Source organism: Triticum urartu, chromosome 3A (genome assembly GCF_056163025.1).
Source record: "Triticum urartu cultivar PI428250 chromosome 3A, HENAU_Tu73, whole genome shotgun sequence".
In the NCBI taxonomy this organism is placed as follows: domain Eukaryota; kingdom Viridiplantae; phylum Streptophyta; class Magnoliopsida; order Poales; family Poaceae; genus Triticum; species Triticum urartu.
This window is the reverse complement of record NC_141875.1, coordinates 666,878,139-666,950,227: the sequence shown is the minus strand read 5'-3', so window position 1 is coordinate 666,950,227 and position 72,089 is coordinate 666,878,139. Positions and strand designations below refer to the sequence as shown.

Genomic DNA, 72,089 nt, shown 5'->3' with positions numbered 1-72,089 from the left:
ACAGGTGAAGAATGACGAACCCTAGCTACAGTGCACTGGAGACACGACGGAATACCTTTTTTCTTACTTCTCAGTGATGAAGCAACACACGGCTTATATGCCCGACAAGCGAGGTAGACGATAAACAGTAAAGGCGAATTTTCTTCTTCTTGCAAACAGCATCAGCTGAACTAAACGTAAACCCAAGTTCACTGCATTGATCCGGGTCGTCTGTCTTCACTCATCATGATTCATCCTGGACGTCTGTTATCTGATGAAGTGTTCATTTCATCTTGACAGTGTTAGGTTCAGTTAGGATCCTGGCATAACCATGCTGCAGGAATCGGGAACTATATGCTGCAGGAATCAGGGCCAGCCACACCATTGAGGCATTGAAGACTGGTAGCTGTTGCTAGCACGGACTCCTTTTAGGTGCCAGTTATCGTCGTGTTTGTTATAAAGGGAAATTAAAACCGAATAGATAGATAGGAACAAAATACAGAAATTGAATATCATGACCTACATGGAAACAAAATGTTGCAATTTGTACAGAGCAGCGGTGTTTCGCCGGTGAAAAAAAACATTTAGGGTGACATTTGGTGTGTTTTTTTTGCATGGCTAAAATGTTTAACCTTTTTGCCTACAAACTTGTATGTAGCATTTGGATGTGATGAAGAACACATGGAATTTTTTTTGGCATTTCAAAAAATATTTTCGCACCAACGGGTTTCCGGTTTTCAAAGTAATTTGGATGTGATGAAATTTGAAGGGCAAGTTAAGTCTCTCCCTTCTAAAGAGCTGCCCTTCCACTTGTGCTGCTGTGCTGTCCCCAATATACCACAAGATTGCATGGACAGGAAAATATACCAGAACATTACAGAAGAAAGCCCTCCATTCCCACAAGATTCAACTTATTCCACATGCTTTTATAAGGATTCAAAATGTGCCGACCGCAAGCATATTACTTGAAAGAGCCCTCTATGTCGATTACAAACCGGTACCTCACGTCCCGGTTGACGAGCCTCTCAAGGGCCTCGTTGATGTAGTCTATCTTTATAACCTCAATCTCTGGGTAGATTTTGTTTGCCACGCAGAAGTTTATCATCTCCTGGGTGTCCTTCGTGCCTCCAGTCACACTACCAGACAAAGTCCGTGCACCTGCAGGAAGTTCTGATTAGTTATCTTTCGATAAAAGGCCGAAACCCAGTTTCACTACACCAAAACACCAGCAACAACGTTCGAATGCTTATATATCCACATTCCGTCGGCAAGTTTTGAGCCATGAAACCAACAGCTAGTGGCCTGTTTTAAGGCATACAGTCTCATACAACCATAAAAGGTAAAAATAAATATACTTTTCACTCAACAGCTGGTGTTTACCCAGATTAAGTGTTGCAGGATGCACTCTGATTTCTCCAGGAAAGCCAACTAGCGCCATTACGCCACCAACTTTCAGAAGTGCGAGATAAGGGTCAAATGGGTGGTCACCAGAGGCAGTATCGACAATGAAGTCCAAAGAATTTTTCAGGGACTGCAGAAATGAATCATTTCGTTATTCTCACTTACTATAAGCAGAGTGAGAAGAATAACAAGCAGAATTCAGCTATATTACTTCATCTTGTGAAAGAGACATTCTGCAATCAAATAATTTTAGAACAACGTCGCAAATAACTTAAGAGTCACTCTGCATATGCTATAAGTTACCCATTGTACATGTAATAAATCAAAAAACCAAAATTAATAGTATCTTGTGTTGGTGAAAATATTCTCCAGTAAACACGAAAAGATGAGATCTTTCAGAAGAAAAAACAAGAGAAGAGCAGAATTGTGTTACGAAGTGTGGCGTCAATCCTAGTCGCGGAATATGTTGGACCATTTCATATGTCACAAGTGTCTCCTGAATGAGCATTCCACTTTTTCTGGGAACAGCAGCAGGGAGAAATAGTGGAGTAGGTTGATAAGAAACTGTTTGATACTGGAAGCATTTAAACAATTATTTAAGCACACTAACTGAGGACATGCCTGTTTCAGTTTAACTGTACTCCTTTGAAATATGAAGTAGGTTACTAGGTTCTAGACTGTAGGGTTTACCGAGCTCCGTTCCTTTGTGCATTTAATGGCTTAATGCTAGTTCAACTGGAATCTAACATAAGGTAAGGAGATATGTGCTTGTTGTGGTCTGTTATTTCTTGTTCCATACTCAGCTTTATAAAAGAGGCTTAAAGAGTTCGGTACCTCCATCTGTTTTTTATCTGATGACACCACAAAATTATCTGCACCAAGAACGCTGATTGCTTCATCTCTTTTCGATTCACTTGTACTAAGAACAGTCACCTTCAGTCCAAATGCTTTCCCAAATTTCACTGCCATGTGACCCAACCCACCAAGACCAATGACACCCAGTGACTTTCCTGGCTGGTTCATGTTATGTCGCGTCATCGGAGTGTACACAGTGATCCCAGCACAAACCAAAGGTGCTGCCTTTTCCAGTGGATAGCCATCAGGTATTTTATAGCAGTACCTGACATGAATTAACAGTAAATGCAATATTGTTATACGAGAAACTTGGGTTTTTACTTGGAGGCAAAAAAGAATTGCCACGACCATTGTCCAAAGACAATCTACACCAAATTCAGAACTTTCAGTAGAGAATGCATCCATACCGTTCATGAACTACAATGTGAGTGGAATATCCTCCCTTTGTGACAGTACCATCCGTATCAACACCGTTGAAAGTGAAAACAAAATTTGAGCAGTGGTTCTCGAGGAGGCTATTGCAGTTGTCACAGTCACGGCATGAGTTGATGTATGTCCCAACAGCCACATGGTCGCCCAGTTTGAAGCCCTTGACGTCTGAACCAACCTCAGTTACAACTCCAGCAATTTCATGCCTGTAACATATTGAATCGTGGGCACCCAACTTAGCACATAAACCATTATTTGTTGGTACAAAATGCTAGCAACTAGATGGGGTCAATGAACGGATTGATACAAAAACAATTCAAGTAAATAAATACGATGATCTGAAAAGCTTACCCAGGGACTAAAGGGTACACCGAGTCATTGTGCCTATTTTTTGTCCAGATAACATCGGCGTAACAGACACCACAATGCGTGATCCTCAAAGAAACATCGTCATGTCGTACAGTCCTGGTAATCAATCAGGGTAGCAAGCATGCATAAGAACTAGTTATAAGAAGCAATAAACAAGCTAACAAAGCAGCTAGCTATTCACTCGGCAGCATCAAGGTTTCTATTCATAATTTACAGCGATGAATAACTGGGCTAGCGCGTACTAGAAGTCTACATTTATTCAGAGAACAGAAACAACCTGTTCAAAGCACACAGAAAACAGAATTGCATAACACACAGCACCAATAACTGCATTATTAAAGCTTTCTTCTACGGGAGCTTGTGTGAACTGCATACTCTTATTTACCACTTCCAGAAGGATCACTCGTTTGCTAAAGCAAAGAGAGTGTTAGCACGTGGTTTGCTTATTACCTGCGGTTGAAACTGTGTGGGGAGAGTACTCCCGAAGGATCTTTTGCCGCCCAGGCACTGCAGTTGCCACTCTCGGTCTCGGATTCAGCAGCCATGCCAGGCAGCTACAACTAAACTGCAAAAAACAACATATGGTCAACCAAAAGGGGTCAGGTTGTATAAACTGTAGAATCCACTTATTCCCTTTTTATATGCTAAATACTCCAGTTAACAAGGATGCAAATAAACAAGTAGTGTGAGTGATCTATTAGATTCAGAAGGCAGGACAGGTTTGATTGAGCCATTGAGGCTTGGTCGTGTGAACAAGATCTGAAGGTAGCATGCTCGCCTACGAGGCTAGGATCACGAACCGAACGGAAGAAACAGGAAGCTCCGATCCCAAGTGATGGAGCAGTGAATGGGCGTGGGCATGAAATGAAAGGCTGTGTCGATCCGATCGATCCCCGGCGGCCCCGTCCGGAGGTGGTAGCGGGCAGTAGTGAGCAACCAAACCAAGAGGTTAGTCAGAGGTCGTTACCTACTCCACCTCGGAAGGGGATCGGGAGAAGCGGGACGGCGGAACCAGGAGCCAGCCGACGCGCGCGTCTCTGTCTTTTCCGGTGCCGGTCGGTAGAGCGGAGAGCGGCGGGGGAAGAGGTGTGAATGAATAGATAGATAGATCTCCTGTGCTGTGCAGAACGGAGGGTAGGGGAGATGTGCGGCGGTGGGGAGCGGAGACGTGGCCGCTTTGACTTGCAGCGCCACCGCGCTCGCATCGCACCTGTAGCAGTAGCTTGCTGCATCTCCAGCAGTTGGCCCTCAGGGGGTGTCTAAAAGCGCCGTCTGGAGGTGAGCCGGCGAAAAAATGATCCTGGGGCGAGTCGGTCTCCAGCCGTCGGCCCCCAGGGCCGCCCCCAGTCGCATATCTTAAAAAAAAGACAGAACCGTTTGACGAAGTTATGATAAAAACTAGTTAAATTTCGGTCAAACATGGCAAATTTCGCCGAAATTCGGCCAAACATTACATTAACCTAATCTAAAAAAAAGAAAGGGGCTGAAGTCATCGCCGCCGTCGCCGCCATCGTCGTCGTCGGCCTTCTCCTCCTTGACGCGGGTGCCCCTGCTGGACCCCTACCCGGCGTCGCCATGGCGAACAGGCGGCGGCGCGTCATCATCGCCGTCGCTGTCGCACAAGACGACGACCCCGCCTTCCTCGCGGCCGCGTCGGCGCTCCTCGAAGCGGCGTAGGGCGGCGCACTGGCGCTCCTTCTTCTTCTCGCGGCGCGCCTTCTCCATCGCAATGGAGTCCTGGCGCGCCCATTCGAGGGCCGCGTCGTCGTCGTCGAACTCCGCCTTCACCGGCGCCAGCCCCGGCTCCGTCTTCACCGGCGCCAGCCCCGGCTCCGTCTTTGACTTGACGAAGCGCGGAGGAGCCGACGAGGAGGCGCGCCGGCCGCCCTCGTTAATGACGATGCCGGCGCTGCGAGTGCGCCGGCCGAGCGGCGTCTCCGCCGCGGGCTCGGCCTTGACGCCGAGCAGCGCCGGAGAGCCGGAGGAGTGTGAAGAAGAGCGTGACGAGGAGGAAGAAGAGGAGGCGCCGAACCTCCTTGGCGCCCATGGCCCGGCGCGTCGGTGCTGCGCCGGGGCGGCCACCCTCGCCGGGGGGTACGCCAACGGCGGGTCGTTGCCGCCCTCGAGGTACGTGAGCACGCCCTCGAGTGTGCGGCCGGGGACGCCCCACCAGAGGTGGCGCCCCTCGCTGTTCTGCCGGCCGCCGACCACCGGCGCGCCGTTGGTGGACGCCAAGCGCTGCTGTTGGCAGCGCTCGAAATACGCCGCCCAGGCCGCGTGGTTGTCGGCGGCGTACTGGGGGAGGGAGAGTTCGGCGTCGGTGAGGGACGCGCGCACGATCTCGACCTCCTTGGCGAAGTACTTCGGCTTCGCAACGGCGTCGGGCAATGGGGGAATGGGCACTCCCCCGGCGCTGAGTCTCCACCCCGTCGGCCCGGCGCGCATGTCCGGCGGCGCCGGGATGTTCGCCTGGAACAAGAGCCAGGACTCCTGTTCGCGGAGCGAACGGCGGCCGAAGCCGTTGGCCGCCGCCTCATCTCCGGGGAAGCGTTCTGCCATGGCGAAGGCGGGGCTTGAAGGAAATATGCCCTAGAGGCAATAATAAAGTTATTATTTATTTCCTTATATCATGATAAATGTTTATTATTCATGCTAGAATTGTATTAACCGGAAACATAATACATGTGTGAATACATAGACAAACAGAGTGTCACTAGTATGCCTCTACTTGACTAGCTCGTTAATCAAAGATGGTTATGTTTCCTAACCATGGACAAAAGAGTTGTTATTTGATTAACAGGATCACATCATTAGTTGAATGATCTGATTGACATGACCCATTCCATTAGCTTAGCACCTGATCGTTTAGTATGTTGCTATTGCTTTCTTCATGATTTATACATGTTCCTATGACTATGAGATTATGCAACTCCCGTTTGCCGGAGGAACACTTTGGGTGCTACCAAACGTCACAACGTAACTGGGTGATTATAAAGGAGCATTACAGGTGTCTCCAAAGGTAGATGTTGGGTTGGCGTATTTCGAGATTAGGATTTGTCACTCCGATTGTCGGAGAGGTATCTCTGGGCCCTCTCGGTAATGCACATCACATAAGCCTTGCAAGCATTACAACTAATATGTTAGTTGTGAGATGATGTATTACGGAACGAGTAAAGAGATTTGCCGGTAACGAGATTGAACTAGGTATTCGATACCGACGATCGAATCTCGGGCAAGTAACATACCGATGACAAAGGGAACAACGTATGTTGTTATGCGGTCTGACCGATAAAGATCTTCGTAGAATATGTAGGAGCCAATATGGGCATCCAGGTCCCGCTATTGGTTATTGATCGGAGACGTGTCTCGGCCATGTCTACATTGTTCTCGAACCGTAGGGTCCGCACGCTTAAGGTTTCGATGACAGTTATATTGTGAGTTTATGAGTTTTTGATGTACCGAAGGAGTTCGGAGTCCCGGATGAGATCAGGGACATGACGAGGAGTCTCGAAATGGTCGAGACGTAAAAATCGATATATTGGACGACTATATTCGGACATCGGAAAGGTTCTGAGTGATTCGGGTATTTTTCGGAGTACCGGGTAGTTACGGGAGAAGCAATGGGCCTTGATGGGCTTTAGTGGGAAGAGGAGAAAGGGCCAAGGGGCTGCTGCGCCCCCCCTCCCCTTTGGTCCGAATTGGACTAGGGAAAAGGGGGCCGGCCACCTCTCCTTCTCCTCCACTTCCTTCTCCCTTCCTCCCCTCTTGATGGACTCCTACTAGGACTTGGAATCCTAGTAGGACTCCCATCCTGGCCGCACCAATAGCCTTGGCCGGCCTCCTCCTCCTCCATCCTTTATATACTGAGGCAGGGGGCACCCCATAGACACACAAGTTGATCTTCGTGATCGTTCCTTAGCCGTGTGCGGTGCCCCCCTCCACCATATTCCACCTCGGTCATATCATAGCGGTGCTTAGGCGAAGCCCTGCGACGGTAGAACATCAAGATCGTCACCACGCCGTCGTGCTGACGGAACTCCTCCCCGAAGCTTTGCTGGATCGGAGCCCGGGGATCGTCATCGAGCTGTACGTGTGCTAAGAACTCGGAGGTGCCGGAGTAACGGTGCTTGGATCGGTCGGATCGGGAAGAAGACGTACGACTACTTCCTCTACGTTGTGTCAACGCTTCCGTTGCGATCTACAAGGGTACGTAGATAACACTCTCCCCTCTCGTTGCTATGCATCACCATGATCTTGCGTGTGCGTAGGAAAATTTTGAAATTACTACGTTCCCCAATAGTGGCATCCGAGCCTAGGTTTTATGGTTTGATGTTATTTGCACGAGTAGAACACAAGTGAGTTGTGGGCGATATAAGTCATACTGCCTACCAGCATGTCATACTTTGGTTCAGCGGCATTGTTGGACGAGACGACCCGGACCGACATTACGCGTACGCTTACGCGAGACCGGTTCTCCCGACGTGCTTTGCACATAGGTGGCTTGCGGGCGACAGTCTCTCCAACTTTAGTTGAACCGAGTGTGGCTACGCCCGGTCCTTGCGAAGGTTAAAACGGAGTCAAATTGACAAACTATCATTGTGGTTTTGATGCGTAAGTGAGATTGGTTCTTGCTTAAGCCCGTAGCAGCCACGTAAAACTTGCAACAACAAAGTAGAGGACGTCTAACTTGTTTTTGCAGGGCATGTTGTGATGTGATATGGTCAAGACATGATGTTGAATTTTATTGTATGATATGATCATGTTTTGTAACCGAGTTATCGGCAACTGGCAGGAGCCATATGGTTGTCGCTTTATTGTATGCAATGCAATCGCGATGTAATGCTTTACTTTATCACTAAGCGGCAGCGATAGTCGTGGAAGCATAAGATTGGCGAGACGACAATGATGCTACGATGGAGATCAAGGTGTCGCGCCGGTGACGATGGTGATCATGACGGTGCTTCGGAGATGGAGATCACAGGCACAAGATGATGATGGCCATATCATATCACTTATATTGATTGCATGTGATGTTTATCTTTTATGCATCTTATCTTGCTTTGATTGACGATAGCATTATAAGATGATCTCTCACGAAATTATCAAGAAGTGTTCTCCCTGAGTATGCACCGTTGCGAAAGTTCTTCGTGCTGAGACACCACATGATGATCGGGTGTGATAGGCTCTACGTTCAAATACAACGGGTGCAAAAAAGTTGCACACGCGAAATACTCAGGTTATTCTTGACGAGCCAAGCATATACAGATATGGCCTCGGAACACGGAGACCGAAAGGTCGAGCGTGAATCATATAGTAGATATGATCAACATAGTGATGTTCACCAATGAAACTACTCCATCTCACGTGATGATCGGACATGGTTTAGTTGATTTGGATCACGTGATCACTTAGAGGATTAGAGGGATGTCTATCTAAGTGGGAGTTCTTAAGTAATATGATTAATTGAACTTAAATTTATCATGAACTTAGTCCTGGTAGTATTTTGCAAATTATGTTGTAGATCAATAGCTCGCATTGTTGCTTCCCTGTGTTTATTTTGATATGTTCCTAGAGAAAATTGTGTTGAAAGATGTTAGTAGCAATGATGCGGATTGGATCCGTGATCTGAGGTTTATCCTCATTGCTGCACAGAAAAATTATGTCCTTGATGCACCGCTAGGTGACAGACCTATTGCAGGAGCAGATGCAGACATTATGAACGTTTGGCTAGCTCAATATGATGACTACTTGATAGTTTAGTGCACCATGCTTAATGGTTTAGAATCGGGACTTCAAAGACGTTTTGAACGTCATGGACCATATGAGATGTTCCAGGAATTGAAGTTAATATTTCAAGCAAATACCCGAGTTGAGAGATATGAAGTCTCCAACAAGTTCTATAGCTAAAAGATGGAGGAGAATCGCTCAACTAGTGAGCATGTGCTCAGATTGTCTGGGTACTACAATCGCTTGAATCAAGTGGGAGTTAATCTTTCAGATAAGATAGTGATTGACAGAATTCTCTAGTCACCATCACCAAGTTAGTAGAACTTCGTGATGAACTATAATATGCAAGGGATAACGGAAACAACTCCCAAGCTCTTCGTGATGCTGAAATCAACGAAGGTAGTAATCAAGAAAAACATCAAGTGTTGATGGTTGACAAGACCACTAGTTTCAAGAAAAGGGCAAAGGGAAGAAGGGGAACTTCAAGAAGAACGGCAAGCAAGTTGCTGCTCAAGTGAAGAAGCCTAAGTCTGATCCTAAGCCTGAGACTAAGTGCTTCTACTGCAAAGGGACTGGTCACTAGAAGCGGAACTACCCCAAGTGATTGGCGGATAAGAAGGATGGCAAAGTGAACATAAGTATATTTGATATACATCTTATTGATGTGTACTTTACTAGTGTTTATAGCAACCCCTCAGTATTTGATACTAGTTCAGTTGCTAAGATTAGTAACTCGAAACGGGAGTTGCAGAATAAATAGAGACTAGTTAAGGGTGAAGTGACGATGTGTGTTGGAAGTGGTTCCAAGATTGATATGATCATCATCGCACACTCCCTATTATTTCGAGATTAGTGTTGAACCTAAATAAGTGTTATTTGGTGTTTGCGTTAAGCATGAATATGATTTGATCATGTTTATTGTAATACGGTTATTCATTTAAGTAAGAGAATAAATTGTTATTCTGTTTATATGAATAAAACCTTATATGGTTACACACCCAATGAAAATAATTCGTTGGATCTCGATCATAGTGATACACATAATCATAATATTGAAACCAAAAGATGCAAAGTTAATAATGATAGTGCAACTTATTTGTAGCACTGCCGTTTAGGTCATATTGGTATAAAGCGCCTGAAGAAACTCCATGCTGATGGGCTTTTTGAATCACTTGATTATGAATCAGTTGATGCTTGCGAACCATGCCTCATGGGCAAGATGACTAAGACTCTGTTCTTCGGAACAATGGAGCGAGCAACAAATTTGTTGGAAATCATACATACTGATGTATGTGGTCCGATGAATATTGAGGCTCGCGACAGGTATCATTATTTTTTGATCTTCACAGATGATTTGAGCAGATATGAGTATGTCTACTTGATGAAACATAAGTCTGAAACATTTGAAAAGTTCAAAAAAAATTCAGAGTGAAGTGAAATATCATCGTAACAAGAAAATAAAGTTTCTACGATCTGATCGTAGAGAAGAGTATTTGAGTTACGAGTTTGGCCTTCAGTTAAAAACAATGTGAAATAGTTTCACTACTCATGCCACCTGGAACACCACAATGTAATGGTGTGTCCGAACGTCATAACCGTACTTTATTAGATATGGTGCGATCTATGATGTCTCTTACCGATCTACCACTATCGTTTTGGGGTTATGCATTAGAGACAGCTGCATTCACGTTAAATAGGGCACCATCTAAATCCGTTGAGACGACACCGTATGAACTATGGTTTGGCAAGAAACCTAAGCTGTCGTTTCTTAAAGTTTGAGGTTGCAATGCTTATGTGAAAAAGTTTCAACCTGATAAGCTCAAACCCAAATCAGAGAAATGTGTCTTCATAGGATATCCAAAGGAAACTATTGGATACACCTTCTATCACAGATCCGAAGGCAAGATTTTTGTTGCTAAATTCGGAAACTTTCTAGAGAAGGAGTTTCTCTCGAAAGAAGTGAGTGGGAGGAAAGTAGAAAACTTGATAAGGTAATTGTACCTTCTCCCTTATTGGAAAGTAGTTCATCACAGAAATCTGTTCTTGTGACTACTACACCAATTAGTGAGGAAGCTAATGATGATGATCATGTAACTTCAGATCAAGTTACTACTGAATCTTGTAGGTAAACCAGAGTGAGATCCGCACCAGAGTGGTACGATAATCCTATTCTAGAAGTCATGTTACTAGACCATGACGAACTTGCGAACTATGAGGAAGCGATGATGAGCCCAGATTCCGCGAAATGGTTTGAGGCCATGAAATCTGAGATATGATCCATGTATGAGAACAAAGTATGGACTTTGATGGATTTGCCCGATGATCGGCAAGCCATAGAAAATAAATGGATCTTCAAGAGGAAGACGGACGCTGATAGTAGTGTTACTATCTACAAAGCTAGAATTGTCGCAAAAGGTTTTCGACAAGTTCAAGGTGTTGACTACGATGAGAGTTTCACACTCGTATCTATGCTTGAGTCTGTCCGAATCATGTTAGTAATTGCCGCATTTTATGAAATCTGGCAAATGGATAAACAAAACTGCATTCCTTAATGGATTTATTAAAGAAGAGTTGTATATGATGCAACCAGAAGGTTTTGTCAATCCGAAAGGTGCTAACAAAATGTGCAAACTCCAGCGATCCATCTGTGGACTGGTGCAAGCATCTCAGAGTTGGAATATACACTTTGATGAGTTGATCAAAGCATATAGTTTTATACAGACTTGCGGTGAAGCATGTATTTACGAGAAAGTGAGTGGGAGCACTACAGCATTTCTGATAAGTATATGTGAATGACATATTGTTGATCGGAAATAATGTAGAATTATTCTGTAAAGCATAAAGGAGTGTTTGAAAGGAGTTTTTCAAAGAAAGACTTCGGTGAAGCTGCTTACATATTGAGCTTCAAGATCTATAGAGATAGATCAAGACGCTTGATAAGTTTTTTCAATAAGTACATACCTTGACAAAATTTTGAAATAGTTCAAAATGGAGCAGTCAAAGAAAGAGTTCTTGCCTGTATTACAAGGTGTGAAGTTGAGTAAGACTCAAAGCCCGACCACGGCAGAAGATAGAAAGAGAATGAATGTCATTCCCTATGCCTTGGCCATAGGTTCTATAAAGTATGTCATGCTGTATACCAGATCTATTGTATACCCTGCACTGATTTGGCAAGGGAGTACAATAGTGATCTAGGAGTAGATCACTAGACAACAGTCAGAATTATCCTTAGTGAAATAAGGATATGTTTCTCGATTATGGACGTGACAAAAAGGTTCGTCGTAAAAAGTTACATCGATGCAAGTTTTGACACGGATCTGGATGACTCTAAGTCTCGATCTAAATACATATTGAAAGTGGGAGCAATTAGCTAAAGTAGCTCCGTGCAGACCATTGTAGACATAGAAAATTGCAAAATACATAACGGATCTGAATGTGAAAGACCGTTGACTAAGATTCTCTCACAAGCAAAACATGATCACACCTTAGTACTCTTCGGGTGTTAATCACATAGCGATGTGAACTAGATTACCGAATCTAGTAAACCCTTTGGGTGTTGGTCACATGGCGGTGTGAACTATGGGTGTTAATCACATGATGATGTGAACTATCGATGTTAATCACATGATGATGTGATCTAGATTATTGACTCTAGTGCAAGTGGGAGACTGAAGGAAATATGCCCTAGAGGCAATAATAAAGTTATTATTTATTTCCTTATATCATGATAAATGTTTATTATTCATGCTAGAATTGTATTAACCGGAAACATAATACATGTGTGAATACATAGACAAACAGAGTGTCACTAGTATGCCTCTACTTGACTAGCTCGTTAATCAAAGATGGTTATGTTTCCTAACCATGGACAAAAGAGTTGTTATTTGATTAACAGGATCACATCATTAGTTGAATGATCTGATTGACATGACCCATTCCATTAGCTTAGCACCTGATCGTTTAGTATGTTGCTATTGCTTTCTTCATGACTTATACATGTTCCTATGACTATGAGATTATGCAACTCCCGTTTGCCGGAGGAACACTTTGGGTGCTACCAAATGTCACAACGTAACTGGGTGATTATAAAGGAGCATTACAGGTGTCTACAAAGGTAGATGTTGGGTTGGCGTATTTCGAGATTAGGATTTGTCACTCCGATTGTCGGAGAGGTATCTCTGGGCCCTCTCGGTAATGCACATCACATAAGCCTTGCAAGCATTACAACTAATATGTTAGTTGTGAGATGATGTATTACGGAACGAGTAAAGAGACTTGCCGGTAACGAGATTGAACTAGGTATTGGATACCGACGATCGAATCTCGGGCAAGTAACATACCGATGACAAAGGGAACAACGTATGTTGTTATGCGGTCTGACCGATAAAGATCTTCGTAGAATATGTAGGAGCCAATATGGGCATCCAGGTCCCGCTATTGGTTATTGACCGGAGACGTGTCTCGGCCATGTCTACATTGTTCTCGAACCGTAGGGTCCGCACGCTTAAGGTTTCGATGACAGTTATATTATGAGTTTATGAGTTTTTGATGTACCGAAGGAGTTCGGAGTCCCGGATGAGATCAGGGACATGACGAGGAGTCTCGAAATGGTCGAGACGTAAAAATCGATATATTGGACGACTATATTCGGACATCGGAAAGGTTCCGAGTGATTCGGGTATTTTTCGGAGTACCGGGTAGTTACAGGAGAAGCAATGGGCCTTGATGGGCTTTAGTGGGAAGAGGAGAAAGGGCCAAGGGGCTGCTGCGCCCCCCCTCCCCTTTGGTCCGAATTGGACTAGGGAAAAGGGGGCCGGCCACCTCTCCTTCTCCTCCACTTCCTTCTCCCTTCCTCCCCTCTTGATGGACTCCTACTAGGACTTGGAATCCTAGTAGGACTCCCATCCTGGCCGCACCAATAGCCTTGGCCGGCCTCCTCCTCCTCCATCCTTTATATACTGAGGCAGGGGGCACCCCATAGACACACAAGTTGATCTTCGTGATCGTTCCTTAGCCGTGTGCGGTGCCCCCCTCCACCATATTCCACCTCGGTCATATCATAGCGGTGCTTAGGCGAAGCCCTACGACGGTAGAACATCAAGATCGTCACCACGCCGTCGTGCTGACGGAACTCCTCCCCGAAGCTTTGCTGGATCGGAGCCCGGGGATCGTCATCGAGCTGTACGTGTGCTAAGAACTCGGAGGTGCCGGAGTAACGGTGCTTGGATCGGTCGGATCGGGAAGAAGACGTACGACTACTTCCTCTACGTTGTGTCAACGCTTCCGTTGCGATCTATAAGGGTACGTAGATAATGAAGGAAATTTGCCCTAGAGGCAATAATAAAGTTATTATTTATTTCCTTATAATCATGATAAATGTTTATTATTCATGCTAGAATTGTATTAACCGGAAACATAATACATGTGTGAATACATAGACAAACAAAGTGTCACTAGTATGCCTCTACTAGACTAGCTCGCTAATCAAAGATGGTTATGTTTCCTGACCATGAACAATAAGTTGTTATTTGATTAACGAGGTCACATCATTAGTTGAATGATCTGATTGACATGACCCATTCCATTAGCTTAGCACCCGATCGTTTAGTATGTTGCTATTGCTTTCTTCATGACTTATACATGTTCCTATGACTATGAGATTATGCAACTCCCGTTTGCCGGAGGAACACTTTGGGTGCTACCAAACGTCACAACGTAACTGGGTGATTATAAAGGAGCATTACAGGTGTCTCCAAAGGTAGATGTTGGGTTGGCGTATTTCGAGATTAGGATTTGTCACTCCGATTGTCGGAGAGGTATCTCTGGGCCCTCTCGGTAATACACATCACATAAGCCTTGCAAGCATTACAACTAATATGTTAGTTGTGAGATGATGTATTACGGAACGAGTAAAGAGACTTGCCGGTAACGAGATTGAACTAGGTATTGGATACCGACGATCGAATCTCGGGCAAGTAACATACCGATGACAAAGGGAACAACGTATGTTGTTATGCGGTCTGACCGATAAAGATCTTCGTAGAATATGTAGGAGCCAATATGGGCATCCAGGTCCCGCTATTGGTTATTGACCGGAGACATGTCTCGGTCATGTCTACATTGTTCTCGAACCCGTAGGGTCCGCACGCTTAAGGTTACGATGACAGTTATATTATGAGTTTATGCATTTTGATGAACCGAAGGTTGTTCGGAGTCCCGGATGTGATCACGGACATGACGAGGAGTCTCGAAATGGTCGAGACGTAAAGATTGATATATTGGAAGCCTATGTTTGGACATCGGAAGTGTTCCGGGTGAAATCGGGATTTTACCGGAGTACCGAGAGGGTTACCGGAACCCCCCGGGAGCCATATGGGCCTTCATGGGCCTTAGTGGAAAAGGAGAAAGGGGCAGCCCAAGGTGGCTGCGCCACTTCCCCCTCTCCTAGTCCTATTAGGACTAGGAGGAGGTGGCCGGCCCCCCTCTCCCTCTTTCCCCCTCGGGGAATCCTAGTTGGAATAGGATTGGAGGGGAGTCCTACTCCCGGAAGGAGTAGGACTCCTCCTGCGCCTCTCTCCCTGGCCGGCGCCCCTCTCCCCCCTTGGCTCCTTTATATACTGAGGTAGAGGCACCCTAGAACACACAAGTTGATCCACGTGATCTATTCCTTAGCCGTGTGCGGTGCCCCCTGCCACCATATACCTCGATAATACTGTAGCGGAGTTTAGGCGAAGCCCTGCTGCTGTAGTTCATCAAGATCGTCACCACGCCGTCGTGCTGACGAAACTCTGCCCCGACACTTTGCTGGATCGGAGTCCGGGGATCGTCATCGAGCTGAACGTGTGCTCGAACTCGGAGGTGCCGTAGTTTCGGTGCTTGATCGGTTGGATCGTGAAGACGTACGACTACCTCCTCTACGTCGTGTCATCGCTTCCGCAGTCGGTCTGCGTTGGGTACGTAGACAACACTCTCCCCCTCGTTGCTATGCATCACATGATCTTGCGTGAGCGTAGGAAATTTTTTGAAATTACTACGAAACCCAACAGTGGTATCCGAGCCTAGGTTATTTATGTTGATGTTATATGCACGAGTAGAACACAAGTGAGTTGTGGACGATACAAGTCATACTGCCTACCAGCATGTCATACTTTGGTTCGGCGGTATTGTTGGACGAGACGACTCGGACCAACCTTACGCGTACGCTTACGCGAGACCGGTTCCCTCGACGTGCTTTGCACATAGATGGCTTGCGGGCGACTGTCTCTCCAACTTTAGTTGAACCAAGTATGGCTATGCCCGGTCCTTGCGAAGGTTAAAACGGAGTCTATTTGACAAACTATCGTTGTGGTTTTGATGCGTAGGTGAGATTGGTTCTTACTTAAGCCTGTAGCAGCCACGTAAAACATGCAACAACAAAGTAGAGGACGTCCAACTTGTTCTTGCAGGGCATGTTGTGATGTGATATGGTCAAGGCATGATGCTGAATTTTATTGTATGAGATGATCATGTTTTGTAACCGAGTTATCGGCAACCGGCAGGAGCCATATGGTTGTCGCTTTATTGTATGCAATGCAATCGCGATGTAATGCTTTACTTTATTACTAAACGGTAGTGATAGTCGTGGAAGCATAAGATCGGCGAGACGACAACGATGCTACGATGGAGATCAAGGTGTCGCGCCGGTGACGATGGTGATCATGACGGTGCTTCGGAGATGGAGATCACAAGCACAAGATGATGATGGCCATATCATATCACTTATATTGATTGCATGTGATGTTTATCTTTTTATGCATCTTATCTTGCTTTGATTGATGGTAGCATTATAAGATGATCTCTCACTAAAATTATCAAGAAGTGTTCTCCCTGAGTATGCACCGTTGCCAAAGTTCGTCGTGCCCAGACACCACGTGATGATCGGGTGTGATAAGCTCTACGTCCATCTACAACGGGTGCAAGCCAGTTTTGCACACGCAGAATACTCAGGTTAAACTTGACGAGCCTAGCATATGCAGATATGGCCTCGGAACACGGAGACCGAAAGGTCGAGCGTGAATCATATAGTAGATATGATAAACATAATGATGTTCACCATTGAAAACTACTCCATCTCACGTGATGATCGGTTATGGTTTAGTTGATTTGGATCACGTAATCACTTAGAGGATTAGAGGGATGTCTATCTAAGTGGGAGTTCTTAAGTAATATGATTAATTGAACTTAAATTTATCATGAACTTAGTCCTGGTAGTATTTTGCAAATTATGTTGTAGACCAATAGCTCGCGTTGTTGTTTCCCTGTGTTTATTTTGATATGTTCCTAGAGAAAATTGTGTTGAAAGATGTTAGTAGCAATGATGCGGATTGGATCCATGATCTGAGGTTTATCCTCATTGCTGCACAAAAGAATTATGTCCTTGATGTACCACTAGGTGACAGACCTATTGCAGGAGCAGATGCAGACGTTATGAACGTTTGGCTAGCTCAATATGATGACTACTTGATAGTTTAGTGCACCATGCTTAAACGGCTTAGAATCGGGACTTCAAAGACGTTTTGAACGTCATGGACCATATGAGATGTTCCAGGAATTGAAGTTAATATTTCAAGCAAATACCCGAGTTGAGAGATATGAAGTCTCCAACAAGTTCTATAGCTAAAAGATGGAGGAGAATCGCTCAACTAGTGAGCATGTGCCCAGATTGTCTGAGTACTACAATCGCTTGAGTCAAGTGGGAGTTAATCTTTCAGATAAGATAGTGATTGACAGAATTCTCTAGTCACCATCACCAAGTTAGTAAAACTTCGTGATGAACTATGATATGCAAGGGATAACGAAAACGAATCCCGAGTTTTTCATGATGATGAAATTGATGAAGGTAGAAATCAAGAAAGAACATCAAGTGTTGATGGTTGACAAGATCACTAGTTTCAAGAAAAAGGGCAAAGGGAAGAAGGGGAACTTCAAGAAGAACGGCAAGCAAGTTGCTGCTCAAGTGAAGAAGCCCAAGTCTGGTCCTAAGCCTGAGACTAAGTGTTTCTACTGCAAAGGGACTGGTCACTGGAAGCGGAACTACCCCAAGTGATTGGCAGATAAGAAGGATGGCAAAGTGAACATAAGTATATTTGATATACATGTTATTGATGTGTGCTTTACTAGTGTTTATAGCAACCCCTCAGTATTTGATACTAGTTCAGTTGCTAAGATTAGTAACTCGAAACGGGAGTTGCAGAATAAACAGAGACTAGTTAAGGGTGAAGTGACGATGTGTGTTGGAAGTGGTTCCAAGATTGATATGATCATCATCGCACACTCCCCTATACTTTCGGGATTAGTGTTGAACCTAAATAAGTGTTATTTGGTTTTTGCGTTGAGCATGAATATGATTTGATCATGTTTATTGTTACGGTTATTCATTAAAATCAGAGAATAATTGTTGTTCTGTTTACATGAATAAAACCTTCGATGGTCATACACCCAATGAAACAAGTTCATTGGATCTCGATCGTAGTGATACACATATTCATAATATTGAAACCAAAAGATGCGAAGTTAATAATGATAGTGCAACTTATTTGTAGCACTGCCGTTTAGGTCATATTGGTATAAAGCGCATGAAGAAACTCCATGCTGATGGGATTTTGGAAACACTTGATTATGAATCACTTGATGCTTGCGAACCATGCCTTTTGGGCAAGATGACTAAAACGCCGTTCTCCGGAACAATGAAGCAAGCAACAGATTTGTTGGAGATCATACATACTGATGTATGTGGTCCGATGAATATTAAGGCTTACAGCAGGTATCATTATTTTCTGACCTTCACAAGATGATTTGAGCAGATATGGGGATATCTACTTGATGAAACATAAGTCTGAAACATTTGAACAGTTCAAAGAATTTCAGAGTGAAGTGGAAAATCATCGTGACAAGAAAATAAAAGTTTCTACGATATGATCGCAGAGGTAAAATATTTGAGTTACGAGTTTGGTCTTCAGTTAAAACAATGTGAAATAGTTTCACTACTCACGCCACCTGGAACACCACAGCATAATGGTGTGTCCGAACGTCATAACCGTACTTTATTAGATATGGTGCGATCTATGATGTCTCTTACCGATCTACCACTATCGTTTTGGGTTTAAGCATTAGAGACAGCTGCATTCACGTTAAATAGGGCACCATCTAAATCCGTTGAGGCGACACCGTATGAACTATGGTTTGGCAAGAAACCTAAGCTGTCGTTTCTTAAAGTTTGGGGTTGCGATGCTTATATGAAAAAGTTTCATCCTGATAAGCTCAAACTCAAATCGGAGAAGTGCGTCTTCATAGGATATCCAAAGGAAACTATTGGATACACCTTCTATCACAGATCCGAAGGCAAGACTTTTGTTGCTAAATTCGGAAACTTTCTGGAGAAGGAGTTTCTCTCGAAAGAAGTGAGTGGGAGGAAAGTAGAACTTGATGAGGTAACTATACCTGCTCCCTTATTGGAAAGTAGTTCATCACAGAAATCTGTTCCTGTGACTACTACACCAATTAGTGAGGAAGCTAATGATGATGATCATGTAACTTCAGATGAAGTTACTACCAAATCTCGTAGGTAAACCAGAGTGAGATCCGCACCAGAGTGGTACGGTAATCCTGTTCTGGAAGTCATGTTACTAGACCATGATGAACTTGCGAACTATGAAGAAGCGATGGTGAGCCCAGATTCCGCAAAATGGCTTGAGGCCATGAAATCTGAGATGGGATCCATGTATGAGAACAAAGTATGGACTTTGGTTGACTTGCCCGATGATCGGCAAGCCATAGAAAATAAATGGATCTTCAAGAGGAAGACGGATGCTGATAGTAGTGTTACTATCTACAAAGCTAGAATTGTCGCAAAAGGTTTTCGACAAGTTCAAGGTGTTGAATACGATGAGAGTTTCTCACTCGTATCTATGCTTAAGTCTGTCCGAATCATGTTAGCAATTGCCGCATTTTATGAAATCTGGCAAATGGATAAACAAAACTGCATTCCTTAATAGATTTATTAAAGAAGAGTTGTATATGATACAACCAGAAGGTTTTGTCAATCCTAAAGGTGCTAACAAAATATGCAAGCTCCAGCGATCCATCTATGGACTGGTGCAAGCATCTCGGAGTTGGAATATACGCTTTGATAAGTTGATCAAAGCATATAGTTTTATACAGACTTGCGATGAAGTCTGTATTTACAAGAAAGTGAGTGGGAGCACTACAACATTTCTGATAAGTATATGTCAATGACATATTGTTGATCGGAAATAATGTAGAATTATTCTGTAAAGCATAAAGGAGTGTTTGAAAGGAGTTTTTCAAAGAAAGACTTCGGTAAAGCTGCTTACATATTGAGTATCAAGATCTATAGAGATAGATCAAGACACTTGATAAGTTTTTTCAATGAGTGCATACCTTGACAAGATTTTGAAGTAGTTCAAAATGGAACAGTCAAAGAAAAAGTTTCTTGCCTGTGTTACAAGGTGTGAAGTTGAGTAAGACTCAAAGCCCGACCACGGCAGAAAATAGAAAAAGAATGAAAGTCATTCCCTATGCCTTGGCCATAGGTTCTATAAAGTATGTCATGCTGTGTACCAGATCTATTGTATACCCTGCACTGATTTGGCAAGGGAGTACAATAGTGATCTAGGAGTAGATCACTGGACAGCGGTCAAAATTATCCTTAGTGGAATAAGGATATGTTTCTCGATTATGGAGGTGACAAAAAGGTTCGCCGTAAAGGGTTACGTCGATGCAAGTTTTGACACTGATCTGGATGACTCTAAGTCTCGATCTAGATACATATTGAAAGTGGGAGCAATTAGCTAGAGTAGCTCCGTGCAGAGCATTGTAGACATAGAAAATTGCAAAATACATAACGGATCCGAATGTGAAAGACCGTTGACTAAGATTCTCTCACAAGAAAAACATGATCACACCTTAGTACTCTTTGGGTGTTAATCACATAGCGATGTGAACTAGGTTACCGAATCTAGTACACCCTTTGGGTGTTGGTCACATGACGATGTGAACTATGGGTGTTAATCACATGATGATGTGAACTATCGATGTTAATCACATGGTGATGTAATCTAGATTATTGACTCTAGTGCAAGTGGGAGACTGAAGGAAATATGCCCTAGAGGCAATAATAAAGTTATTATTTATTTCCTTATAATCATGATAAATGTTTATTATTCATGCTAGAATTGTATTAACCGGAAACATAATACATGTGTGAATACATAGACAAACAAAGTGTCACTAGTATGCCTCTACTAGACTAGCTCGCTAATCAAAGATGGTTATGTTTCCTGACCATGAACAATAAGTTGTTATTTGATTAACAAGGTCACATCATTAGTTCAATGATCTGATTGACATGACCCATTCCATTAGCTTAGCACCCGATCGTTTAGTATGTTGCTATTGCTTTCTTCATGACTTATACATGTTCCTATGACTACGAGATTATGCAACTCCCGTTTGCCGGAGGAACACTTTGGGTGCTACCAAACGTCACAACGTAACTGGGTGATTATAAAGGAGCATTACAGGTGTCTCCAAAGGTAGATGTTGGGTTGGCGTATTTCGAGATTAGGATTTGTCACTCCGATTGTCGGAGAGGTATCTCTGGGCCCTCTCGGTAATACACATCACATAAGCCTTGCAAGCATTACAACTAATATTTTAGTTGTGAGATGATGTATTACGGAACGAGTAAAGAGACTTGCCGGTAACGAGATTGAACTAGGTATTGGATACCGACGATCGAATCTCGGGCAAGTAACATACCGATGACAAAGGGAACAACGTATGTTGTTATGCGGTCTGACCGATAAAGATCTTCGTAGAATATGTAGGAGCCAATATGGGCATCCAGGTCCCGCTATTGGTTATTGACCGGAGACATGTCTCGGTCATGTCTACATTGTTCTCGAACCCGTAGGGTCCGCACGCTTAAGGTTACGATGACAGTTATATTATGAGTTTATGCATTTTGATGAACCGAAGGTTGTTCGGAGTCCCGGATGTGATCACGGACATGACGAGGAGTCTCGAAATGGTCGAGACGTAAAGATTGATATATTGGAAGCCTATGTTTGGACATCAGAAGTGTTCCGGGTGAAATCGGGATTTTACCGGAGTACCGGGAGGGTTACCGGAACCCCCCGGGAGCCATATGGGCCTTCATGGGCCTTAGTGGAAAAGGAGAAAGGGGCAGCCCAAGGTGGCTGCGCCACTTCCCCCTCTCCTAGTCCTATTAGGACTAGGAGGAGGTGGCCGGCCCCCCTCTCCCTCTTTCCCCCTCAGGGAATCCTAGTTGGAATAGGATTGGAGGGGAGTCCTACTCCCGGAAGGAGTAGGACTCCTCCTGCGCCTCTCTCCCTGGTCGGCGCCCCTCTCCCCCCTTGGCTCCTTTATATACTGAGGTAGAGGCACCCTAGAACACACAAGTTGATCCACGTGATCTATTCCTTAGCCGTGTGCGGTGCCCCCTGCCACCATATACCTCGATAATACTGTAGCGGAGTTTAGGCGAAGCCCTGCTGCTGTAGTTCATCAAGATCGTCACCATGCCGTCGTGCTGACAAAACTCTGCCCCGACACTTTGCTGGATCGGAGTCCGGGGATCGTCATCGAGCTGAACGCGTGCTCGAACTCGGAGGTGCCGTAGTTTCGGTGCTTGATCGGTTGGATCGTGAAGACGTACGACTACCTCCTCTACGTCGTGTCATCGCTTCCGCAGTCGGTCTGTGTTGGGTACGTAGACAACACTCTCCCCCTCGTTGCTATGCATCACATGATCTTGCGTGAGCGTAGGAAATTTTTTGAAATTACTACGAAACCCAACAGATAACACTCTCCCCTCTCGTTGCTATGCATCACCATGATCTTGCGTGTGCATAGGAAAATTTTGAAATTACTACGTTCCCCAATAGGGCTGGGCGGGCTCGGGAGAGGTAGAGGGAGGGGCTGGGCGGCGGCGCTCGGGAGAGGTAGGAAGAGGAAGGGCTGGACGGCGGCGAGAGGCGGGGCTGGTGTGGGCACAGGCGAGTGGAGGCCGCCGGCTTTTATAGCCGGGCCGCGCCCGTGTGTACGCGTGCGAGGGAGGGGAGGCGTCGGCGCGCCGTCCCGTGACGCGCCGCCCGTGAGGAATCAATGGCAAGGCTGACCGGCGGCAGCCTTGCCATTGATTCCCCGCGGGAACCGAGGCCGTTGGGGGAAGACGAGGCGCCGAGTCGCTGACGCGGCTGGCCCGCGTCTTTTTCGCGCCAAAACAGCTCGCCCCGGCGCCCCCGGGCGCCCCCCAGTGCGCCGGGTTCGGCCTGGGTCCGCCGGCGCTGTTTTCGGCCCAAGCCGGCGAAAATCGGGCTCCTGTGGGCGCGACTGGGCCGTTTTTTCGGCGCCGACGCGAAAAAATCGCCTGGGGAGGCCTTCCTGGGTGCGCGGCTGGAGATGCCCTTAGCTTTTTCTTCAAAAACACTAAAAAGAATCTGATGACAGGTTTTTTTAGGACGCCGATAACTGCCATACGTGTGGGCGTTAAGAAATCTGCCCACACGTTCTGTGTGGTGCCTAAGAGGACCAGCCCACACGTCTGTGTGCGAGCAAAACAACTAGCGCCCACACGCCTTTTTTTCCTCCCGGTCCCTCTTACATGCGTGCGTGTGGGCGAAATAGATAACGCCCATACGTCCGGTACGTCAGGCCTTGTACCTCATGGTCCCGCACGCCCCACGCGACACTTTACTGCGCGCCCCGCAGTTGCTATGGGCCGGACCCTCGTCCATGTTCGTTTAAGTGCAGTTGCCATGTCGCTGAACTACAGTTGCCATGTCGGACAACTACAGTTGCCATGTTTGCTCAACTGCAGTTGCCATCTCAGGTCAAAGTTCCAGATTGCCATTTTTTGGACAACTACAATTGTTGCCATGTGTGGTCTAGTCTACTGCAGTTGTCATGATTTTAAAACTTTAGGAGTTGCCACCTACTAACACTAGGCAGTTGCCATGTAGCGCTACAAGAAAAGGCATGGCAAAAAACATGTTCGGGTAAAAGAGAGAGTTGCCATGTGTTCACAAGCACGCTAGGGCAGTTGCCATTTAAAAAGAAAGAGTTGCCATCTACTTACGTACACGCTAGGGCAGTTTGCCATGTATCATGCAAAACATATGGCAACTGACATGTTCGGGTAAAAAAAAGAGAGAGTTGCCATCTGCTTGCAATCACACTAGGGCAGTTTTCATGTACACTGCAAAACGCATGGCAACTGGCAGCTTGGGAGTGGGAGAGGAGGCGAGCGTGTGGGCGAGATGGCAAACGCCCACACACCAGCCCTTGTGCGTGACTGAAAACTGGTGTGTGGGCGAACTGCTAAACGCCCACACACCGGCCCCTCCGTGTGGTAAAACGGATGTGTGGGTGACCTCTCTTACACACCACACACGCGAGTTGTCCTACGTGGCATACAAAATCAGCTAATTCGTGTCAAGATTCGTGCAGAAGTTACTGGACGGTGATGGAGGCGTGTGGGTGAGTTGGCTAACGCCCACACGTGTGGGCGTTAACATTTCCGTTTTTTAAACATGGTACTGACTCAGCACTCATGTAGACGCACATACAGTCAGTCACCCCTATAAACACACGTACACATCTCCTACCTCTATGAACACCTGCGAGAGATCGAGCTGGCACATCATTTTAAGATTGACGAAGTCGTCACAGACGTTTTCAATCGACGGGAACGTCTCCTTCCACTGAACGCACGTTGCTGGAGTCCTGAAATAAATCTAAAAATAATGCGAGCACCAGAACTTGAATCCTGATAGACTGGGAATACCACCGTCCTCCTAACTATCGAATCACATATTGCTTGGCAATGAGAGGTGCTTAGGCATGGCAAATCTAACTTTTCTTATGACAATTTATATTGGCGCAATGGTGATAAATTTAGTTCGCAATCACGACAACCTTTTTTAGGTGATCTAGTACTTTCTCTGTTCATTTTTATAAGACGTTTTAAATAGTTTAGACAACTTTCAAAACAGTTTAAAATTAGTCGTCTAAAATATCTTATAAAAAGGAAAGGTGGGAGTAGTTTTTGTAGTAGTAGATAGCATGAACCAAACCTGGCCAAGTGGGCCGTGGGCTGGCCCGTGAGCACACATGGTCGGCCCAACACGGGCATGGACCGACACGCGGCACACGTGGGGTGCTGACATGGCCGCGAGGCCAGGTCCGCCACGGCACTGTCCATTTTCTTTAGAAGTATATAAGCCCAAAAAACCGTGGCGACTCTATCTCCAGTGGCGAGCCAGGAAACTTGGATTAGGAGGGCCAAGTGCTTTGAAAATAGCTTGGAGAGGACCAGACCATAGGGAAATGGGTTCTAAGCAGCAAAAAATCACTGATTCTACACTATTAATCAGCAATTTAGCAGTAAATCTCAGATGTTGGGGGGGGGGGGGGGCTGCTAGTCCCCTGTCTCCGCCACTGTCTATCTCGCTTATAGCAAGACAGAAAGAGTTGTCACCTTAAGGGTCTACAGTAATGGGTCGGCCCATTAGTGCACGTTTTAAAAGAATAGAGAAGAAAAAGGGGAGATCCCATTATTCGATCCTCGGCCTCCTCGATGACGGGCAGTGCCGCTAGCCATTGAGTAAGTGTCGAGTTCATGGTGAATACTAGGGCGTGAGCTACTTGAAGGGAAAATAGCCGGTTTTCCATTGGATTTTTCGGGTTCTCTTGCTTTTAGCTTTTCTTCGTCTTTTCATCAGTTTTCTTTTGTTTCTTTGTTTCTTTTACTGGATCTTTTTTCTTTGGTTTTCTTTATTTCTTTTCCTGCTTCTAGTTTTTTTCTTCTTTTCTTTCCTTTTTATTCGTTTTACTTTGGTTTCGTTTGTCTGCTTCTCTTTTATCATTATTTTTTCTTTTTTTCTCTCTAGTTCCATTGGTTTTCTATACACATTTTTTTGTATATATCTAATACATTTTTAATACATGTTTAATAATTTTCAAATTCTTAATTAAAATTTGTCAAATACCATATTAACATTTCCTGAACGCATGGTCAATGTTTTTATACACGTTAAAAAAATCAACTGCTTGATTAATATTTTTCAAATACAAGTTTAACATTTGTTGAATGCATGGTTAGCATTTTATACACATTTAACATTTTTCAAATAAAATTTTAAGGTTTCTGAATACATGGTCAACATTTTTTTCTTTGCACCTGTAAAATTTTACAAATACAAGGTTAATTTTTTTAATACATGGTCAACATTTTTTCTATACACATTTAACATTTTTCAAATTCTTGATTAACATTTTTCAAATACTTGTTTAATATGTTTTAAAATGTTTGGATTAACTGTTGTTAAATACTTGATCAACTTTTTTACACACATTGTATATATTTTTCATCTACATTAGAAACATTTTCTCTATACATAATTTAACATTTTTTAAGGGCTTGATCAATATTTTTCTCAATGTTCATGTAAATTGTTTTGTAATATATTCATTATAATATTTGGAATTATAAAAAATAAAATAATGCAAAAAAGGGCGTGAAAATACCCAAAACAATCAGTCCGTGACCTCCCGCACGCCTGGGTCGGCCCATGTCGCACTCCGCTGAAGCGAGGCTTCCCTGCGTCTCGCTATAAGCGAGACATAGGGCGCACCCAAAAAACAACCCATTAGGCCGAAGAGCATGCGTCCCATGCAGGCCAACCCGTTTACTAAAGGGTCGTGCATGGGCCTGAGGGCGCGGCAAGTGGGCCGGCATGACACGAAGGTGCCGTGATGGGTCGTGTTGTGCTAGGCATGTTTAGCCTTGGGCCGGTCATGTCAGGCCTTGTTGGCCCAGGTGGCCCTTTAGTCTTCTTTTTAATGAAGAGAAGGTATTTACATGTCTCAAAAACTTATCAAAATTTTTATGCATAGATATACGTGTCTACCCGCAAAAAACGTGTATGTACTATGTACAAATGAAGATTCATCAAAATATATGTTTATATGTGGTGTACACAAAAAAAGGAAAAATACATATATAAAACCAGCTTATGTTTTGTTGTATCTGGGCCTGGTTTTTGTCTTTTTCGTGTAGCTTGAATTACATCGTTTTCTTTAAGAAAAATTGTCATATACTTAGAGGACATCTATATGTGTTTGCAGAATTAATTTTTGATTTTGTTGGAAAATCTAAAATGGCGTTCTTGTTTTTCCCTAATGTACCGAGCTCTATGGATCCCGGGAGCCAAATCATCGCACTCGAAGTGGCTACTTATACTGTGCTTCCTCTGCGCAAGGCATATAGATATTTTATAGGTTAATTTTTGTGAAATTTAACATGGGGAAATGTATCTATATCAATATTATCAATATATACAATATGAAAATGTGTCTTGTGATGCATCTAATGAATATATTTTGTATTCTAGATGTGCATACTTTTATCTATAAACATGGTCAAAGTTTGCTAGGTTCGTTTCAAAAAAAAAGCTTCCTAGGTTCAATTTTTTGAAAAATCTATGTGCGCTACATTATAGAACGGATTATTCAGAATCTGAGACATATTCTCAAGAAGCTCCCCAGACGCATTTACTTCATGCATTTTTTTAGAGGAACAATAAATTTCCGTAGTTAGCACTATTTATCCATTTGTTTCTAATGAATGAAGTAAATTGATCGTTGTAACACCTGTAAAGGATTGAGGCAAAGTTCAATAGATGATGATATATAGATACATAAGTCAAGAATTTTACTACTTTTGAAACAATGTGATATTTTTAAAAATGCGAGCACATATAATTTCTAAAAGAAAAATAGCATTGCTCCTTGTTGAGACATCTTTCTTGCATTTCTTTTCTTTTCTCCTTGGCATCATCTTCTCATCATTTTCCCGTTTCTTTGGGAAGCAATACATTAGAATTATATTAATACATAGTGATGTAGTACTCCCGGAGGACATGTCCAACATGTGTTTTGGGACAGGTTTTGCGCCTGTCTTTTAAAAAAGAGTAAATTTCAGGCTTTGGGCCGAGTTTGGGGCTTGTCTTTTAAAGGTTTGATTTTTGCAAGTATAGCCTAAAACCCGGGGTGGGCCGGACAATTATTTTGGGAAAAATGTTTTGATCTAGACAATGGTAAAAATGAAGTTTGGAATTGGCCCTACGTAAAAGGATGGAGAGAGGGTCTTCTGCATGCCACTAAACCTTCATTATCTATATATTTTTATGTTGTTCTTCTGTTAAATATATGTTTGTATTTTCATTGTATATGGTTATTCTGTTTAGGATTACATACAAGTATCAGTGTGCACTGTTAGCGTGTAGTACTCCTTCCGTTCCAAATTACTCGTCGCAGAAATGGATATATCTAGAACTAAAATACACCTAGATACATCCATACCTGTGACAAGTAATTCGGAACGGATGAAGTATTTGATATCAAACTTTTTGTGCTTTAGAGTCTGCCCAACCCTTTTTTTTTGCATCCTTCACCACTGAGCCGAGCTGACCCCACAGGTGACACGTAGCTTCGCCACCTGTCCAGGGACCGACATTCATGCTCCACTTTGCTCCCATCCATGCTACCATGCACGCGGCATGTCATGTATCCAGCGGCTTGTTCGCTTGCAGGGGCAAAAAAGCAGCACCGTAGCCGGCTCACTCAACCATGCAAACAAAAAAGCAATCAGCAGCGGGAGAGAGCCAAGAGCCAAGAGTCAAGAGAAGTAACCCTAAGGTGGGAGAGATCCCTACTTTCCAAGTGATATTTCCTCACCGATGGATTGCAAAATGCAGGAAGGATTTCACGGCTTTTGCATATGTGTGCTTTAGAGAGTTTTGAGACATGGTTTTCTACTGGACTACGATGATGGAACCCATTGTCGTCCCTATAGGATCCTATAATAGTAGGGCATGTACAATGGTTGATAAGACAGTCTTATCTTAAGTCTTACATGTATTTTAAAGATGACAAAAAAAAAGTCTACAATAGGTCATCTCTTAGCCTTATCTTTTGTTTCTTAGCCTTATCTTCAATAACTAGCCAACCCTAAAAATGTGGTGAGACATAGGAGTATCATGCTAAGAGATCATCTTTTGTCTTCTCTTAAATAATAAAAAACAAGTTTTTTCTTATGAGTTCTCTCTCCTTCACCTCATCATTTTTTTTGCGAGGGTAAAAGAGATTTTATTCCAATATCACAGGGTTACAATCAAGAGGCAATAGTTCCTCCACACAAGGTGGACCTCTACCTAGCCATACAGCAGTAGTACTCTCCGTACGACTATACGAAGCCAATCGATCTGCTACCCTGTTTTGTTCACGCTTAATTTTCAACGGAATAAACTCTCTTACACCCATATGACGCTGAATCTCAGCCACCAAATGTCCATATGCAGAATACCGAAGACTGTCCCCTCTCAATGCCATGAGTGCTTCCGAAGAGTCGGTCTGAACAATAACAGGCCCCTCACCGTGCTCAATAGCAAGTGCCATACCTTGCATTAGAGCGTGTAGTTCAGCTTCTAGGGCGTCATTGCAATTGAAAATACACCAATACGCCGCAAAGATGATGCTGCCGTCACTTCTTCTCAGCACCATCCCCGCTGCTGCAGATCCATCCGCCCCCGAGAAAGCCCCGTCGACCGACAGGGCCGTCTGTCCAGGCGACGGTCTTGGCCATGGTAACACCGGTGCAGGTGTTCGTGCAATAGCTCGGTTTGCAACGAAAGATGACATTTTACCTTTGATTATTTCTTCTGTTGTATACCTTCTGGCAAGTTGTATCGAGGACATGTAGCCCTGAAGGTAATCTGCCGTCGCTGCTGTCGTTGGAATCGCCTTAGCGTGTGTGAGATCATTGCGAAGCGACCAGATCCTCCACAAGAGCATGATTGTGCAGTCCCTCATTGCATCATCACAGTTCGTCAAGATATTGAGGAGCCAATCCTTCATGGTATCCTTCAGCACCTGATTGTCTGGCAAAGGCCAAACCTGGCGCATTTGAGTCCACAACGATTGCGCATGACCGCATGTGATGAGAGCATGGAAGCTTGACTCCTTCTCTGAGCCACACAACGGGCAAGGGTCCCGAGTAGCATTGTGCCTGTACTTCTTGCATGCATTGGTGGCTAAAGCCCCGGACACCACTTTCCATGCTAGTATTCGCATCTTCAGGGGCAAGTTAGTGTTCCAAATACGCCTCCAGATCGCTCGGTGCCCGTCAGGAGCTGCACTAGAGGACCCCAATCCTGCTTGCCCATCTGAAGAAGCGAGACGGTAAGCACTTCTAACCGTAAAGCATCCACTCTTTTCCGGGAACCAAGCCAAAAATCTTGCTCTCCTCTAGGCGAAGTCCAAATCTTCAAAATTTCACCGACGTCCATTTCCCAAAAGTACTGCCGTACCTGTTGATATTCCATGCACATGAATCTTCCAAAAAATCAGCCACCCAGTTGTATCTGCAGTTTCTTTTTGGAGTTATTGGTTTGAAATCGTGCCTCCTGGGTATCCACGGATCCCTTCATGTTCTGATCATTGTGCCATTACCAACTCTCCATATCAAGCCTTTTTTCAACAGATCTAGGCCATGAGTGATTCCTTTCCAGACTGCAGAAGAGCTGGACGGGAATACCGTATCCAGAAGATTACTGTTTGGGTAGTACTTTGCCCGTAGCAGGCGAGCACATAGACTGTCCGGAGTGTGTAGTAATTCCCAAGCTTGTTTCGCGAGTAACGCCTGGTTGAAAGCACGCATATCTCTAAACCCCCCATATCCTTGGGTAGGATCATCTTCTCCCAACTGAGCCAGGCCATCTTCCTCTTGCCATTCTCCACTCCCCACCAATACTGTCTCATCAACCTTGTTAAATCATCACACACAGACGCCGGTAGGCGGAAAACACTCATATAGGTTGGTATTGCTTGTGCCACCGCCTTAATCAAGATTTCCTTATTCTCCGATGACACGTACTGTTCGCTCCAATCAACTAGTCTTTTCCTAAGCCTGTCCTGCACGGTCTCAAATTGCCCTTTATGTACTCTTCCTTCCGGTACAGGCAATCCCAGGTACTTAGGCTCAAAAACTTGTTGTGTCACCTCCAAAATACCCTTCATCTCCTCTGCCACCGCCTCAGCACAGTTGTCTGAAAAAAGGATGGAACACTTTTCGGGGTTGATAAGTTGACCCGTCGCTCTGGCATAAGTGTTCAAAAAACCTTTTACAATGGTTGCTTGGTGACTCGTCGCTTCAAATAATAACATAGTATCATATGCGAACAATAGATGAGATATGACTGGTGCTCCACGGTAGATTGAAACCCCCTTCAACTCTCCCTCATTCACTGACTTGGATAACAAGGAGGACAAGGCGTCAGCAATAAACAAGAAGAGGAAGGGAGACAGGGGGTCACCTTGCCTTAGTCCCCTAGATGGTGAAAACGACTCCAGTAACTTTCCATTGAACTTGACCGAGTATTTGACAGACTTCACGCAGGCCATGATCCATGTAATCCACTCCATCAAGAACCCCCACTTAATTAGGGCTTGCTCCAAAAACTCCCAATCTACACGATCATATGCTTTCGAGAGATCCAACTTGTAAGCACAAGCAGCAGGTGTCGGTGTCAAAACCGGCGGATCTCGGGTAGGGGGTCCCAAACTGTGCGTCTTGGCCAGATGGTAACAGGAGGCAAGGAACACGATGTTTTACCCAGGTTCGGGCCCTCTTGATGGAGGTAAAACCCTACGTCCTGCTTGATTAATATTGATGATATGGGTAGTACAAGAGTAGATCTACCACGAGATCAAGGAGGCTAAACCCAAGAAGCCAGCCTATGGTATGATTGTTGTATGATGAAGTTGTCCTACGGACTAAAACCCTCCGATTTATGTAGACACCGGAGAGGGTTAGGGTTACACAAAGTCGGTTACAATGGTAGGAGATCTTGAATATCCGCATCGCCAAGCTTGCCTTCCACGCCAAGGAAAGTCCCATCCGGACACGGGACGAAGTCTTCAATCTTGTATCTTCATAGTCCTGGAGTCCGGCTGAAGGTATAGTCCGGCTACCCAAACACCCCCTAATCCAGGACTCCCTCAGTAGCCCCTGAACCAGGCTTCAATGACGACGAGTCCGGCGCGTAGATTGTCTTCGGCATTGCAAGGCGGATTCCTCCTCCAAATTCTTCATAAAAGTTTGTAAACACCAAGAGTAGTGTCCGGCTCTGCAAAATAAGTTTCCACGTATTGCCACAGAGAGAATAATATCAACACAAATCTAATCTGCTGACGTATTCCGCAGCGTGACATCACACTACGGCCAAGCCTTTATTCGAATCGTTTTCACTTTTCCACCTCAGCGTGTTTTGCGAGGCGGTTTCCTTGGCACGTCTTGTCAAAGCAGAGATCGTGCCCCCTTTATTTACGGGATTCTCATCAATACGGACGTGGGTAACCCAATCATGCTCATTAGCATGTCTTCTCGATTAAAGGCGAGTCCCAAACGGTTACGGGGAGGGCTCCTGGTATTCAACCTCTTATAAAGAGACCAGGGCCTTAATCCTTTTCTCCAATCTTAAAACAAGTTCGCCCGTCGCCTCGAGTTCCAACACCCTAGGCTCCAGATTCCAGGCGCCTCGGACCTTCGACAATGTCCGGTTCCGACCTTCAAGGCGGATGGATGCCCTCCTCCGTCACGGAGGAGGACGTGCTAAAGTTGAGAGAGGCTAAGTTCTTGACCGCCGAAATTTAAATTTCGCATAGGTTGCCTGCTCAAAGGCAGGCTATTCCCAGTCCCCAGCCCGGTGAGAGCGTAGTGTTCATGTCTCACTTCCTTCGGGGGTTAGGCTTCCCGATGGATCCCTTCGTGAGGGGGGTGATGTTCTATTATGGGCTGGAATTTCATGACTAGCAACACTACCTAGTAACCATACCATACCATACATCTACTAAACAGAGGATGACATAGCCAATAAAGGATTGGTAATTCCTGTCAGAAGAAGAATCAGAGGAATCGAAGCAATCATAAAAGCAGGAAATTGCAATGCCTTCTCCACCCCGTGTTGATAAAACAATTGTATTTAGCGCGCCTCAAGCGCTTAGCTCCGGAGTCCATCCTCCACATTTCCTCATTCATTGTTGTGTGCGAAGCGTTCCTCCATGTTACTCCTCACTTCGGATTATGGCTCAAGACTTTTGGAGTGGAGCCGAAGATGATCGAGGGACGGCACGCAGAGTGCTGAGGCGCTGTCATTAGTAAGAATGCTGATGCTCCATGGCCCGAGGGCTCCTTTCAAGAGGAGCTCGGCCTGTGGCAACGAGAGTGGTTCTATATCACCGCTCCCAGGAGCACCAAGTGGGTGGCGCCTCCTGCCTTTCTCTCGGGTCCCCCACCACGGCTAGCGTCATGGGTCAACAAAGGATTAGATTGGGGGTTATCCAAAGACGTGCCCTTGTTGTAGGGCCGCATTAGGGATCTCTTAGAAAGAGACCTCAACCTGGTCAAGGTGACGCAGGTCATGCTGATTCGCCGAACACTGCCCGGCAAACGTCGCTCCCTTCATTTATGGGAGTTTAATCCGGAGGGACCACAAGCTCTCCAGCATTTTATGGGCGCAATGCCCGTGGAGATGTATAAAATGTTCTTCGGATCACAAGCAATGTGTCCGGATTTGATCGAGGACGCAGGTTTAAGCTGCAATCGCCCGGATACTCAAGTAAGTAACCTTGTGCCCGAACTCGCTATCCGTAAAATTGTCATAAATTCGCCCCTAAAAGAGCTGTCCTTTTAAACAGGAGTGGATAGCGAAGGCAAAGCTGATCAGGTGTCTGGCTCCCCTTCCTGAGACCAAGCCGGATCCCGTGCTAGTCAGGATTTTGAAGATCGTGCCTTTGGAGGGAAGTGAGGGGGAGGACAAGGAAACTATGGCCTCCTCGAAGGAGGCTGCTCCGAAGGGAGGAACCGACAATTCCTCTCCTAAGGGGAAGAAGAGGGCCGCCTCTGACGACCCGGAGACCATGGCCTCAAAGCGGGGGAAAAAGTCCTCGTCAGAGGGTCCGACGCCGGGGAGATCCTCGGCCAAACTACGCCCTCAAAGGGATCAGCCCTCCAGCGAGCCGTAAGTACAGAAAGATTTTCCTTTAGAGGGATGAGAGAAATCCTTGCTTTTTATCTAAGAAGATTAACTGAAATTTTACTTTGTAGCTCGGACCTTAGCCCTTCTCAGCAGAGCTCGTCTTCGGGGGATCTTCTTCCGGAGATGATGGAGAGTGGAACGCCTCCCCCTGCCGTACCGCCTGGCGAGGCGGGCGACCCTGAGGTGTCGTCGCGGAGGGTTTCTCTGAATCCGGTGGGGGTGGAAGGTAGCCATATGTCCCCCCAAGGTTCTCCGCGTCCGGCCTTCGATGGAGGTCATAGGACGAGTCCGGCACCGTCCGATGCGCGGTCGGAGGAGCTGATGATTCTGCTAGGGTGAGCTTCTATCTCAGAGGAGCACCGTGCATTGATGGGTACGGTGATTGGAAGGATTTCGTCCACGGAAAGCGGATTGCATGAGGCCGTCAGAAGTTTGCTGACGGGTTTTGAGGTACGTTTGATAATGTACTTCTTTGTCAGTTGCGCATAAACAAGATGCGCCCTGTGTAGATAGTAGCCCCTGAGACTCTATGCATTGTCAAAATTGACGGCGCGCAGAGGATCATAATCCCAGGTCTAAAATGTTGCCTTTGTATACAGGTGGCGAAGTGTCCGGAATCGAGCCGAACTGATGATTTTGCCGAACTAAAGCGGCAACTTGACGTGGCAGATGCCGACATCGCGCTCATCAACGAGCGGCTTGATGAGGCTCAAGGTATGCAATTCCTCGGGCGGCATCTAGCAAGAGGAGCTTTATGCCAGTATCTTACAATGTGTGTGCTTGACGCAGATGGTGCGGCCGCCGTGGAGAGTCTTCGGGCAGAACTTGCCCGAGCTAAGGAACAAGCCAGGAAAAGTGATGCGGCTGCCGAGAAGGCCCTTGAAGAGCTGAGAGCCGAACAGGCTGCTCACTGCCGAAGCAAGAAGGAGATGGCCGAGATGGCCGTGAAGTTAAAAAGTGCTGCTGACCGTTGCAAGTTTCTTGAGAAAGAAGACCGGGCGAAACAGACGGACTTAAAGAAGGCCGTTGCTGATGCCAAGGACGCTCGCTCTGCGATGAGAGCTGCGAAGGAGGAGCTGCGTCAGGCCGGACAGATTGCGGCTGGAAAGCCCTTTATGCCGCGGAGGAAGTTTTGCGATCCGAAGTTTGCTCCATTGGACCGGATGTGGAGTGCGGAGGACACCTATCTGGATTTGGCAGCGAGTGCTGCTGATGCGACTGAATACTTTCGAGATCAAGAAGATCGCGAAGTGGAAAGGCTTTTCTGGTCGCAGTTCCAGAATTCAGAGCATCCACTGGCAGTGGACGATCGTCTGGCTCAATGGGCCGAACTGAATAGATTGTCCGGACTCGCCATGAAGTACGTCATGGGTCATCTGTGGCCGGGGAGATCGGAGCCGAAAAGTTATTTCAGCTTGGTGCAGCAATTCCTTGACGCAGTGCCACGTATCAATGCGATGAAGAGGTCAGCATGCATAGAGGGCACACGGATGGCTCTTGCCCGTGTCAAGACATACTGGGCAGAGATGGAGACCACCGTTGTTGCATCCCGAGATTCGGACAGAAGCCGAGTACCCTCCGAGCACTATTTTCAGGAAGTCCTTGAAGGCGCTCGTGTAATAGAGGCGCAGTGCTCGAAGGATGCTATGTTCTGATAACATATGTAATTATAAAGCAATATTTTGTTGAATTGTAGTAGCTTTTTATACTTGTGCCTTCAAGTATTTGGAACACCTCCTGTGCGGCCATTTTAAGATATATATACAAAATCTGAAAGATTGCAGTCGTTGGCTTCAGCCCCCACGCACATAGTGCGGGGGTGCTCGCAGAAGGCGCATTTTCACACTTAATCCAACGTCTTGGTCCTACAAAGGAGGTGATAGCGCAGCGAGCTAGGAAACCGGACTATAATGCTTTAACACTTTCACTTAGCCATAGGAGCTTGACAATGTGACTATTTAGGTAGCCCCTGGTGGCGACTGCGCTCGCCCGAATTTGGGGCGCGTATGTGCCTGGCCGGGAAACGGCCCTTCATTAATGCGGAGGAATCCTACAAATTCCGGAGAGTCATCGAGTGGTTGACCAGTCTCACGCCATATCATGACAGTTGGTTTTCGGCTTTCTCTACTGAGGTGCTCGCCTGGCCGAACCAGGGCACAATCGCAGTAGTTCTCCTGGTGCCGCCTTAGCCGATAGAGCGGAACGTAAGGCGGCCGAAAACAGGAGCCGGGCAACCCAACATTTGACCAAAATCATGACTCGGAGCTGATGCATATAAGGCCAAACTCACGACGCCGAACACTCCCTAAGGTATTCGGTCTTTATGAGAGCGGGCGAGGTAACGCTCTGAGGTATAAGCCCCTAGTGTCCAGGTGCGCAAGAATTCTGACGTGGCCACATGCCAAGACGCTAGCCTCCTCCTTGGTCATAGAACCAGGGGATGTGTATCAACAAGAGACCGTAAAAAAGGTTTACGCAGGGTCTTAATCTGAAAAGAATCCTTGGAACGGGTCCCTACTGCACGTCTGCGCCTGTGTCTCCGTTGTGCCGTATCCTGGACGGGCGCAACACGTCGTTCATCTGTAAAAAGAGAGCAACTAAGTTGAAAAAGGGGCGTGCCGAACAAAAGCTATATGAAATAAACAAAGTGTAAAGTAAAATATGAAGAATTGAGCTTTATTGTCTCTCATTTTATATGTGTGAAGCCCCTAGTGCAGGGGTATATGGCCACTAAGCCTTTATCAACGATACTTTTGTGACGGACTCGTCTATCCGTGTCCGTGGTCTGTTCCAATGTTCTGGCTGGTGAAGCCATTGTATTGTGGGGCTGTTAAAGCGGCCGCACAATCCTCCGCTTGGGGGAGGTGTTCTCACTGCTTCCCCTTTAAGGAGATGATGCCGCGTGGACCGGGCATCTTAAGCGTAAGAGATGCATAATGCGGTATTGCGTTAAAGCGGGCGAAAGCTTCGCGTCCCAGTAGTGCTTGGTAGCGACTTGAGAATGGGACGATGTGGAAAGTCAGCTTTTCGCGACGGAAGTTATCGGCAGAGCCGAAAATAACCTCGAGCCGGAGAAAACCCATGCAATGGGTGTCCGGACCTGGCGTTACTCCTTGAAAGGAGGTTTTGCTGTGGCGAATTCTTTTTGGGTCGATCCCCATGTGGCGGATTGAGTCCTGATATATCAGGTTGAGTCCGCTGCCATCGTCCATAAGGACATTTGAAAACTGGAGTCCGCCGATTATTGGATCGAGTACCAGGGCAGTCCAGCCTGGGTTCCTGATACTTCTAGAATAATCCAGATGATCGAAAATGATTGGTTTTGACAACCAGTGGCGGGATTCCTTTGGGATAGGCCGTGGGGCGCGTACCTATATGCGTGCCGCACGTTTTGTTATGTGGAGTAAGTTTACTGTTTTTACTTCTTGTGGGAAATCTTTTGTTTCCTGGTACTCTGCTTTTGGGGTTCGTCATCGTCTTCGCTTGGTGTGTCGAGCCCCTTGTGTTCGGCGTTGAGTCTGCCGGATTGTTTGAAAACCCAACAATCTCTGTGGGTATGGTTAGTAGGCTTTCCGGGAGTGCTGTGTATTTGACATATCCTATCCAAGATTTTGTTTAGGTTGGATAGGTCGTCCCTGTTATCTTGGAGGGGCGGCTTTTTCTGATTCTGTCGTGAGCTTTTAAATCCGGCGTTGACTGTCGTGCTCTTCGGACTTTTTTCCTTAGTCCGGCGACGGTCCTTATTACGTCGCGGTTTTCCGTTTCCATCCCTAGTTTCGGATGTACTTGGGTCACTGGTGCTGCATCTTGCCAACCAACTGTCCTCTCCTGCGCAAAAGCGGGTCATGAGGCTTGTTAGTGCGGCCATTGTTCTTGGCTTTTCTTGGCCGAGGTGTTTGGCGAGCCATTCGTCTCGGACATTATGCCTGAAAGCCGCTAAGGCTTCAGCGTCCGGACAGTCGACTATCTGATTCTTTTTAGTAAGAAATCTATTCCAGAATTGCCGAGCTGACTCTCCGGGCTGTTGAGTTATGTGACTAAGATCGTCTGCATCTGGAGGGCAGACATAGGTCCCTTGAAAATTTGCTCGGAAAGCGTCCTCGAGCTCTTCCCAACTTCCGATTGTGTTTTCAGGAAGGCTTTTGAGCCAATGCCGGGCTGGCCCTTTAAGCTTGAGGGGTAAGTATTTTATGGCGTGGAGGTCATCTCCTCTAGCCATATGTATGTGGAGAATATAATCCTCGATCCAGACTCTAGGGTATGTTGTTCCATCATATGCCTCTATGTTTACGGGTTTGAATCCCGCTGGAAATTCATAATCCAGGACCTCATCGGTGAAACATAGGGGGTGTGCGGCACCCCTGTATTTGGGTGTGCCGGATTCTGATAATGGCTTTATTGCATTGCTTACGAGAGCTTGCTTTCTTGGCCCGTAAATGGACCTGGCTGGGCCATGATGCGAATCCTTAAGTGGGTCGCATGCCGGCTTAAGTGCGGCACTGCTTGCCGCTTTATGCTGGCCATGGGGTCGTCTATCCGACCGTGTGGCTTTCTCACTTTTGGAATGCGAGGGCTCTAAGGCCTCCTCGTCGAATTCAGGCAGTAGCTTTCTCTTCGGATAGCTTTTAGTGCGGCGACTGTTGCCGTATTTGTCTGCGGTATTGGTTACTTTACTCCATCTGATCCTGAGTGCATCTTCCGTAGTTTTTAGCTTCCGCTTCTGCTTTTTCAGGCTGCGTGCGGTTGCAATGAGCCGTTTGTGGAGGTTCTTCTGCTTCATGGGCTTGTCCGGTGTAGGGTCGTCCGGAATGCCATTTTCGCCGGGGGAGGGATGTTCGGTTTCTCTATCCAGGTTGTCCTGTTGGGACGGTTGCTCTAAGGCATGCTCGTCGTCCACCGGCTCATCCTGCTCTATGGCTGGATCTTTATCGAGGCGGGGCTTGGGTCGGCGTTTACGCCGATGCTTTGATTGTTTTTCGAGAGATTGATCCCTCTTTCCATCCCCGTTTTCCTCGTTGTTGCTTCCTTTAGGGGTATCCACCATGTACACATCGTGAGATGAGGTGTCTGCCCGATGCCCTATAGGCGTTGGTTCTTGGTTGTCTCCTGCATCGTCGTCCATACCGTCGATGTCTTCGGAGTCGAAGTCGAGCATGTCAGTTAAGTCGTCGACAGTGGCTACGAAGTGGGTGGTGGGTGGGTTTCGAATTTCTCCATCATCCGAATCCCATCCTTGCTGACCGTAGTCCGGCCAGGGCTCTCCTGATAAAGAGAGAGACTTTAGCGAATTCAGGATGTCGCCGAAGGGCGGGTGCTGAAAGATGTCTGCGGCGGTGAACTCCATTATCGGCGCCCAATCGGATTCGATCGGCAGGGGCGCGGGGGGCTCGGAGTTCGGAAAGGAATCCGGCTCCTCGGAGTCACGGGCCATGCGGAGTGCGGGGCTGGAGTTCGGCTCGATCGCCTCTGAGATCGCAGCCCCTGAGGCAGCGTCCAACCGCTGATCCTCGATCGGCGCAGTAGGCTCCGAATCAACGGTCGGAACCGATGCGTGTGCGGCCTCCAAGGCACTGTTCAGCGACAGAGCTATATCATGCCCATCGAGACAGTGCGGCGCGCTTGGCTGTGGCTTGAATCCGTCAAAGACCAAGTCCCCGCGGATGTCAGCCGTGTAGTTTAGGCTTCCAAACCTGACCTGATGGCCAGGGGCGTAGTTTTCGATCTGCTCAAGGTGGCCAAGCGAATTGGCCCGTAGTGCGAAGCCGCTGAAGACGAAGATCTGTCCGGGGAGAAAAGTCTCACCCTGGACTGCATCGTTGTTGATGATCGAAGGAGCCATCGGGCCTGAAAGCGACGACACAGAGGAACTCTCAATGAAAGCACCAATGGCGGATCTCGGGTAGGGGGTCCCGAACTGTGCGTCTAGGCCGGATGGTAACAGGAGGCAAGGAACACGATGTTTTACCCAGGTTCGGGCCTTGTTGATGGAGGTAAAACCCTACGTCCTGCTTGATTAATATTGATGATATGGGTAGTACAAGAGTAGATCTACCACGAGATCAAGGAGGCTAAACCCTAGAAGCTAGCCTATGGTATGATTGTTGTATGATGAAGTTGTCCTATGGACTAAAACCCTCCGGTTTATATAGACACCGGAGAGGGTTAGGATTACACAAAGTCGGTTACAATGGTAGGAGATCTTGAATATCCGCATCGCCAAGCTTGCCTTCCACGCCAAGGAAAGTCCCATCCGGACACGGGACAAAGTCTTCAATCTTGTATCTTCATAGTCCTGGAGTCCGGCTGAAGGTATAGTCCGGCTACCCGAACACCCCCTAATCCAGGACTCCCTCAGCAGGACTATTTGATTTCATAGTTTGTATATGATGGATGTACTCAAAAGCAATGATAGAGTTATCTGAAATAAGCCTCCCAGGAATGAATGCACTCTGGTTTTCTAAGATCAACTCACCCAGCAACGGTCGCAAACGATTGACCAAGCACTTAGACACGATTTTATACAACCCGTTGCATAGACTTATCGGTCTGAAATCCTTCAGTTTCTTAGGATGAGGAACTTTTGGAATAAGGACGATGGCTGTATCATTCACACCCTCTGGCATATTTCTGGACTTAAAGAAGTCCAAAACCGCAGCAATGATCTCCGTCTTCAAAACATCCCAGTTGCGCTGGAAGAACCTAGCCGGCAAGCCATCCGTAATAGGCGCTTTGATTGGGCCGATCTGAAATAGGGCATTAGACACTTCCTCCTCTGAAAAGGGCGCACACAACATCTCATTCATGCCCTGTGTCACTTTAGGAGCTATACCGTCAAGCACATCCGTAGGTGTAAGTGTCGGGTCTTTGGTGAACACTTCCTGAAAATATGAGCTCGCCATGCGCTCCATATCTGATGGTACAGTGCACCACGAACCATCAGCTTTACGCAGGCGCTGGATGTAGTTCCGGCACGCTCGCCACACCGCCCGTCGGTGCAAATATGCAGTATTCCGCTCTCCCTCTTTTAGCCAAGTGATCCTCGACCACTGTAACCATAACATCTCTTCTCTATAGAGTAATTCATCTAACTGGTACATTTTCTGCTTTATCAATGATCTGTCTGCGTCTTGGAGTTGCAAGTCAGCTAGCTGTTGCCGGAGTTTTTCGATTTCAGACGTAACGTGCCCAAAGTTCACCTTGCTCCACGAACGCAGCTTCGCCATCATCTCCTTAAGAGCATCCTGAATGGCACCAAGAGTTCCACTCGGCTTGCTTTGCCCCCACCGGTCCGCGATAACCGAGGCCAGTGCCGGATGCCTCTCCCACATGATCTCATACCTAGCCGCAGTTTTGTTTTTAGGCAGCTCCACATGCGATAACCAAACCATCAACGGACAATGGTCCGAGCAAGACGACGCCAAATGATCAACCTGAGTAAAGGGAAACATATCCTTCCATGCTTCATCAGCGCATGCTCTGTCCAACCGAACCCGGACATTTCTGTTGCCCACTTGTCCATTATAATATGTATACGGGATCCCGGAGAACCCCAAATCCATTAATTCACAGGCCAGTAGGCAATCCCTGAATTGTTGCATTTGACTTTTAGATCGTTGTGTATGAGAAAGGTGTTCATGTTGCCACATGGCTTCATTAAAATCCCCCCACACACGCCACGACTCCGAGGAGGTGGCACGTAAATTTGACAGAGCACTCCACATACGGCGTTTGTTCTCCACCCGTGGTTCTCCGTACACATAGGTCGTCCTCCATGTCTTATCATTTGCTCCATCTACAATTCCCACGTCTATATACCGTGCACACGAGTCCAAGACTGTCACTTGTAAATTTTCATCCCAATAGAGGGCCATGCCCCCACTGAGCCCATCACTGGATACACCCGCAAATCCTCTCATCTGCAATCTAAACTTGATCTTCTCCATCTTGCATGAGGCTTGTTTAGTTTCAGAAAGAAAAACCAGCCTCGGGGAATTGGCTTTGCAGAGGGCCAAAACCTCGTGAACTATCCGGCGGTCCCCCCCGGCAGTTCCATACTAGAGAACTCATTGTGCCCGGCGGTCCTCCTTGAGGGACGCCGCCGATCGAACATCAGAAGCATCTTCAGAGACAGTTTTTGCGCGCTTACTGCCCGAGCTACTAGTTGGTGAGTGAACATCATCTCCCTCTTCCCCTTTCCCAAGGGTCAACGTGAGAACACCAGGCGGGACCATGGTGCTCCCAGTCCTGTTAACCATACCCTCCTCGTCCATCGCAAGCCGCTTCCGCATAGATGGATCAACTTGCATGAGTGTGTGGGAGGCCTTTGACGGGCTTGTAGCTGTGTCTAATGTTTCAGGATCAACCTGCTTTGGTGGCTTGTTGACACGGCTGGGTGTGTAGTCAGGTTTCTGCTCATTCCCCAGATTAGCTATTTCCAGTCATGGCTTATTAGGGCCATCAGCATATAGCCACGCGCCAAAACTTCTTGTTCTTCTCCTCATGGATCCCGTTACCACATTCCTTGAACTCATGGCCTATGATGCCACATACACTGCAGAATTGAGCTAGTTTCTCATAGCGCACCAGGAAGACCTGGCGCTCCTTTCCTCTTACAATACTGACGAACTTGGTGAGAGGCTGATGCACATCATGGCGCACCCTGATTCTCACATAGTCCCCGCGTGTGTTTCCATTTAGCCTCATCTCCAAAATCCTCCCAGAGTTCCTAAGCAGATGTTCCACAATGCCTTTCTTACAGAAACCCTCCGGTAGTTTGTGAATCTGGAGCCAGATAGGCATATGCACCATAGGCACCTCCTCTGCCTTCGTGAAACCATCATAGGGGCACATCAGCACCAAAAAGTTCCTAAACAACCATGGCCCTTGTTCGATCATCCGTCCCTAGTCGCCGAGGCACGCGGCCTGAACAACGAACAGGTTCGGGCCAACCGGGTGGAAGTTCACATGTTGTGTAGGATTCCATGCCGCCCGCATGTCCTTGTAGAAGGTCGTCGAGCTGAAGGTTTTATCCGTGTGAACCCTAGCTAGGGCTAGCCACCTGATGCTCTCATGGATCTCCGGGTCGTTCTCATCGATTACCAGATCATCAAAGACTTCATCCTCTAAGTTCAACTACTCCATGAATTCTTCAAGATCGGATCTCATGGCGGCACCGTTGCCGCCGCTCGTACCGAACTGTGCGTCCGCCGCCGGTTCCATCGCAGCGAGGCTGGGGGAGACTTCCTCGATGCGGACGGGGAAACCCTACGTAGTGGATGCGAGGTGTACTGGGTAGAAACTCTCTCGCGATTAGATCGCCAGGGAGGACATGGAAACCCTAGCTGCCGCTAGGGGAAACTTCGAGTCTAACCCTTCCTCCACCTCATCATTTAACCTACGTGGCACTTTTAAGATAGCACTATTGTGCATGCTAGTAGCAAGTTTGCACTTGGGCGTTGCTCCGATCCTTTTGGACTAACAGAATGTACCGTGGGGAGGTCAACTGTGGAACATGACATGGCAGCTCATAACACACTAGTAGAAAACATGGCTTTGGTCCAGGCCGGGTCAGCCCATTAGTCCCGGTTCAGTCCAGAACCAGGACCAATGTGGGCATTGGTCCCGGTTCGTGAGCCCAGGGGGCCGGCCGGGCCACGTAGGCCATTGGTCCCGGTTCATCTAGACCTTTTGGTCCCGGTTGGTGGGATGAACTGGGACCAATGGGCCTCGCTCCTGGCCCACCACCATTGGTCCCGGTTGGTGGCTTGAACCGGGACCAAAGGCTCCCCTTTAGTCCCGGTTCATGTCACCAACTGGGACCAATGAGGTGCCTATATATACCCCTCGCTCGCTCGCAAAGCACCCCAGTGCTCTGTTTTTCTCTGGCCGAGGGGGAGAGGGCTTGGTGGTGCTCTAGCTCACCTCCTATGCACACAAGGTGTTCGATGGAATGCCCGAGCCACACTACTTAAGCTTTCTCCTCTCCAAGCTCGACCTCCAAGCTCCATTTTCCATAATATTTGTCTAGGTTTAGCGGTCCGTCACGCCCCGTCCCCGTCTTCACCGCCGTCGATCACCCGCGTCGAGCTCATCGCCGGCACCACCGTGGTGAGCCTCTTGTTCTTATCTTCTTTCTAAAAGGAAAAATATTCTTACTTGTATGTTTACATAGATACTTGTATTATTTTCTTACTTTTATTATTGCATCTTATATAGTGCGATGGTTTTGGTATCCGCCCCCGTCGGCCCTCGTCCTGTCTATGATTCGGGTGTGGTATATATATTATCTTTATAACTATTCGTTCATTTATTGTTTATGAAAATTATGCCGACCAACGTGACATAGATTTTATTTATGTAGGATGTATGTGAATCGGAAATGCCAACCGACCCTATTGTCGAGAGGTTAAATTTAGTTGAAGAAGAAAACAATTTGTTGAAGGAAAAAAAATGAGGAGGAGAAGATGATATTAGAGTTGCATGTTGCGGATGTCGTCGATGATCACAAGATCAAGATGGATGCAATGCGCTTGAAGATTAGAAAGATTATAAAATATGCCATTCATACCGAGGCTTGGTATCATTATGCCGTTGGATCAATTGTTACCTTGGTTGCGATTATGATCGCATTTGTTTTCGCATTGAAATGTTTTACATAGTTTCAATGTATGGTTTAATTAATTAGATGCTCTGGAGAGCTATATGTTGTTAGATGAGAACTATGTATGCACTTTGGTTTTAATGTGATGATGAACTTCTATTAATTTTGACACTTAATTATATATAATGCACGCAGATGAACCGGCAATGGATGTACGGTGACAGACACACCTGCGAGTACATTAAGGGTGTGCATGAGTTTCTCGATGCGGCTGAGGCAAACAAGCAGAATGGTTTTATGTGTTGTCCATGCACTGAATGTGGGAATACGAGGTCTTACTCTAACCAGAAAATCCTTCACTCCCACCTGCTTTACAAGGGTTTCATGCCACACTATAATGTTTGGACGAGGCACGGAGAAATAGGGGTTATGATGGAAGACGGCGAAGAAGAAGAGTACGATGACAACTATGTGTCCCCTGAATACGGTGATGCTGCAACGGGGGGAGCTGGTTAAGATCAAGAGGAACCAGACGATGTGCCCAATGATGTTGCAACGGGTGAAGCTGCTGAAGATCAAGAGGAACCAGACGATGTGCCCGATGATGATGATCTCCGCCGGGTCATTGTCGATGCAAGGACGCAATGCGAAAGTCAAAAGGAGAAGCTGAAGTTTGATCGCATGTTAGAGGATCACAAAAAAGGGTTATACCCCAATTGCGAAGATGGCAACACAAAGCTCGGTACCGTACTGGAATTGCTGCAGTGGAAGGCAGAGAATGCTGTGGCTGACAAAGGATTTGAGAAGCTACTGAAAATATTGAAGAAGAAGCTTCCAAAGGATAATGAATTGCCCGAAAGTACATACGCATCAAAGAAGGTCGTATGCCCTCTAGGATTGGAGGTGGAGAAGATACATGCATGCCCTAATGACTGCATCCTCTACCGCGGTGCATACAAGGATCTGAACGCATGCCCGGTATGCGGTGCATTGCGGTATAAGATCAGACGAGATGACCCTGGTGATGTTGACGGCGAGCCCCCCAGGAAGAGGGTTCCTGCGAAGGTGATGTGGTATGCTCCTATAATACCACGGTTGAAACGTCTGTTCAGAAACGAAGAGCATGCCAAGTTGATGCGATGGCACAGTACCGAAAGAAAGATGGGAAGTTGAGAGCACCCGCTGATGGGTCGCAGTGGAGAAAAATCGAGAGAAAGTACTGGGATGAGTTTGCAAAGGACCCAAGGAATGTATGGTTTGCTTTAAGCGCGGATGGCATTAATCCTTTCGGGGAGCAGAGCAGCAATCACAGCACCTAGCCCGTGACTCTATGTATGTATAACCTTCCTCCTTGGATGTGCATGAAGAGGAAGTTCATTATGATGCCAGTTCTCATCCAAGGCCCTAAGAAACCTGGCAATGACATTGATGTGTACCTAAGGCCATTAGTTGAAGAACTTTTACAGCTGTGGAATGGAAACGGTGTACGTACGTGGGATGAGCACAGACAGGAGGAATTTAACCTTAAGGCATTGCTGTTCATGACCATCAACGATTGGCCTGCTCTCAGTAACCTTTCAGGACAGACAAACAAAGGATACCACGCATGCACGCACTGTTTAGATGACACTGAAAGTATATACCTGGACAAATGCAGGAAGAATGTGTACCTGGGCCATCGTCGATTTCTTCCGACCAACCATCAATGTCGAAAGAAAGGCAAGCATTTCAAAGGCGAGGCAGATCACCGGAAGAAGCCCGCCATGCGTACCGGTGATCACGTACTTGCTATGGTCAATGATTTACACTACGTAATCTTTGGAAAGGGTCCCGGTGGACTAGCTGTTTCGAATGACGCTGAGGGACACGCACCCATGTGGAAGAAGAAATCTATATGTTGGGACCTACCCTACTGGAAAGACCTAGAGGTCCGCTCTTCAATCGACGTGATGCACGTGACGAAGAACCTTTGCGTGAACCTGCTAGGCTTCTTGGGCGTGTATGGGAAGACAAAAGATACACCTGAGGCACGGGAGGACCTGCAACGTTTGCACGAAAAAGACGGCATGCCTCCGAAGCAGTATAAAGGTCCTGCCAGCTACGCTCTTACGAAAGAAGAGAAAGAAATCTTCTTTGAATGCCTACTCAGTATGAAGGTCACGACTGGCTTCTCGTCGAATATAAAGGGAATAATAAATATGCCAGAGAAAAAGTTTCAGAACCTAAAGTCTCATGACTGCCACGTGATTATGATGCAACTGCTTTCGGTTGCATTGAGGGGGCTTCTACCGGAAAATGTCCGATTAGCCATTGTGAAGCTATGTGCATTCCTCAATGCAATCTCTCAGAAGGTGATCGATCTAGAAATCGTACCAAGGCTAAGGAGTGATGTGGTGCAATGTCTTGTCAGTTTCGAGCTGGTGTTCCCACCATCCTTCTTCAATACCATGGCGCACGTCCTAGTTCATCTAGTCGACGAGATTGTCATCCTGGGGCCCGTATTTCTACACAATATGTTCCCCTTTGAGAGGTTCATGGGAGTCCTAAAGAAATATGTCCGTAACCGCGCTAGGCCAGAAGGAAGCATCTCCATGAGCCATCAAACAGAGGATGTTATCGGGTTTTGTGTTGACTTCATTCCTGGCCTTAAGAAGATAGGTCTCCCTAAATCGCGGTATGAGGGGAGACTGACTGGAAAAGGCACTCTTGGAAGAGACTCAATAATATGCAGGGACGGATATTCTTGGTCTCAAGCACACTACACAGTTCTACAGAACTCTACCTTGGTGACCCCGTATGTCGATGAACACAAGAACAGTCTGCGCTCCAAACACCCGGAGCAGTGCGACGACTGGATTACATGTGAACACATCAGGACTTTCAGCAGTTGGTTGGAAACATGTCTCAGAGGTGACAACGCTGTTTGTGATGAGTTGTACTTGTTGTCCAGGGGACCATCTTTGACTGTATTGACTTACAAAGGATACGAGGTAAATGGGAATACATTTTACACGATCTCCCAAGATCAAAAGAGCACCAACCAAAACAGCGGTGTCCGCTTTGATGCAACAACCGAGAGCGGAAAGGACACATATTATGGTTACATAGTGGGCATATGGGAACTTGACTATGGTCCTTATTTTAAGGTCCCTTTGTTTAAGTGCAAATGGGTCAATCTGTCAGGCAGCGGGGTATAGGTAGACCCACAGTACGGAATGACAACAGTGGATCTGAAAAATCTTGGGTACACTGACGAACCGTTCGTCCTAGCCAATGATGTGGCACAGGTTATCTATGTGAAGGACATGTCTACCAAACCGAGAAAAAGAAAAGATAAGGAAGCGAATACATCATACGATGAGCCAAAGCGCCACATAGTTCTTTTAGGAAAAAGGGACATCCTGGGAGTGGACGGCAAGACAGACATGTCTGAAGATTATGAAAAGTTTCATGAAATTCCTCCCTTTAATGTCAAGGCTGACCCAAGCATCCTGATAAACAATGAAGATTATCCATGGTTACGACGCAATAAGCAAATGACACAAGCGAAGAAAAAGTGAAGACTTTCTCCCGCAACTATTATGATGATACCATGCCAACTTTGTAACACATGAACATGCTACCATTGTCCGTTTTGTACATGCACATGCTATGTGGGTGAAATTATGATACCATGCCAACTTTCAACTTTTTCAGAGTTCATTTGAAATGCTTTCATGTCCTATGGTTCGGCCCTCGTAATACCATGACCATTAGTCCCTGGCCCATGCCAACTTTCAACTTTCAACTTTCTAAAACTAATGGCACTAATAGAAAGTTTATAATTTTGCTTCTCGCCCCTGGCCCATGACCATTAGTCCCGGTTTGTGCCACAAACCGGGACTAAAGGGTTGGTCCTCGTTGCGGGCAGAGTTTAGTCCCACCTCGCCAACCAAAGGGGGCTCACACCGCTTTATAAGCCCTTCCCTCTCTACCTTGTTGAGCTCCTCTCAAAGTGAAAATAGATGCCCTAATAGAGAAAAGTTTAACCTAAATTCATAGTGAATTTCTCTGAAATTCATAGAAATTTACTATGAATTTAGGTTGAATTTTCTCTATAAGCGCATCTATTCTCATTTTTTTAGTAAGTTAATCACAAACTTGTGATTCAAATTTTTTTCAAAGAATTCAAATTTTAACTATTCAAATTTGAAAACTAATGGCACTAACAGAAAGTTTATAATTTTTCTAAAACTAATGGCACTAACAGAAAGTTTATAATTTTGCTAACCTAAAAGCAAACAGAATTAAAAATTAAAGCAAAAAACAAAAGAAAATAAATAATGCAAAAAACAAATCAAAAAAAAAGAAAAAACTATTTTTATAGTAATGTTAATCACAAAATAAAATGGCACTAACAGAAAGTTTATAATTTTTCTAAAACTAAAAGCAAAAAGAATAAAAAAATAAAGCAAAAAACAAAAGAAAATAAATAATGCAGAAAACAAAACAAAAAACTGGAAAAAAATAGCAACAATAAGTATTTTGTTGTAAGTAGAAACAAAATAAAATAAATAAAGCAACAAAGATAACAAAAAACAAAAAAAGTGTTTTCAAATTTGAAAACTAATGGCATTAACAAAAAATTTATAATTTTTCTAAAACTAAAAGCATAAAGAATTAAAAAATAAAGCAAAAAACAAAAGAAAATAAAATAAATAAAGCAACAAAAAAATGCCACCTACTGGGCCCCACGGCCTGAATACGACTAGAAACCCATCAAAGGGCCAGGATTCAGGCCCGCAGGAGGCCCAGTAGGCCCACATGCATAGCAGTGACAATTAGGCCCATAAGCCTGCAATGGAGAGAAGCTCGAGAGGGGTGCGACAGTGGGGCTTATAAACCACTGCGCACCCCTCTCAACTAGCGAGATGGGACTAAACTTTCGACGCCGCAGCCGCACAAGGCCTTTGGTCCCGGTTGGTGGCACCAACCGGGACTAAAGGGGGGCATTGGTCACGGTTCGTGGCACCAACCGTGACCAATGCCCCCCTTTAAACCAACCGGGACCAAAGGCCGCCGCTTCCCGCCCTTTGGGCTGCTGAAAAGAGGCCTTTGGTCCCGGTTGGTGGCACCAACCGAGACTAAAGGGGGGCATTGGTCACGGTTGGTGCCACGAACCGTGACCAATGCTCCGTCTATATATACAACACTTGTGAAAATTTTGGTTCAGTTCTTCAATCCCGCCCCGACGACGCCGCCAGGCTGCCCCTCTGCTCGCCTCGCCGTTGCCCCTGCCCCGCCCCTGAGCGCGCCCTGCCTCGCCGTCGTCGCCGGCCGCCCGTCCGCCGCCCCTGAGCACCCCCTGCGCCACCGAGCCCGTCCGCCGCCCCCGAGCACCCTCTGCGCCTCGCCGTCGCCCCTGCCCCGCCCCCGAGCGCGCCCTACCTCGCCGTCGTCGTCGGCCGCCCGTCCGCCGCCCCCGAGCACCCCCTGCGCCCCCGAGCCCGTCCGCCGCCCCCGAGCGCGCCCTGCCGTCGCCCTCGCCCTCGCCGACCCCGAGCCCGTCCTCGTCGCCGTCGCCCCCGACGCCGGCCGCCCGCGTCTCCTCCCCGATCCCTCCGGGAGAGGTAGCTACCGCCCCATCCTCCCCCTTCCTTCCTTCCCTGCTCCTTAATTTGCAAAATATTGATATGATGTAGATGTATGTATGTATGAGTTGGGGAGAAAGTTTATAATTTTTGTTCATATATACTGTAGATGTATGTATGATGAATTTTGATATTTTTTTGTTCATATATAATGTAGATGTCTATGTATGTATGGAATGATATCGATGGATGTATGTATATAGGACATTCGTAGAAAATATGACGAATCCGATATGACCAATGTCCCCCTCTGGTGTTGGGTTTCGTAGTAATTTCAAAAAAATTCCTACACTCACGCAAGATCATGTGATGCATAGCAACGAGGGGGAGAGTGTTGTCTACGTACCCAACGCAGACCGACTGCGGAAGCGATGACACAACGTAGAGGAGGTAGTCGTACGTCTTCACGATCCAACCGATCAAGCACCGAAACTACGGCACCTCCGAGTTCGAGCACACGTTCAGCTCGATGACGATCCCCGGACTCCGATCCAGCAAAGTGTCGGGGCAGAGTTTCGTCAGCACGACGGCGTGGTGACGATCTTGATGAACTACAGCAGCAGGGCTTCGCCTAAAACTCCGCTACAGTATTATCGAGGTATATGGTGGCAGGGGGCACCGCACACGGCTAAGGAATAGATCACGTGGATCAATGTGTGTGTTCTAGGGTGCCTCTACCTCAGTATATAAAGGAGCCAAGGGGGGAGAGGGGCGCCGGCCAGGGAGAGAGGCGCAGGAGGAGTCCTACTCCTTCCGGGAGTAGGACTCCCCTCCAATCCTATTCCAACTAGGATTCCCCGAGGGGGAAAGAGGGAGAGGGCTGGCCGGCCACCTCTCCTAGTCCTAATAGGACTAGGGGAAGGGGGGAGGCGCGCAGCCCTTATGGGCAGCCCTTTCACCTTTCCACTAAGGCCCATATGGCTCCCGGGGGGGTTCCGGTAACCTCCCGGTAACCCGGTAAAATCCCGATTTCACCCGGAACACTTCCGATGTCCAAATATAGGCTTCCAATATATCAATCTTTACGTCTCGACCATTTCGAGACTCCTCGTCATGTCCGTGATCACATCCGGGACTCCGAACAACCTTCGGTACATCAAAATGCATAAACTCATAATGTAACTGTCATCGTAACCTTAAGCGTGCGGACCCTACGGGTTCGAGAACAATGTAGACATGACCGAGACACATCTCTGGTCAATAACCAATAGCGGGACCTGGATGCCCATATTGGCTCCTACATATTCTACGAAGATCTTTATCGGTCAGACCGCATAACAACATACGTTGTTCCCTTTGTCATCGGTATGTTACTTGCCCGAGATTCGATCGTCGGTATCCAATACCTAGTTCAATCTCGTTACCGGCAAGTCTCTTTACTCGTTCTGTAATACATCATCTCACAACTAACATATTAGTTGTAATGCTTGCAAGGCTTATGTGATGTGTATTACCGAGAGGGCCCAGAGATACCTCTCCGACAATCGGAGTGACAAATCCTAATCTCGAAATACGCCAACCCAACATCTACCTTTGGAGACACCTGTAATGCTCCTTTATAATCACCCAGTTACGTTGTGACGTTTGGTAGCACCCAAAGTGTTCCTCTGGCAAATGGGAGTTGCATAATCTCATAGTCATAGGAACATGTATAAGTCATGAAGAAAGCAATAGCAACATACTAAACGATCGGGTGCTAAGCTAATGGAATGGGTCATGTCAATCAGATCATTCAACTAATGATGTGACCTCGTTAATCAAATAACAACTCATTGTTCATGGTTAGGAAACATAACCATCTTTGATTAACGAGCTAGTCAAGTAAGGCATACTAGTGACACTTTGTTTGTCTATGTATTCACACATGTATTATGTTTCCGGTTAATACAATTCTAGCATGAATAATAAACATTTATCATGATTATAAGGAAATAAATAATAACTTTATTATTGCCTCTAGGGCATATTTCCTTCAGTCTCCCACTTGCACTAGAGTCAATAATCTAGATTACACTGTAATGATTCTAACACCCATGGAGCTTTGGTGCTGATCATGTTTTGCTCGTGGAAGAGGCTTAGTCAACGGGTCTGCAACATTCAGATCCGTATGTATCTTGCAAATCTCTATGTCTCCCACCTGGACTAGATCCCGGATGGAGTTGAAGCGTCTCTTGATGTGTTTGGTCCTTTTGTGAAATCTGGATTCCTTTGCCAAGGCAATTGCACCAGTATTGTCACAAAAGATTTTCATTGGACCCGATGCATTAGGTATGACACCTAGATCGGATATGAAATCTTTCATCCAGACTCCTTCGTTCGCTGCTTCCGAAGCAGCTATGTACTCCACTTCACATGTAGATCCCGCTACGACGCTTTGTTTATAACTGCACCAACTGACAGCTCCACCGTTTAATGTAAACACGTATCCGGTTTGCGATTTAGAATCGTCCGGATCAGTGTCAAAGCTTGCATCAACGTAACCTTTTATGGTGAGCTCTTTGTCACCTCGATATACGAGAAACATATCCTTAGTCCTTTTCAGGTATTTCAGGATGTTCTTGACCGCTGTCCAGTGATCCACTCCTGGATTACTTTGGTACCTCCCTGCTAAACTTATAGCAAGGCACACATCAGGTCTGGTACACAGCATTGCATACATGATAGATCCTATGGCTGATGCATAGGGAACATCTTTCATATTCTCTCTACCTTCTGCAGTGGTCGGGCATTGAGTCTTACTTAACTTCACACCTTGTAACACAGGCAAGAACCCTTTCTTTGCTTGATCCCATTTTGAACTTCTTCAAAATTTTGTCAAGGTATGTGCTTTGTGAAAGTCCAATTAAGCGTCTTGATCTATCTCTATAGATCTTAATGCCTAATATGTAAGCAGCTTCACCGAGGTCTTTCATTGAAAAACTTTTATTCAAGTATCCCTTTATGCTATCCAGAAATTCTATATCATTTCCAATTAGAAATATGTCATCCACATATAATATCAGAAATTCTACAGAGCTCCCACTCACTTTCTTGTAAATACAGGCTTCTCCGAAAGTCTGTATAAAACCAAATGCTTTGATCACACTATCAAAACGTTTATTCCAACTCCGAGAGGCTTGCACCAGTCCATAAATGGATCGCTGGAGCTTGCACACTTTGTTAGCTCCCTTTGGATTGACAAAACCTTCCGGTTGCATCATATACAACTCTTCTTCCAGAAATCCATTCAGGAATGCAGTTTTGACATCCATCTGCCAAATTTCATAATCATAAAATGCGGCAATCGCTAACATGATGCGGACGGACTTAAGCATCGCTACGGGTGAGAAGGTCTCATCGTAGTCAATCCCTTGAACTTGCCGAAAACCTTTTGCGACAAGTCGAGCTTTGTAGACAGTAACATTACCATCAGCGTCAGTCTTCTTCTTAAAGATCCATTTATTTTCAATTGCTTGCCGATCATCGGGCAAGTCAACCAAAGTCCATACTTTGTTCTCATACATGGATCCCATCTCAGATTTCATGGCTTCAATCCACTTTGCGGAATCTGGGCTCACCTTCGCTTCTTCATAGTTCGTAGGTTCATCATGATCTAGTATCATGACTTCCAGAATAGGATTACCGTACCACTCTGGTGTGGATCTTACTCTGGTTGATCTACGAGGTTCAGTAGTATCTTGATCTAAAGTTTCATGATCATTATCATTGGCTTCCTCACTAACTGGTGTAGGTGTCACTGAAACAGTTTTCTGTGATGAACTACTTTCCAGTAAGGGAGCAGGTACAGTTACCTCGTCAAGTTCTACTTTCCTCCCACTCACTTCTTTCGAGAGAAACTCCTTCTCTAGAAAGGATCCATTCTTGGCAACGAATGTCTTACCTTCGGATCTGTGATAGAAGGTGTACCCAACAGTCTCCTTTGGGTATCCTATGAAGACACATTTCTCCGATTTAGGTTCGATCTTATCAGGTTGAAGCTTTTTCACATAAGCATCGCAGCCCCAAACTTTAAGAAACGACAACTTTGGTTTCTTGCCAAACCACAGTTCATAAGGCGTCGTCTCAACGGATTTTGATGGTGCCCTATTTAACGTGAATGCGGCCGTCTCTAAAGCATAACCCCAAAACGATAGCGGTAAATCAGTAAGAGACATCATAGATCGCACCATATCCAGTAAAGTACGATTACGACGTTCGGACACACCATTACGCTGTGGTGTTCCAGGTGGCGTGAGTTGCGAAACTATTCCACAATTTTTCAAATGTACACCAAACTCGTAACTCAAATATTCTCCTCCACGATCAGATCGTAGAAACTTTATTTTCTTGTTACGATGATTTTCAACTTCACTCTGAAATTCTTTGAACTTTTCAAATGTTTCAGACTTATGTTTCATTAAGTAGATATACCCATATCTGCTTAAATCATCTGTGAAGGTGAGAAAATAACGATATCCGCCACGAGCCTCAATATTCATCGGACCACATACATCGGTATGTATGATTTCCAACAAATCCGTTGCTCTCTCCATAGTACCGGAGAACGGTGTTTTAGTCATCTTGCCCATGAGGCACGGTTCGCAAGTACCAAGTGATTCATAATCAAGTGGTTCCAAAAGTCCATCAGTATGGAGTTTCTTCATGCGCTTTATACCGATATGAACTAAACGACAGTGCCACAAAAAAGTTGCACTTTCATTATCAACTCTGCATCTTTTGGCTTCAACATTATGAATATGTGTATTACTACTATCGAGATTTAATAAGACTAGACCACTCTTCAAGGATGCATGACCATAAAAGATTTTATTCATATAAATAGAACAACCATTATTCTCTGATTTAAATGAATAACTGTCTCGCATTAAACAAGATCCAGATATAATGTTCATGCTCAACGCTGGCACCAAATAACAATTATTTAGGTCTAATATTAATCCCGAAGGTAGATGTAGAGGTAGCGTGCCGACCGCGATCACATCGACTTTGGAACCGTTTCCCACGCGCATCGTCACCTCGTCCTTTGCCAGTGCCCGCTTATTCCGTAGTCCCTGTTTCGAGTTGCAAATATTAGCAACAGAACCAGTATCAAATACCTAGGTGCTACTGCGAGCTCTAGTAAGGTACACATCAATAACATGTATATCACATATACCTTTGTTCACCTTGCCATCCTTCTTATCCGCCAAATACTTGGGGCAGTTCCGCTTCCAGTGACCAGTCTGCTTGCAGTAGAAGCACTCAGTTTCAGGCTTAGGTCCAGACTTGGGTTTCATCTCCTGAGCAGCAACTTGTTTGCTGTTCTTCTTGAAGTTGCCCTTCTTCTTCCCTTTGCCCTTTTTCTTGAAACTAGTGGTTTTGTTAACCATCAACACTTGATGCTCCTTTTTGATTTCTACCTCCGCAGCTTTCAGCATTGCGAAGAGCTCGGGAATAGTCTTGTTCATCCCTTGCATATTATAGTTCATCACGAAGCTCTTGTAGCTTGGTGGCAGTGATTGGAGAATTCTGTCAATGACGCAATCATCCGGAAGATTAACTCCCAATTGAATCAAGTGATTATTATACCCAGACATTTTGAGTATATGCTCACTAACAGAACTGTTTTCCTCCATCTTGCAGCTATAGAACTTATTGGAGACTTCATATCTCTCAATTCGGGCATTTGCTTGAAATATTAACTTCAACTCCTGGAACATCTCATATGCTCCATGACGTTCAAAATGTCGTTGAAGTCCCGATTCTAAGCCGTAAAGCATGGCACACTGAACTATCGAGTAGTCATCAGCTTTGCTCTGCCAGACGTTCATAACATCTGGTGTTGCTCCAGCAGCAGGCCTGGCACCCAGCGGTGCTTCCAGGACGTAATTCTTCTGTGCAGCAATGAGGATAATCCTCAAGTTACGGACCCAGTCCGTGTAATTGCTACCATCATCTTTCAACTTTGCTTTCTCAAGGAACGCATTAAAATTCAACGGAACAACAGCACGAGCCATCTATCTACAATTAACATAAACAAGCAAGATACTATCAGGTACTAAGTTCATGATAAATTTAAGTTCAATTAATCATATTACTTAAGAACTCCCACTTAGATAGACATCCCTCTAATCTTCTAAGTGATTACGTGATCCAAATCAACTAAACCATAACCGATCATCACGTGAGATGGAGTAGCTTTCAATGGTGAACATCGTTTATGTTGATCATATCTACTATATGATTCACGCTCGACCTTTCGGTCTCCGTGTTCCGAGGCCATATCTGCATATGCTAGGCTCGTCAAGTTTAACTTGAGTATTCTGCGTGTGCAAAACTGGCTTGCACCCGTTGTAGATGGACGTAGAGCTTATCACACCCGATCATCACGTGGTGTCTGGGCACGACGAACTTTGGCAACGGTGCATACTCAGGGAGAACACTTCTTGATAATTTAGTGAGAGATCATCTTATAATGCTACCGTCAATCAAAGCAAGATAAGATGCATAAAAGATAAACATCACATGCAATCAATATAAGTGATATGATATGGCCATCATCATCTTGTGCTTGTGATCTCCATCTCATAAGCACCGTCATGATCACCATCGTCACCGGCGCAACACCTTGATCTCCATCGTAGCATCGTTGTCGTCTCGCCAATCTTATGCTTCCACGACTATCACTACCGTTTAGTAATAAAGTAAAGCATTACATCGCAATTGCATTGCATACAATAAAGCGACAACCATATGGCTCCTGCCAGTTGCCGATAACTCGGTTACAAAACATGATCATCTCATACAATAAAATTCAGCATCATGCCTTGACCATATCACATCACAACATGCCCTGCAAAAACAAGTTAGACGTCCTCTACTTTGTTGTTGCAAGTTTTACGTGGCTGCTACGGGCTTAAGTAAGAACCAATCTCACCTACGCATCAAAACCACAACGATAGTTTGTCAAATGGACTCCGTTTTAACCTTCTCAAGGACCGGGCGTAGCCATACTTGGTTCAACTAAAGTTGGAGAGACAGTCGCCCGCAAGCCATCTATGTGCAAAGCACGTCGAGGGAACCGGTCTCGCGTAAGCGTACGCGTAAGGTTGGTCCGGGTCGTCTCATCCAACAATACCGCCGAACCAAAGTATGACATGCTGGTAGGCAGTATGACTTGTATCGTCCACAACTCACTTGTGTTCTACTCGTGCATATAACATCAACATAAATAACCTAGGCTCGGATACCACTGTTGGGTTTCGTAGTAATTTCAAAAAATTTCCTACGCTCACGCAAGATCATGTGATGCATAGCAACGAGGGGGAGAGTGTTGTCTACGTACCCAACGCAGACCGACTGCGGAAGCGATGACACGACGTAGAGGAGGTAGTCCTACGTCTTCACGATCCAACCGATCAAGCACCGAAACTACGGCACCTCCGAGTTCGAGCACACGTTCAGCTCGATGACGATCCTCGGACTCCGATCCAGCAAAGTGTCGGGGCAGAGTTTCGTCAGCACGACGGCATGGTGACGATCTTGATGAACTACAGCAGCAGGGCTTCGCCTAAAACTCCGCTACAGTATTATCGAGGTATATGGTGGCAGGGGGCACCGCACACGGCTAAGGAATAGATCACGTGTATCAATGTGTGTGTTCTAGGGTGCCTCTACCTCAGTATATAAAGGAGCCAAGGGGGGAGAGGGGCGCCGGCCAGGGAGAGAGGCGCGGGAGGAGTCCTACTCCTTTGGGGAGTAGGACTCCCCTCCAATCCTATTCCAACTAGCATTCCCCGAGGGGGAAAGAGGGAGAGGGCTGGCCGGCCACCTCTCCTAGTCCTAATAGGACTAGGGGAAGGGGGGAGGCGTGCAGCCCTTATGGGCAGCCCTTTCACCTTTCCACTAAGGCCCATGAAGGCCCATATGGCTCCCGGGGGGGTTCTGGTAACCTCCCGGTAACCCGGTAAAATCCCGATTTCACCCGGAACACTTCCGATGTCCAAATATAGGCTTCCAATATATCAATCTTTACGTCTCGACCATTTCGAGACTCCTCGTCATGTCCGTGATCACATCCGGGACTCCAAACAACCTTTGGTACATCAAAATGCATAAACTCATAATGTAACTGTCATCGTAACCTTAAGCGTGCGGACCCTACGGGTTCGAGAACAATGTAGACATGACCGAGATACATCTCTGGTCAATAACCAATAGCGGGACCTGGATTCCCATATTGGCTCCTACATATTCTACGAAGGTCTTTATCGGTCAAACCGCATAACAACATACGTTGTTCCCTTTGTCATCGGTATGTTACTTGCCCGAGATTCGATCGTCGGTATCCAATACCTAGTTCAATCTCGTTACCGGCAAGTCTCTTTACTTGTTCGGTAATACATCATCTCACAACTAACATATTAGTTGTAATGCTTGCAAGGCTTATGTGATGTGTATTACCGAGAGGGCCCAGAGATACCTCTCCGACAATCGGAGTGACAAATCCTAATCTCGAAATACGCCAACCCAACATCTACCTTTGGAGACACCTGTATGCTCCTTTATAATCACCCAGTTACGTTGTGACGTTTGGTAGCACCCAAAGTGTTCCTCTGGCAAACGGGAGTTGCATAATCTCATAGTCATAGGAACATGTATAAGTCATGAAGAAAGCAATAGCAACATACTAAACGATCGGGTGCTAAGCTAATGGAATGGGTCATGTCAATCAGATCATTCAACTAATGATGTGACCTCGTTAATCAAATAACAACTCATTGTTCATGGTTAGGAAACATAACCATCTTTGATTAACAAGCTAGTCAAGTAGAGGCATACTAGTGACACTTTGTTTGTCTATGTATTCACACATGTATTATGTTTCCGGTTAATACAATTCTAGCATGAATAATAAACATTTATCATGATTATAAGGAAATAAATAATAACTTTATTATTGCCTCTAGGGCATATTTCCTTCATCTGGTTCACTCGGGAACACTAACTCTCTCAGAGAAAAAAATGTTATCGGGGAAAAAAATGTTATCGGGGTCGAGGGTCGTCGAACATGAGAGGAAGAAGAGGATAAAAAAGAAGAGGAAGAAGAAAAAAAAAGAGGAGAAGAAAGAATAGAGGAGAGCTCCTCTATTCTTTCTTCTCCTCTTTTTTTCTTCTTCTTCCTCTTTTTTTTTATCGGGAACGAGGGTCGTCGAGGGTCGCCGAGCGGTAGAGAAAGAAGAGGATAAAAAAGAAGAGGAAGAAAAAAAAAAGAGGGGTCGACGGTCGCCTAGGGGTCGAGGGTCGAGAGGGGGTCTAGGGTCGCCGAGAGGGGATAGGAAGACGAGGAGAAATAAATAAGAAGAAGAAAAAAGAAGAAAAAGAAGAGGAGAAGAAGAAAGGAATAGAGGAGAAGAAGAGAAAAATAGAATATATATTCTATTTTCTCTTTTCTCCTCTATTCCTTTCTTCTTCTCCTCTTTTTTTCTTCTTTTTTTTCTTTGACACGTAGGGTGGGGGGTCGAGAACGTCGGACATTCATGAGAGAGACGAGGAAGAAGGGGAAGAAGAGGGAGAAGAAGAGGAGAGGAAGAAGAGGAAGTCTTCTCCTCTATTCTTTCTTCTCTTCTTTTTTCTTCTTCTTCCTATATGTATTAGTTTTTTTATTTAGGTTGTTAATTAGTAGATATTAATTTTGTTCATATATGTATGGATGCATGTGATATGTATGTATGTATCGGGTATGTCGTTGTCGATATACCCCCTACCCGATAACTTCGACATGAGGGGGTCGAGAGGGGGTCTAGGGTCGCCGAGGGGTCGAGGGTCGTCGAACATGAGAGGAAGAAGAGGATAAAAAAAGAAGAGGAAGAAGAAAAAAAAGAGGAGAAGAAAGAATAGAGGAGTTCTTCTCCTCTTTTTTTCTTCTTCTTCCTCTTTATTTTATCGGGAACGAGGGTCGTCGAGGGTCGCCGAGCGGTAGAGGAGAAACCCTAAATAGAAAGTATCGTCGGTGTGAGATACATGTACCGTCGGTGTCGGACACTACATCCACGTCCCACAAGTGGCGCGGGCTTCGACGCCCACGTCACTTGTGGGACGTGGATGTAGTTCCCGACACGGACGGCCACATGTATCTCACACCCACGTTACTTGCTATTTAGGGTTTCCTCTACCGCTCGGTGACCCTCGACGACCCTCGTTCCTGATAAAAAAAAGAGGAAGAAGAAGAAAAAAAGAGGAGAAGAAAGAATAGAGGAGTTCTTACTCAACTCCTCCATTCTTTCTTCTCCTCTTTTTTTTCTTGTTCCTCTTCTTTTTTATCCTTGAAGCGTTGTCGAGGCCACCCCAAACCCTAGAGAAGCAGCGTCGAGGCCACCCCAAACCCTAGAGAAGCAGCGTCGAGGCCACTAATTAATATTAGTTCTATGTTTGCCACTAATATATCCATCTGTCATGTTTGAATAATAATTGCCATGTTGTCATTATTTGTAGAAACTATGGACACCGCCCGAGACGAAGTACAAGAAGAGTTGTTGGGGGACATAATCGCACGAGGAAGTGATGCCGTCGTCTCGTTGTTTCTCAACGACACCGATGGTCTGGAAGCAGCTGGCTATGATTATGATGGCTCCGGTGACCTAATGCCGGTGCAAGAAGGAGACCGTGAGGACGGCTCCGGTGACCCAATGCCGGTGCAAGAAGGAGACCGTGATGACGTCTCCGGTGACCGAACCGAGTCCGGCCAAGTATATATATTAGTTAAGCTTCTGCTGACTAGCTAATTGATGCATTCATTGTTTTGGTATGTACACATATTAATTAGGTCTTTGTTCTTTTTTCTAGCCCTCCGGATCGAGCACAACTTCGATAAAGAGACGAGGCCCGAAGAAAAAGTTGAGCTCGGATGAAAAGTTTGAGATCATAGCAATCGCGCCTGACGGCCAACCGAATGAACCCCTCCGGACAAAGAGCGCATTTGTTGCTCAATGCGGGGTTTTGGTTAGGGACAAGATCCCGATCAGCATCCAGCAATGGTTAAAGCCGGCTACAAAAGACCCTGAAGTGTCTTATGTCAATGATATGCAGAAAAATGATCTTTGGACTGAGTTGAAGTCAAATTTCACCCTACCGCCAGAGGATGATCCAGAGAAGCCAGTTAAAGAGCAATTAATCAAGTCTTTTGCTCTTGAGAGGATGGCAGAACTATTCAGGAGGTGGAAGAAAGAGCTGAATAAGTTTGTCGAAAATAAAGAGACACCAGAATTCAAGGGCAGATATGAGAAGATCGGAGATCACTGGCTCGCATTTGTGGCCCACAAGACATCGGAAAAGAGTAAGAAGATGTTGGCGACAAATAAGCAAAATGCTGCGAAGAAGAAGCATCACCATCGCACGGGGTCAGGTGGCTACCTCGTAGCCCGGCCTAAGTGGGCCAAGACTGAGAATGATCTGGTTGATAAAGGGATCGAACCAGAGACAATTAACTGGCCAGACCGTTGCCGGAGTTGGTTCTTCAGGGCTAGCGGAAGCTTGGACCCTGCAACAGGGAAGTGCATTTGGACGAACGATCAAATGGACATACCAGTCAGGAAGCTTCAGCAGTATATCGAAGCAGCGTAGCAAGGGACGTTCTTTCCAGATAGAGAGAACGACGAGCTCACAATGGCCCTCGGGAATCCTGAGCACCCTGGACGGACACAAGGCACGCCAGGCTCCATTCAGTGGAAGGTTGGGTTTCCGGACGCAGACTGTTACAAATCCCAGGAGAGGAGTAAAAAATTGCAGTAGACCCAAATGCAAGCGCTGCAAGTAAGGGTACAAGAGATAGAGGAACGAGAAGCAAATCGTAGCAAACGTACTGCCGAAGCTTCCCCCGAAGCTACCCCGCCATCTCAGCGGAGAAGCAGCATGGCTTCCACCGAGCTGCTTCAGCCGGAGCATGCCTTGACGGCTCTTGCCAGCTATCCCGTGGATGCTATCACGGAGTCTCAAAATTGCCACCTTATGACGCAATGGATGAATTTGAAGGTCAAGGCGGCTGTTGGCTCTGTTTATCCTACTGAACCCGGCGCAACTTTTCACTGCCGGCCGATTCCAGAAGGATATGCTAGGGTGATGGTGGATGAAATAACGAAGGGATTTGAGGACCTCCAGCTTGACCACCCTACCGGTGAAGGGGAGACTAGGCTGGGGTCTGCTCTGAAGACTCCATGCCTATGGCGGAAGGAGCTCATCAACCTTCCGAACTGGACGCCTCCGCCTCCTCCTCCTCCGGCAAGTCAGGGCACTCCGCCTCCTCCACCGCCTCCTCCTCCGGCGAGTCAGGGCACCCCGCCTCCTCCACCGCCTCCTCCTCCAGCGAGTGACGATCAGGGCACTCGACCGGCTCCTTCTCCGGCGTGTGGCGGCACTCCGCCTCCTTCTCCGCCTGCGCCGACGCGCCCGAGCAGCCAGCCTCCTCCTTCTCTGCCTTGTCAGCAAGGGCGGAAGAGACCTGCCGCCGCTCCGACTACTCCGGCGCGTCATAGTCCTTCTCCTCCGCCTCGTAAGCAAGTAAAGAAGACAACCGCTCCGTCTGCTTTGCCGGCGTCTAGCAGTACAGCCAGAGGCGGGAGGACATACATATTCGGTCCTTCTCTAAAGACTCCAGAGAAGTTACCATACGAGAGGACCTCGGAGGAGAACGCCGAGATCGCGCGAGAAGAAGTGAGGAACTTCTTTGAAGGGGTGAAAGCAAAGAAACATCCACCTCCGGAGGAGAAGGTAGATCCGGTGAAAGCGAAGCGCACTCTGGCTGCCCTGACAAAACCACCCAAGTCTCCGCCGAAAGGAAACTATGAGCGCATTATTGGAAAGGAATTTGCCGAAGCGGAGCGGTCGGGAAGTACTGTCAGTGATCAAAGGCTGAAAGAACGATGAGCTGGGAAACAAATTTCCCAGCTCGGCGAACAAGCGAAGCAATCGTGCCCCCCGCTCAAGGTGCCTAGCGACAACATCGCTAATGATCCAAGGATGGTGCCCGGTTATAGCAATCTTGGCGATTACCTGCCCGACGATGTACATTATGAACCCCAGGAGGTGCAGATACAAAGCTACGAGTACGGGAAGCCTCTCATCAACGATGAAAGATCTCTATCAATGATGATGCGAAGATTGCATGATTGGTACTTGAAAATCTGCAGAGACTCTGGGGGGAGGAGTACTTTGTATGTGAAAGTTAAAAAGGAGCACGACCTTGTTGGAATTGAACTGTTGCCTGTTCCATTTGAGGAGTTCTTTCAGTTTTTCAATCAATTGGCCCTCGATAAAACAACGGTCACTTGCTACTGTCTGTAAGTAGTACTACTTCTGTCATTAAGTCTCTATATAGCTCAGCTCTTTCATTGCATGTATTTATAATCATCCTCACTATATTATGCAGATTGAAGATCGCCGAATTGAAGAAAAGACAAGTCGGTGATATTGGGTTCATTAACACATATCTCATAGATGCAACTCAGGTTAAATTTCATGCCGCAGATACCGAGGCCAACTTGCTACGATCGTTGGTAATAAATGAAAACAAAGATATAATACTTTTTCCTTACAACTTCAAGTGAGTGTTACTATCTTGTGTGTATTCGGTTTCCCTTATATATTAGTCAAGGTTATAGTAATGTAATTGATGAGTTATGCATGTGTGTGTAGTTACCACTATATTCTCCTAGAGATTAAGCTTGAGCAGGGACTAGTAACTGTCTTAGACTCAAGACGAAAAGATCCCCAGGACCATGCGGACATGACTCAAATGCTCGAGAAGTAAGTTAAATCGATCATTATCCACCATATCAGCAACTTTGTTCATTTCCTGATATATCAAGTAATTGTTTTCTTTGTCTGGCAGGGTTTGGAAAAAATTCTCCAAAAAAGCTTCAGGACTCCCGAAGAAGCTGCAATTTAGACACCCGAAAGTAAGTACTATAGTAGCATGTTCCACGCATCTCCTATTGATTTGGCATTCTTGCTTATCAGTTTGATTGACCTCTATTTCTTATAAAGTGGTTGTGGCAGGAATAAGGGAATGATTTCTGTGGATACTACGTTTGCAAGTCCATCCGCCACACGACCTGTGAGCGGGGCTACACTGACGAACAATATGAAGTACGTAAATAACAACATTCACAATTTTATTTTATTACCATCATTTGTGTTGAGTTTCATTCATTCATATATATATGTATTGACCCCCTTCTTCAAATTAGATGTTTCGGAAGCGGGATGAACTCCTAGCACCAGCTCGCATGCAAGCAATTCAAGAGGAATTGGCGGCATTCTTTCTTGACCACGTGATCGCTGAAGACAGAGAATACTATGTGGACCATGAGTCCGTATGATTATATTTGTAAGAGATAATTATTGTATATATGTAGCCGGTAGTGTCGGTAGATATACGAGAACTTGTTCGACCAATCTCTCGGAGAAGGAGAGGTGGTCGATATCACTTCTCTCTATATGCATATATGTTCATGACGATCTTCTGTTTCCTTCGTTTGCTTACTAGCTAGCTAGCGTGTCTAGTCCTCTCTATACGTATGTATAGTATGTAGCGTCGACCAAGCACGGACATAAGAGAGGACACTTCTCTCTATTAATTATAGCTAGCTAACACAATATATGAAACACCTAAATTAACCTCCCCAAACCCCCCAACCCCCCTCCTTTTAAAAAAAACAAAAACCCCAGCCATAGAAATGCTGACGCGTGGATGCCTATTGAAGGGTCTCCTACCTGGGCTCCGCGCACAGGCCACGTGGAGGCCCATCAGTCCCGGTTCTGGATTGAACCGGGACTAAAGGGACAGGGCATTAGTACCGACCCTTTAGTCCCAGTTCAGGAACCGGGACAAAAGGCCCTTACAAACCGGGACAACAGGCCCTTTTTTTACCAGTGACATGATACTGGCACATGCATCCGCTACTAGAATTTATAGAGTTATCTTGTGCCCAAAATTAACAGCAAACTCATTTTTGCCAGCACGGTAGTCGACAACACATTACTTCAATTTTTAGAAAAAAGATATTTGTTAATAGTAAAATCATCTACTGTGTCTTCATGATTACAATTTGTTTATATAAGATTCTATGTTTTAAATTTTACATATAAAATTTTGCAGCTACACAAGCAAAATTATTTTAGTTCGGCATGATGTATTTTCATATGCAGAATTTTTTTTAGCCTTGGTTAGAGACGCCCATCGCTGGCACCTTGCGGCCGTCTCGGGAGGTTAATTAAGGCCCTGTACAATGATAGGTGCTTAGAAAGATAAAACGAATTTTTTTGAAGCACCAGTGCTTACTTTTACATGAGAGGCACTGGTGCTTAAGAAAAACCTAGTTTATTTCTCTAAGCACCTCCCCTAACCACCTATCATTGTAGAAGGCCTAAGTCGATGCGAGGAGACCGCATTGCTAACATAGGCCATGGTGCTAAGGTGTGTCTCCAATTCTCTAATTAATACCAATACTACCATCATTAGTGACTGTGCTTCTAGAAATGTTAAGGCCCAGGGGCGGACCTTGAAACTATTTTAAGTGGGTGCAAACTACAGGAGTGGGGGCACCTTTTGCAAAATTTCATCTAGTTTTGATTTTTTTTTCATGAATACAAAGAAATTATGTAGAATAAGTGAATTTCATATATTGGGTGGGGTCCTAGGCACCCACTCCCATGAACATGGGCCCATCCTTGTTAGGCCCCATGTTGTAATTTCGTCCGGGGCCGCCAAAATCTCAGATCGGGCTTGAATGTTGGCCGTCTGACAAGCTATTTTTTCTCAAGTGGACAAAGGTGTGCAATTTGAACTTGTGCAATATTCACATGAATTTATAAACCCATTTTGGGCAGCGCGTGAGAATTAGGCATCAAAATTCAGAAAGCACAATGTGTATCCATTTAAAATCTCAAATCCTTGACGATCTATTACTTTATTCTCGTTACTAACACAACACTAGTATGCTAATATTGAAACGAAACCGTACTCGAGTAAAGACGGACATGATGGCGGGGGCACTCCGGCGCTAGCTCGACTCGCAAGATCAGTGGCACTCTTCTTCTAAGAACTCCCCGTGCTAAAGTCGAAGTTGCTGCAGGTAGTGCCGATGCCGAGGAGCAGCCCACTGAACGCGAACGTGTCCTTGTCCAGATCGAACATCAGCAGGTTGTCCTCCAACTGGTGCCCCCCGAGGATCACCGCCGGCGACTCAGCATGTGCCGGCACCGACGAATCCGTCTGAACGAACGCGAAGCACACCGTCTGGTCGTTTACCTGCACGAGCGAGCTGGCGCCGGGCAGCGTCCAGTTCTGGCCTCCGTCCAGCATCAGGTCGATGCTGGCCACGGCATAGCCCACGCTGGTCATGGTGAGCTCCGACTCCTGGTAGCACATGTCGAACGGCGCCACCTTGTCCGCGCGCGCGATGCCGCTGGTGGCCGCGTCGAACGCGTTGCGGAGCGGCCAGTAGACGTCCCAGCGGAGCGCGGTGTAGGGCGTGATGGTGCTGAAGGCGGCGCCGCCTTGGCCTCTCCTTTCCAAGTCGAAGGCGCCGGGCGGCGTGGGCACGCGCTGCTGGTTCACGGCGATGCCGGTGATGGTGAAGTAGTAGGCGCGGTTTTTGGGGTTGAAGAGGAACGGGAGAGGCTTCTTGCGGAGGCTGTCGGCGAGCTCCACGGTCGGCGCGGCCAGGAGCTGGAACGGGCCGCCGCCGAAGACGGCCACGCCGTCCCCGCCCCTGGGCAGGCACAACGCGAACTCTTGCTTCAGGCTGTACCACTGCGCGACCTGCAACGGCAGAGAGTTAAGCAGCCTCGCGAGCCCGGCGACGCCGGCCACGCCCGCCGGGAGCGAGGCCAGGAAATCCCCCGGCGCGCAGGACCCGACGACGGGGAAGGTCACCGGGGAGAGCGGGTTCTTGCCGTCCGTGGTGTTGGCGGCGATCGAGATGGTGGTGGCTTGGGCGGCGACGCAGCGCCCGTCGACCGGGTTGTACGGCAAGGCGGTGCAGATGCACGTGTCCTGCCCCTGCGCCGGCCATTCTGCACTATCACAGGCATCCGGGGTGAACATATTGCGGAAGCCGTCACAGTGGCTGCCGCCGCACCCGATGGCCAAGTGCGTGCAGGGGCAGTTGGCGACCCAGAGCATCGGGCCGGCGAGGTCGAGGAGGAGCGGCCCCCCTCCGTCCTTGATGGCGATGGTGTAGAGGGAGGTGGCGGCGTCCTTGTTGACACGCGCCACGAGGGGTCGCCAGGCCGGACCTTGTTGAGCCGCTGCGTCGGGCGGCGACGCCCCCAGCAGCACCGCCAGCGCCAGCAGCGCAGCGGCGGCGCTGCTGCGGCGGCGCTGCGACATGTCACGAGCTTGCATGGAGTAATTGACGACTGACTGATGTATCTACGTGCCGATGGAGTTGGGTTTTGGTCATCGGCGCGGTTGCGTTTATATAGTCGCGCGCAGAAGAAGAGGAGGAAGAGCGGGGTTGACTGACTTTGCACGGGTTGACTGACTGTGTGCTTGGGAGTTTGGGTAGGGCGAGTGGGGGAGGGACACAAGACCCAGACGAATCGCGTCGACCGACGCCGTCGAGATTCCAGCGGCGACTAGCAGTAGCAGTGTCAACCTAGCCACGTCCACCTCGTGCGTTTGCTCGAGCTAGGCGTCGAAGCTGCAGCGCAGGCTCCGCATGCACCCGGTCATGGAGAGATCCTGCAGATCACCGGCCCCGAGCTTGCTACTTGTCCCCGGTGAGGTCTGGAAGAAGTGCGTGAGCCGCGAGGACATAGAAGACCAGTTAAGTCCAAGAGGCCTTGCCAGTCACAGAAACCTAGCTAAACTGATCAACGCTGATGATTTACCTTGTTGTAGGGGGCGACTAAACGTCAGGTACCTGAAAATATATCAAGCATCAGTCACTTCTTTTTTCTGTCGTTGGATCTTCATCCAACGGCTCACACGTTGTCTCCCACCTCCCAACTGCCTTCTTCCTCCCACCATCTTATCCACCCGGGCATGTTTCGTTGTTATTTTTCTTCAATGTAAACTATACGAATATGTTAGCTGATCTTTTTCTATATCTATACTATTATTAAAACAACGAATATGAATTCCCCTACAGCCACACCAAATAGTGCACACGGGATAACCACCTCCGTTCGATCGAACCAACTTAAACACATCCAAGTGTCCACGTTACATCAATCATCTATCAATCAAACCAACGGTTCAGAGCAAATGTTTTGCCGGCATACTGCCCCCGCGTCAGCCCTGCACGGGATACTAGACATCCCAGCGATGCTACCTCCAGGAAAATACACTACATCCATGATCAACGCCGCCAGTAGGCCATGAACTGCCCTCGCCCCGGGTGGCCGCCGTCTCGAGGAGACCTCCCCGTCCCGGCGAGCTGCCTTAGATCCGGCGTCGACGCTGTCCTCGCTCTGGTGGCCACCGTCTTGACGAGACCTCCCCGTCCCGGCGAGCTGCCCTGATCTGGTGTCCACGACGTCCTCGCCCCAGTGGTCGCTGTCTCGAGGTCATCTCAACCCATATCAGCGCATTGCCCTAGCTCCAGTGTCCACATCGTCCTCGCCTTGGTGGCCGCACCGTCTCAAGGACATAGGTCGCCATCGCGCTCTACCGTCGGCATACTTCCAGCCCTTCCCCTGCACAGGTTACATCATTCAATTTGCACATCTAGACACTGCACATTAGGATTCCTGATTAGTTGTTTCTTTTGTTACCTATAGTACACCATGATCTATAATGTTTTATTACAAAAATTAAGTGCACACTACACATTAGGATTCCTGGTTAGTTGTTTCTTACCAAGGGGTTTATGCACTGCAACATTGGTGCGAACAAGACAAAAGGAATAGATCAGACACAATACTTTACCTTATTGTAGGCCAATGCAACTGACATAACAATTGACGCAATACTTTACCTTATTGTAAGCGCGTGTGACATGGCAAGTGCCACGCCAATAGCTGGGTATGCAGGCGTGGCACGTCTCGGGACAGGTCAAAGATTTTGTTCAGATCGACCGGTAGCGCCAGAGCAAGTGCCACCATGCTGCACGTGGAGCTATTCGCGCGGCGCACGACACGTCCGTCCGCCCGTCCGATCATCTCTCTCTCGCCGGCATGCGTTTCCTTGAAAGTTGTTGTGTTCCTTCTCTTTTCCCCCTCTCCCTGTGCGCGTCAGCTGTCTTGTTCTTCTTGTCTAGAAGAAGCAGCCAAAGCGTCTCCGTGAAATTATCCGTGTACTCCCACTTGAATGCGCAGTCTTGTTTCCTTGCGCACAAAGGTCCATTGAAGATATCTCTTCAAAAAAGGTCTATGGCAAGAATAATATGAGATTAATGCATGGAAAGCGAAAACTGCAATCATATTGATTAATTCCAGTGTTTTCAGGATATGTATAGCTGTTCGGTTTGCTGATTGTTTTTTGCGGGAAATTTTAGAGCTTTATTCAACTAATGCATTAATTCCTATTGCAATCCGCCAAAAAGGTACTGACCAGGAAGCTTGGAGTCTCGTCAATCCAACTTTTGGACACTCTTAACGTGCAAGCTAGCTTAACACACAAGTGTGCCGGTACATTGGCCAATCTACAAATATGTTGAATTACAAATGAATTAAACTGCAGAGATAGCTCTCTAATTTCATCTAAAAGCGGTGCCATGACAGAACGCGCTGACAACCGGGGACGGCAGTCGGTCTTCATAAGCACCCGCGTGAATCCACGAATATTAGCAAGTTTGACAGCATCTCGCAGTGCTAGCGCTTCCATGACCAGCGGATCTAACACGCCGAGGTACAGCTTACTTCACGCTCCTAGAAAGGAAGTCGCCGATCTCGCCACACCACCAGCGCCCCCTACACCAAGCTCAGAGTTTAAAGCTCCATCAGACGTAATTGTAATACACCCAGCCTCAGGGGTCGGCATCCGTGTCCAGAGGAAGAACCTTGGCGTCTTTCTGTGGAATATCCAAACATGGCGAACTCCTCTTTGATTCTTTGCATGGCTCCTCGCGGATTGATATCTTCCTCCTCATGCCAACAGGGTTCGCTGATTGTTTGGCCGTTCGTTCGTTATTGTTCTCCAAAGATAGATACTACAGTATCCCCGCAAAAAAAAAGATAGATATATATATGCCAAACATACTCTTGTGTGATGAGTTGGCATGCAGATCTGCATCGTGTTTGTACAGCTGTACAAGTCATGTTTTGAACGTACGGCTGGTGACGCACGTACGTGTGGTTACTTCTATTTTGGCGCCGAGGTTACGTGAGTATCATGTGTGTATATATCCCGTAATTGAAGACGTACGATCGACGGAGGCGATAATACCTACCCTGGAATTTTGGCATTAGATTAGAAATCTTTTTTGGTAATCAAATTGAACGTACAGATCAATCGGCCGGATTTGCACCAGAGCACAGTATAGGCAAGAACTCATTTATGTCCTTGCTAATTTTGAGCCCTCGTCTCTACCTCTACGCTTTAACTTACTCCCTTATTATTTATATACCTATAATGTGCTTCTTTTTTTCTCAACCGTACGTCTACAGCTATAACCAGCCAAAAAAACGCATATAGTACTCCTAGGAGTATATCTCGATCAGCACATTAAAGTACGTGGGTTAATTGTGAGCCTAGTGCATGCAGATACAGTGCATGAACTTAATTACGTAACGCGCCAAACGCATGCATGCATGCAGTTTCCCTTCTTCTCCGATCGAATTGCCCTCCACTAAGGCTGGTCAGGCTAGTCATAGTAGGAGTAACTTATCTAGTAACATAACGTATTTTAAGAAAATTTTACTTACGTAGCATGTAGTTAATGATAAGTGGTATATGTTACTGTAATATAGCGCTTTCCAAAACAAGATGAGTCTACAAGCTAATAAATGAAGCCATCTATTATACTCCCTCCATTCCACAATGTAGTGCTTCCTCTATCCACGTGTTTCAACTTTGACCGTAAATTTAACTACCAAGATCGATTGCGGCGGGAGCAAAAATTATATCAGTGAATTCGTATTCGAAAGAAGTTTTTAATTATATAATTTTTTCTCCCGCCGCAATTGGTCTCGTTGGTTAAATTTATGAATAAAGTTGGACCTCGAAAAGCGCGGACGCACTATATTTTAGAATGGAGGGAGTATTACTTTGCATTATGAAAATAGTAATTTAAACTAGTGTCATATGCATGACACTAGTCTAAATTACTCCCCACTATGACCAGCCTAACCACGGCGCTTTACAAGTCCAGAGAGCGCGTGGTAATTTGTTTTGTTGTGGGTTTCCTTAGACCCCAAGATTCGTGCAGATCTATCTAAGCAGCCTCAACGATTCCTGCTGATTTGGCGCCACAACCTACTAACTTGAATGATTTGGTCTTCTTCTGCAAATCAAGCGATGAACTCGACCCCATATATATTTTCATATATATGCATCCGTTGGTTGCAGACCCTTGTGTATATGCGGCCAAATATATTATTGGTTTCTACTCCAAATTAAATCAAATTATTAAAGGCAGATTTTGATTGAAACGGAAGGCATAAATAAAAGGAAATCGCTCCTGAAAACGAGAAGGATAATCGGAGGGTCAATCTCATCGTCAGTTGCTTTCTTCTCGATCGGTCACGCACGCACCATAAATACTCGGCCGCCTACCGTCATCCAAGGACGGACCTCCTTGTTTCTTTCTTCGCCACCCCGGCCGCGCTCGCGCCGATCCATCCATGACATGACTCATCGCCACATCTGACTAACCATCGCCATCGCCTTCCCTTGGCTGCCTCTGCCTGTGTGTATATATAGGCGCGTCCTCCCCGCGCGCGGCCTCCCAGTGCCAGGAGCAGACCGCCATGGCCGTGGACCTGCAACGCCTGCGC

General features: G+C 46.4%; 2 protein-coding genes and 1 pseudogene across 3 annotated transcripts in view; 1 reads left to right on the top strand and 2 right to left on the bottom strand.

Moving 5' to 3' along the window:
* Positions 1–853: 853 nt before the first annotated feature.
* On the bottom strand, positions 854–4,157 carry LOC125529288 (putative cinnamyl alcohol dehydrogenase 1). Of its 2 annotated transcripts, XM_087513908.1 has the most exons (7): positions 4,001–4,157; positions 3,484–3,598; positions 3,016–3,129; positions 2,643–2,870; positions 2,215–2,500; positions 1,360–1,510; positions 854–1,137 (listed from the first exon to the last, which is right to left on the bottom strand). In XM_087513908.1, exons 2-7 carry the CDS (start codon positions 3,576–3,578, stop codon positions 941–943), a joined length of 1,071 nt encoding a protein of 356 aa, XP_087370034.1. In that variant the 5' UTR covers positions 3,579–3,598; positions 4,001–4,157; the 3' UTR covers positions 854–940. The 2 variants fall into 2 exon arrangements, with proteins under 2 accessions (XP_087370034.1, XP_087370033.1); XM_087513907.1 differs by lacking the exon at positions 4,001–4,157 and having other exon boundaries at positions 3,484–3,614.
* A 62,085-nt stretch (positions 4,158–66,242) lies between these two features.
* Positions 66,243–67,566, bottom strand: LOC147981265 (chitinase CLP pseudogene; annotated as a pseudogene).
* A 4,323-nt stretch (positions 67,567–71,889) lies between these two features.
* Positions 71,890–72,089, top strand: part of LOC147981264 (E3 ubiquitin-protein ligase BOI-like) — a 1,310-nt gene continuing 1,110 nt past the window's right edge. Inside the window, exon 1 of the mRNA XM_087513906.1 lies at positions 71,890–72,089. This exon is cut by the window's right edge and continues 321 nt beyond it. Within this exon, the coding sequence (XP_087370032.1) occupies positions 72,063–72,089 (27 nt within the window). The 5' untranslated portion in view covers positions 71,890–72,062.

Coding starts and splice junctions, on each gene's coding strand:
- LOC125529288 (XM_087513908.1), bottom strand. CDS start 3,578: ATGGCTGCTGAATCCGAGACCGAGAGTGGCAACTGCAGTGCCTGGGCG. Junction 3,130..3,483: donor CCACACAGTTTCAACCGCAG/GTAATAAGCAAA, acceptor ATTGATTACCAG/GACTGTACGACATGACGATG. Junction 2,871..3,015: donor GTGTACCCTTTAGTCCCTGG/GTAAGCTTTTCA, acceptor AATATGTTACAG/GCATGAAATTGCTGGAGTTG.